Here is a 58,207-nt window from a genome sequence, read left to right on the forward strand (position 1 = left end):
AACCTTTGACTTGTCGTCATCTATGGAATATGGTTATACTAAACGGATTAAGATTCAAGGTGAAACATTCCATCTGAGTCTGATAGCCATTGAAGTAGAGGAATTAGGAGGGTTCAAACCCGGAAGGGTACCGACTCTGAAAAACAAGTCATGATGGGAAATTGATCGCATTTCTGTATGGATTTGTGGGGGATTGTTAGAAAATTAGGATTTTAGAGCTTAATTTAATTATGTTCTTGATGTTAATCCTAAAATCTAATGATTGGAAATTGTTCAATGATATTTGAACTTAAATTTTCATGTATGGTTTTAAGAATTTTCTTAATGAAATCCATATGAAATGAGAGTTGAAAGTAGCTTGGAAAAGCTTGAAAAAATTTGAGAATGTTTGTCCCACATTGAAATAAATAAAGGGGGTTGTGTGCTTTATATGGTATTACCCACATGAGTAGTATACAACTACTAAGGTGTGTGATGGTCCATTGTGTTGTTATGTGCTTCACGCGCGCACACACACACGCGCCGCCGCCGCCGCCCCGCCACGCACCGGGTCGGGTCGAAGGGCGATTTGGGCGAATGTCTCGGCGTCTCGCGTACGCGAGGCGACCTGGGTGAGGATTTTATTTATTTGTGAATTAATTTTAATTCGAATTTATTTATCAGTGATTGGATTATTATAAATTGTTGGGCTGGGTTTGATACTGAAAGTCACTTTGTTAGTGGGCTTAGTCTAAATACCTTGAACCTGGACAAATAATATAATCTGATCTGTAACTGATGAATAAAATCAGAACTTAAGTTCTGATATCAGAACTTAACTTAAGTTCTGATATCAGAACATAACTTAACTTAAAGTTCTGATATCAGAACTTAACTTAACTTAAAGTTCTGATAATAATGTGGGTGTTAATGTGAAAAGCTCTTACAAGTAATTTAAATTCAAAATCTGATCAGTTTTGATTTTTTTATTAATGAAGCAGTTTAATTCAGACATTAAGTGTGTGGATTGTTTCATTTTCTCCTCTCCTATAAATAGAGGTTAAAGTGAATGTATTTGATACACTACATTCTCTTCTCTTCTCTTCAACCTCTCTGCATTTCTCTCCCAAAAGTCCTGAAGTGCTAATATTTTCCGGCGACTGAGGTGCTGGTCGAAGTGGAGCTTTTGTTGCTGCTGTTAACATAAACTCCGAGCTGTTTTATCCTGGTGGAGATATTGTGCGCATCCCAAACGCAGCAGGTAGGGGCAATATTCTCTTCAAGAGCAGCCAGGACTTCGAGCAAGGCCTGGTGACTCAGCTGTGATAATTTTTTTTGGCATTTTTATCTGTGAACCTTTATTTCAGTCACTGTTAAAAGCTATGGTTTCGGGTACATCTTTCTTTCTCTCTTCGTTATTTCAGTTACTGATTTTGTTTACCTGCATGCTTTGTTTTGTTAACTGTGGTCTTGGCCTAAACTTGCTAAATTCTTTATACACTTGCTTCTATGTTGCTATATTTGTTAGTGAGATTTACAACACAATGAACATTACTATATTTAGCTATCTTCTATCAAAAACAACGTTCCAACCTATCTTCTATCAAAAACAACGTTCCAACCACACACTCCTGTTAGGCAAAATTTTAGCTATCAAGAATCCATACACCAAATCTGTTGATCCCAATCTCGTTTTCTATATTAATCCAACTCATCACCCGCTCAATCACTCACCGCTCCGGCCTGTTCTTTTCTTAGCTCCATCTACCTCAGTTCCAAATTCAGAGGTATGACTTTATCTTTAATCATTTAATTTACTTGAATTAAGGTTCTTGATTTCTTCGTTATTTTGTTTGATAATATCTTTATTTGTTCGTTTCAAAATCTTGTATTATTGTGATACAATTATATATGTAATTGGGTTTCTGGTTTTGAAATTTGGGGGTTTACACCAATTTTACTCAGTTCGATTATATCTTTGGGGGTTTTCCACCGGCTTCCTGATTAAAGAACTTGCAGATTTTGATCGTTGAAATCTTGCCGAAAGGTAAATACATTTGTGGTCAACATAGATATAGTGCTTTTGAGAAAGTTCACTGACTTGTATATACACGGCAATTATGTGGTCGGGCAAGTTGACATATCTTCCAGATTTATTATCCGTTGTTAATGAAATTTTGTCAAGTACTCCCGGTAATGAATTTTTAGGGTGAATCTTTCGATAAAATGTTATGAATAAGCGACCAAGTGGAATTTAAATATTGTCTTGTGGATAAATTGTAAATATAATGATACTTTTATTTCTCAAACTTCTAGCCGTGTGTTTATTAAACTTCAATCTACTGATTATTCATATTGCTAGTGTTGCTAGCTGGGCAAGTGCTTCTTCTAATTACTCTGATTTAGTTAAAATAAATTGAAATGATGGAACTCATCAAAACATGTTGCTCTATTTTTTGTTTAAGTTTTGCAGTAATTTTGTTTATACTGTGTATATTGAAATTCATTCTGCAAAGAACTTATACATAAATGAAAATAATAATAATAAAAATATTTTTGAAATATAGCTAACCATTATACCTAATATCATTGGAGTACAATAACTTACAGGTTCAGCAAATTTTAGCTAATCATTATTTTTTATTATTTTACACTTCCCCTTGAAGATACTCTAATAATTTTAAAAAGATTATGCAAAGACACGATTTTGTGTGCAAGAAAAGCATTTTCAATTAATTTTAGAAAAATGTAAGAAATTAAATCTGAATGTATTCAAACATATTTTACAAATATTTTTAAAAATAAATAATTTAGTATTTCAGATAATTTATTTAATTTTTTATTCTTGATTAAGCTCAGTAGCTCACTAGTATTCTAAAGATAGTTTGATTAGTTTCTCTTTTTTTAACCTATAATAATCGAATAAACCATATCTATCTATACTATATTATAATAACGGGAAAGTGGGGTATAATTTGGTTCCACGGTTATTCCCTCATTTTGGTTATTAAAAAAAATAAATAAATAGTGTTATATATCCGCTAAACTACTAAATTGTTAAACTACTAGATATAATCCACTTATCCTAGTAAACTACGACCACAACGTATCCTATTATTAAAAAAAAAAAAAATAGCGTCATATATCCGTTAAACTAATAAATTGTTAACCACTAGACGGAGTCTACTTATTCTACTTAAGTTATCCTATTATTTTTATTATAAATTTATAATTATTATATATTTACAAAAATATTTTAAAAATTAGAATACAATTAAATAAATAAATTTTTTAAATAAACTCCCCGACCAAACATAACAAATTGTTCAACATTTTACTCTGTCAGAATGTAAAGTACTCTGAACTGTAAAACACAAAAACATGAACACAACCTTATGGACCTACATAGTGAAAGAAGCATTTGACAAAACCCTTGTCTTAGCCAAGTTTTTCTGCACTCTTCATCTCACAAACACCTATCTTCTCACTCCTGCTTATGTAAGTAATTACCTCATCACTTCACATTTTCCCCTATTTTCTTGATTTTTCTTGATTAAAGTTCGTCTTTTTTAATCTATAAGTAATATTAGACAAATTGCTTTCTGGGTTTTGTAGGTTACAGGTTCTAGTATGATACCCACTTTCGAAATCACGGGTGGTTTCGTATTGGCTGAGAAAATCTCTACCAGGTTTAGTAAAGTGGGGAAGGGTGATATTGTGCTTATAAGGTCACCTGAGGATCCAAGAAAGATTGTTACTAAAAGGGTTGTCGGGATGGAGGGTGATAGTGTTTCGTGGATCGTGACAGTGGTGGCGCTTTGGAGTCGATTGTTGTATGAATTATTACCATTGTCAACAAGTTCTGTTTTTTTGTGTGTGTGTTAGTGTGTTGGCTCATTTACAGGCTTAAAATTTTTAATTTGTACCAATGTGGTTGGTAAATTGTACTAATTGGTTTCTTACGTTGTAGGTTAAAAGGGTTTGTAGTAACTAGTAACATGATCCAATGTGTGTTAGTATATTGCAAAGTTTGGCGTTTCACATAAGTAGATTATTAATTGGAAAATGCATACTATATTTTTATAAATTATATGTTAGTTTTATTGGAGTTCATTTTTGTTTTGGGGTTTTGTTGGGTTTAATGGTGTTTTGCATGTGGATTTTTTGTGGAATTTTGATTTTGTAGTTTTTTGTAGGTTCCTAAAGGGCATGTTTGGATTGAGGGAGATAACAAGTACATGTCTCGAGATTCAAGAACATTTGGCCCTCTTCCTTACGGGATGATTGAAGCCAGATTTTTTTGGAAAGTGAATGCTCTTTGATTCATTAAAATGCCTGTTTCTAGGAATAGTATGTCTATTAGTAATTAAGAAATTCGGTTGTTTAAAGTCGGGCATCAGTTCTGTACACATTTATTTCATTTTTGATAACTCATGCTTATTTGAAAGCATTATTGATATTTAAGATCAGGTCAATTATTGAGTCATTGTTGTTGGACAGTCTTCAGATAAGAGCCAGAATATGGTTTTTATTTGGGGCTTAACGAAGCATTGTGACTGCCATGTTCTTCAGTTTATGATGTGTGCTAACCTGGTCAATTCAGTTCTGTCTTCTGTTTGGTGCCTTCTAAATCACTCTTTGAAATTTTTTGTGATTTCAATAGTTTTGTGTTTATATTCTCACAACTTATGTGTGATCTTGCTGAAATTTTTGTTGTATTTTTTCATTTGGAACTTGGTCTTTAATTTAATTTTTCGCACATAGGTATGGCCTTTTGAATCTTTTGGATCAGTGGAAAAGAGAATAGGATGAGGTGATTCTCTAAAAGGTACATCATTTGAACTTCATAGTTCATAGTGATGCAGTTCTGTTCAGGAGACTGGTATGACCTTCATTTTAATGTCAATTTCCATCTTATACTGTTACTTTCGTACTAGGGTAAGAGTTTGAGAGTAGTATATAAAATTACAGTATTAATATATTCACAGAATATATTCTAAAGATAGTAGCAACATGGAAATGAATTGTTCTTCTTGTGAAGAAAGTAGCAGCAAGCATTAATATGAATTATGTTATCTCGCTTGTCAAGAAAATGAGGCTTAACATAGAAATGAAATATTCAGAATGATGCATTTATCTTGTTATTTACTTTTCTCGTGTATAAGGAAGCAATCTTTTAGAAGATACAATTATAATACTGCAATGACATAAGCAGTGATGTAATAATTAGAATATAAATTAACATTAAAATAATTAGATTAAAAATGAACATAGCTGCATGTGGTTCTTTTAGAAGATACAATTATATTACTGCAATGGCATAAGCAATGATGAAATTAGAGGAAGATAGATGGCATAGATGATTGCACTGCTTAATTAAATATTCTTTATTTTAACAACCCACTAAGTGCCCCAGTCAGAACAGTCAATGCAACTGAGGAAAAACTGAAATAAAGGACAAAGATGTAATGGTCAAACAGAATATTATATTAGAGGAATGTGGAAAATTTTACCTGAAGCTTTTTGTTTATTCTAACATGGTCCTTGTTGGTGATGTCAGATGTGGAATCTAGACTAATATATAATTTTTTTAATTTGTAATATGTAATTATTTGTTTAAAAATATATTTTCATTATAAAATAATTGCATATGAAGTTAAAAAATTCTAATTTTTTACATACATGGTAACTTCGAAATAATATCGGCATCCGTACGCTTGGTACATTGAAACAAAATTTGTAAAAAAATGTATTGTCTAATCCTTATCTAACGCCTAAATTTCAATTATATTTATAAAATAATTAATCTATACCAGTTGGTAGGAAATGTAACTAGTTAGTAGGAATGTAACTAGTCATTTTCTACCACTTCTTGGTAGGAAAAACCATGTGGCATATCAGCCAATCACAATTGGACACATTTGTCCAAAGACAAACTCATTTCCTACTGCATCGAAGTGGTAGGAAATGAGTCGTACATGAACCATTTCCTACCGATGTCGGTAGAAAATGAGACTCACAAAACCTATCGTGGTAGTGCAGTAGAAAATATTTTGCTTAAAACAACGTCGTTTTGTGTGTGACAAACTTGCTGAAAAAAATGACATGAAAAGGTGGATTCGACTTTAGCCATTTCGTACCACCATCGGTAGGAAATGACTTCCATTTCCTACCGAGTACGGAATTGGTAAAAAATACCCTTTGACTTAAAAATTAATAGGAAATGATCAGTAGGAAATATTCGGCAGGAAAAACCCGTTTTTCTTATAGTAAATAAATTGCAATTATTAGAAAACATACTAATCAACAACATGATTAGAAGATATTTAGGAGGTTTATGACAGACGATGCACATAGGACCAGCAAGATGAATAAGATAGTAAAGTTACCGTTTATAATTATCACTATTGAAACAAAAGTGATACTACCTATACGATTAAAAAAATAACACAGTGAGGATCCAATATGCCCCGAAAACCCACATTCATTCTTAGAGCTCAACAAATCAATTTCACCTTCACTGCACCATCTATGTAAGCAGCAGAAGCTTAGTTCTTAAAAAAAACTACATAAACAAAAAACCATTTAACTAAATTATTATCATAAATTAAACATGACTAAGAAATTATACACATGTGCAAAAATCCTTGGATTGTTAGGAATTTTGTATTCTTAGAGCTCAACAAATCAAATTCACCTTCACTGCACACAGTTATATCGTTCTGGCCCACCTCCCGGGACTTGAATGGCAACTCCCTATCGGTAAAACACCCCCTTGCAGTTCATTCTCTACCGCACACGAACGAGAAGAGAAAGGAACGTCGAACTTTCCGGTGTTCAAAATCAATCATCAACAACAATATATATATGTGATAATACACTAATTCATATATACTTATACTTTAAGATACTTGATAATCATAGGGTTTATATATATAAATGAGTACAGTACGAGTGAAATATATTGTATATCGGAATTGAGGCTGAGGCTTGTTTATAAGAATAGAATCACAAAACTTATGTATGTGTCCCTCTCGTCAACTCAAGTATACAAATGTATAAATATAAGAACATAACAACAAAAATATTCTAGTAACGTTATAAAATGATCTTGGATATAAAAGCACAGTATAAAATAAATTAATGACCCAAGATTTGAAACTGAAACAAATGATATTAAGAGTTAATGTAAAGTTTTTTAATACATTAATTGAAAAATATTTTATAAGATAATAATTATTTTTAGAATTTTATTTTTATAAATAGATATTTACAAAAAACATCTAACACATTGTCCAAAACGCCAGCCTGATATTAGATACGCTACACTGTGTATCTCACATATAAGCCAACAAGGAATCAAATGTGAAAAAATAACACGCCAGATCTAATAACGTGTCAACCAGTTGCGGAACTACTTAAGGCATAATCCGAGGAAGACCTATTTATGCTACTTGAATAAAGAAGTGACTAGAATTTGTTTTTCAATTGAAAGTATTTTTATTTAATATTATGGATATTTTATTTTTACAATAAAAAATAGAATCGTAGTTGTTGTGGTGTAGATATTTTAGTTTGCAAATAAGGGTAGAGGAAGCCATTGTATATATAATATATATTGTTGATGTGCGTATAAGATGAGAGAGAATAAAAGGTGTTTTTTAATTGAGAGATTTTATGTTAGATCCATATATACATTTGGCTCATGCCTGTTCATTTGGGTAGAAAGAACACCAAGCAATATTTTAGGCTCATGTGTGACACAATCTGTATATATATATATATGTTATTTTGGGCATTTTCTCCAATAATATGTATGTGATGTGTTGGTGAGTAATTAAGATCTTGCTTTTTAAAATTAATAGATTGGGTATTTGAGCATATGCCTATGGACACTTGAGACAATTTATCAAGTAATTTGTGTTTAAATAAAATAAATATTATCTTTATAATTTTAAAATTGGTGAAAATTATTGTTCATTAAGAAAACACTAATATGAATTAAAAGCTATCATCCTGATTATTCATCATACTCCCTATGTACCTAATTATATGTCCATTTTGTTTTTCTAAGAGTAAATTTGATCGATTTTTAACTTTACTTTAAAAATTATCGATTAATTATTTTTAAAATCTGAAAGTTATTATAAAATAGACTAAATGTACTTTCTAGTGGTATATTTTTTTTTTTTTGGTAAGTGTAAATTTCAGTCAAAATTTGATCAAACTGACTGGTCAAAAGTCAAAATGTACATGTATTTAGGGACGGAGAGTTTAAATTATCCAATCATCTAGGTATAAGCTAACAACTTATCTGTAACTTAAATTAGTTTTGCCATTTTTCTCTAGATTTAGGCCTCGTTTGGTATTACTGTTGCAGATAGCTACAACAGCTTTTTGCTTGGTAAATTCTAAAAGTTGTTGTTTTGAAAAGCGCTTTTAAGTTAAAAGCTGCTGTTAGCAAAAAAATGTCCCCGTGTTTTTGGAAAAAGTTGTTTTCAGTTTTTACAGAAAGTAGCTATCAGTTTTACCATCAAACCATCTCAAAAATATTATTTTTATATATTATATCTCAAAATATGCATAAATTAAAAAAAAATTACCAAACAGTCATCTAATTTTCCTGACAACACTTTTTCCACCAACACTTTTTCTCACAGCAGCGGTTTTCAATAACACTCCCAAACGAAGCCTTAGTTAACAACAAGTGACCAACTCCAGGCACATACATTAATTAAGTTGAATTGCTTGATTATTAATTAAAGGGATTGGTGTTAGAATTATAAGAGCTTGACTACTGTTTTATAATTTGACAATATAATCATAAAGCGAATAAATATAATTTGATGTAAAGAATACAATATAAAATGCATGTCAATCCCTCTATTTCAAATGTAAAGAACGGTTTGGAATAGGGAGTATGACATTGCATTGTAAGGTAAAATGCCGTAACAACTAACAAGTGATCTGATAATCAATTTCTTCAAATTAAGATAATTGTTTAATTATCGTTCCTCTTTTATTTATAGGTGAAAATTAAAATTGCCCTGCATCATATCCAGCGTGATCCGAAGAGTGATATTTTTTCAAGTCCAGCGCTCTCCATCACTGAAAGAGATAAAAAAAATGTGCTTTTTGATGAAAAATATAGACAGATGAAAGATGAAAAGTACGCAGGCCTGAAAGAAAATACTGATGCCATCGCCAACTGTTTCACGGATGCCATTTCCGGAGATCATATTTCCAAAGCTGCATTGGAGATGGAAGCAGAGAGACTGGAGAAAGAAGAGGGAAAAATTATCCTTCATGTAGAATCAATGAGAGGAGTTGCAGAACATGTAGAATATATTTTGAGGGAGTTTGGAAACAAAAACCTTTTGGTCAAGCTGGATATATCAAAACAAACTGCCCTTCACCTTGCAGTAGATCATGGACACACTCAAGTTGTTAAGGTCATCATCGATGCTGCACGACATTTGCCTTCGTCTTCAGCAAATAATCTAGTTACTCCTTTTCAGGATTTTGTTAGGCAAGCTAATGGTCAAATGGGGAACACTGCCTTACACTTAGCAGTCCTTAAAGGCAATGTGGCAATTGTTAAGCTCTTAGTGGACGCTGATCCAGATGGTAGCCATGTTCAAAACAATGAAGGAAAAACTCCAATCTACATAGCTGTGGAAAAGGGGCACAAAGATATAGTAAAGGAGATCTGTACCACCTGCACAGCTCTGTCTTTAGATGGTCCTGGTTGTAAGACGACGCATGCTATCGGCCAAGGTATGTAGCATAGTAAATTGGACGCATGCTATCCATGTAATATATATATCCATGTCATTTTTTTTAATTTTGAATATAAAACTTCGAAGTTAATAAAATTGGACGCTCTCTGTGCACACAAATTGCAGTAGGACATACCTACTGAATCAGACGTTTGAAGTTAGAACATTGTCAACTTCACATTTGTTAACAAGCATGTCGGTTCTAGATTTACAACTAGGGATTTTATGCATCTTTGTCACATTATTATTCACAGAGTTAGAAAAAATATGGTTAGACAATGTAAGTATATAGCATTGATATTACTATTTTAGGGTAAAAATGTTTTATGATATGATATTATGATTTATGACAATGACTATATTTCTTAATAATACTTGTGCAAAATTTAAAGCATTATTCTGTGGAACAGACGAGTCAAGAAGCTCCGTCTTACAACTGGCGGTGGAGAGAAATTGCGTGGATGTTGTTAAAATGATACTAGAGAAAGATCTGGCCTATCAAGATGGTCGTAAAATTAAAAGAAATGGTCTCATGTGTTTGATCTATAAAGCCATCGAACATGGGTGTAGTGATGATATTGTCAAATTACTCTCTCAAAAATATCAAGTTGGAATCATGCCCGAACACGAAAAGGCGCTTGAGTTAATTCTTGCTATCAGAAGGCGTAATGAAGGTATGTAATGCATATGTATACAATATAAGTATACATAGTACTTATTTTCTCTCATGAGTTTATTTTTTGATGAGTACATAATACAATATAAGTATACCTTTGTTCTTATGTTCTTCATCATGATATAATTACAGTCACACATTTATATATGGTAGCTTCATTATTATTAAACCAAATAAGATTCATTTCCACAGAAATGTAATGTGAATCATAGACCTTACAATTATGAAATCTATGTACTTGTTTTTTTGCAGACTCTGTATTAAGTCTCTTAGGAGGTGCCAAAGACCTTGTAAATTTTACACAAGATAATGGGTGGACAGCACTCCACTACGCTGTCTATCACGAATTTGATTCAGTGCTTGGTGCCATAATAGGAGCACAAGAAGATGTTGGACACCAATTTGTGTACGGAGATATGGTACCAACGCCATTTCATGTAGCAGTCGAGTGTGGGTATACTTCTACACTGGTACGACTTATGCAGTTATGGCCAGCTCCGTCTTCCGCATCTGAAGCTGATAAATCTCCGTACATAGTTGTTAATGAAGATGGTCGAAATATACTACATTTGGCTGCAGCTGATAATAGTAATACAAAAGATGTTCATAGAAAAGAGATGGTAGAAGGTATTTTAAAATATTGCCCAGAAATGTGCAGGGACAAGATTTTGAAACAAAAAGATACCGAAGGAGATACACCTCTCCATGTAATTATCTCCCAAGGTTGTTTTATTCCGGAGCTCATAAAAGACAAAGAACTCGGTACAAAAGCAAAAAACCTGAAAAATGTTACTCCTTGGGAAATGTTGTATCATAAAAATGATGTCGTCGCTGATCAGGTATGTTGAAAACTTCATTTTTCTTTTTCACTAATTCTTGGAAATTACTAGTCTTGGTCCTTAATTTCTTAAGGAAAAATGACGAGCATGGAAAAATTAGAACTTTAAGTGTTGCTTGCTACGAGTAACTAAGTAAAATGGTTAGATCTCTCTATTTTTTAATAATTGTTGTTAACTTAGCTCTTTTTCAAAGCGACGATGAAGAATTTAATTGCACAGACTTATTTGATACATTTAAAGTCTTATAATAGACATCTTAAAGAAGATCATATCTCCGACTTAAGATAATTATCAATTATTCGTTGTCCTTCATTTGTAGGTTTATATTAAAATTGCTATTGATGAAGTCCAGTCTAATCAATCAGCGTGGAATCTTTGCAATAAAAGAAAGGAGAATAAAGATGATATTTGGAAAAATATCCCCGAAAGTAAACGAAGGATGAAAGATGTGATATTTAAGGAACGCGAAAATTCGTTGATGGCTGCAAAGCAGGTAGAAAATAAAGAAAAGCTAGAAAGATATAAAATGAGGACCAACACCCAGATCATAGTGACTGCACTTATAACTACAGTAACTTTCACCGTAGGATTCACTATGCCTGGTGGTCTCCGTCAAAGTGGAGAGGTTGACGAAGGATTGGTGTTACTTTCAAAGAAGACAGCTTTTAATGCATTTATGGTATCTGATGCATTAGCTCTACTACTATCAACATCTGCTTTGTTTTTCTACTTTCTTGAATCAATGACTGACGATCCACTTCAAGTGTCCAAACTCAATGCTGCATCGACTGTGCTCAACATAGTTTCCGTAATGGCTATGATGTTGACATTTGTTGCAGGAACATATTTGGTGTTATCACACTCACCGGCCCTCGCCATTACTGTTTGTATCATCGGTTCCCTCTTCTTCCTTCTTATCATTATTATGTTGATTAAGATAGTATATGATCGACTGCACATAAAAAGGAATTTAGATTAAGTGTTTCTATCATCATTCTTGTTATTTTTTTCGGCTTTTGTACATTTAAATTTTTACGATGTATTGAACATTCAAAGTCAACATGATTCTTGTTCATAGTAGCCAAAACATGTAATTTAGGGATGGTGTATCAATAATTTGTCCTAGTACATGTTTAATTAAAAGAGTGTTAGTGATCTTTGTAATAAGTCTAGTATCAACTCTCTGATGTATTTTTGACTTCACTAGATGTGTTTTTAGTTATTTCTAAACAAAACAGGATCTTGACCTATTAAAATGAACCTATCAAATTGCTCTACTGCCTTCACTATCCTAATGTTGCATTCTATTGGAGTGAATGAAAAACTAATGAGTGAAGCAAAATGACCCTAATCAGTCCTAGCATCATTCTACTTCTACTAACTAAAACTAAACACTGGTTTAGCCATTTTCTACGGGAGTGCATCATCTTTTTCGAACCTCCTATGTCTCCCGATCGTAGGATTAGCGGACTCAAAATATTTCCTTTGTGCCATCGAAACTAATTTAGCCATTTTTCTCTGTTTCTTACACAGGTACTACGAAGCAGAGTTTGAGTATTTTATTTATTAGCTGGAATAAACCTGAGATACAGGGACATCTATTCTTCAAATTTGATAAGCATCTGCCTGTTGTATGGGTGAAATGATTAGGAAGAAGCTGGTTGAACGGGTGATCTTTCATTTTCAATATCATCATTCCAGATCACAAAACAATACCACAATGCACAAATATCAACACTTTGTCAATCAGGCAATTTGCATTAAAAGATGAGACCAATTTACAGGACAAACACTATTCAGAATTACTATATCACATGTGAAAACCAAAAATCAAAAGGGTGTCTCTCACTTTCCGGGAACAAAGTTGGTGGCAAAGGCCCAGGCATTGTTGTTAACAGGGTCTGCAAGGTGGTCAGCCAAGTTCTCTAATGGACCCTTTCCGGTCACAATAGCTTGTACGAAGAATCCAAACATGGAGAACATGGCTAGTCTTCCATTTTTCAGCTCCTTCACCTTAAGCTCTGCGAATGCCTCAGGGTCTTCAGCAAGGCCTAATGGGTCAAAGCTTCCTCCAGGGTAAAGTGGGTCGACAATTTCCCCTAGTGGTCCACCAGCAACACGGTAACCCTCAACTGCACCCATCAAGATGACTTGAGTAGCCCAGATAGCTAAGATGCTTTGGGCATGGACCAAGCTTGGGTTACCCAAATAGTCTAGTCCACCCTCGCTGAAGATTTGTGATCCAGCCTTAAACCACACTGCCTCGCCAAACTTGACACCATTACGAGCCAAGAGCTCTGGAAAGACACACCCAAGGGCTCCAAGCATGGCCCATCTGGAGTGGATCACTTCAAGTTCACGGTTCTTGGCAAAAGTCTCAGGGTCAGCCGAAAGCCCAGCAGTGTCCCAGCCATAGTCACCTGGAAACTCACCAGTAAGGTAAGATGGGGCTTCACCAGAGAATGGTCCCAAGTACTTGACACGGTCTGGACCGTACCATGGGCTGTTAGACACTGGTGCCTTGACAGACTTTCTCATCGAAACTCTTCCATTTCCAAAGAGCTCAGATGAAGATGGACCTACTTTGACTGCCTTTCCAGCCAAAGCTGGAGAAGAGAGGGCCATTGTTGAAGCAGCCATTGTACTGAAAATGTAGAATGGAAAGAAGCTTTGTATATATGTTTAGTTAGTGTTTGTGATGAAGAATGGTGTGGTTTTGTACTTATTTATACAGGCCTAGGGATAGACTAATAGCTATCTTGTGAGATCCATTTCTGTGATATGATTGGATGCAAAGATATTGTCCCTGTCTGTGTTCTCTAAACCACCAGTTTTGATATTTCACCACTTGCTTTGTTTTTTTTGGCTAATACAATGTTACTGTCAGGTTACTATTTTTTGATCATGATACAAGGACTGCATTAGCAAACTTGAGCAGTCAGATTGCATTTTTTTTATTTGTTATATTTGAAACATATTTACCATTCAACATTATGCAGAAAAGTAATGAAAAGTTATAGTTTTGAAAATTTATAACTTCTTGAGTATCTCATCCTGCTGAAACTCTGCACTGCAGATGCAAAATAACACACCTTAAAAATACAGGATTACAGTCTAAAACCACACTTGTATAATTTCAGTTTAAGCCCAACTTATCTAAACATAGTTAAAGTTAGTGATAAAACTTGAAAGACTAAGATAAAATAACTTCCAATGTCTTATCCCTCTGAAGGTTTTTTCTCCACAGGCTTCAGTGACCTTCCTCAATAAAAACAAAGCAGCTGGTGTATTAGTCTAACAAATGTCACAACGCGTTGGCACGCAGATACACGTGTCAGACATGTGATGCTCGCATATTGAGTGGAGAATAAACAGTTTAACACGAGGCAAGGATCCAGAACCACTCAAAAAATGAATTATGGCCTACTTGAATTAGCCTGGTCACACAAACAGACATAAATACATGTGACACAGATATAGGCCATAGTGTAGTTGATCCATGGAGATGATAATATTATCTGATTGCACATCAAGAATTGGTAGCTTAGCCAGACAACTTATTAATGGTTTTGAGGTAGGGAAATTGCCAACTGGATGGAAAATCCTTGTCTCAAAATATCGCATAATGTTGATTTCTTGAAGAGGATGGAAAAATTGTATTGATTGTATTGAGTAAAAGTTACCAGAAACGACTGAAATTTATAGACCATATACAAAACTAGAAAGGAGCGGGAAAGTTTGTTAATCTAACTTATAACTATGCTAACTTATAACTTATAAGTTATAAGTTGCCAGTAAGCAACTTGAGTTGGGAAGAAGAAATGCTCTTGGTTAACACATCCGCCAACTGATTATAAGTAAGAAGAAATGAAAATTGTATTAACCCTTCTAGTACTTTGTCTCTAATGAAGTGATAATCAACTTCGATATACTTGGTACGCTCATGGAATATGAGATTCTTAGCTATGTGAATAGCTGAATGATTATCACAGTGTAATGTAACTGGGGCCAAGTTGCATACTCCCAGTTCTTCCAATAATCTAACTGTCCAGGTTACTTATGAAAATGCAGAGGCCATTGCGCTATACTCAGCTTCAGAACTAGACCTTGAAACTGTTGGTTGCTTTTTAGAATTCCAAATTGCTGACTTCCCTAGTAACAAGACATATCCTGTAACTGACCTTCTGGAATCAGGACAAGATGCCCAGTCTGAGTCTTAAAAAGCTTGCAATGTTAACTTGTCTGAAGCTCGTAACAAAATGCTCGTAATTTGTCCAAGGATCTGTATAGTTCTTGAATGAAGATCCTCATCAAGTGTCGAAACTCAATGCTGTATCAACGGTGGTCAACATTGTTCGGTTTTGGCTATGATGTTGACTTTCATTACGGGAACTTATTTGGTGTTATCACACTCACCGGCCCTCGCCATTATGCTTTGCATCATCGGTTCCCTCTTCTTCCTTCTTATCATCACTCTATTGATTACGATAATGTATGATCGACTGCACGTTAAAGTAAATTAGATTGACCGTTTCTATCATCATTCTTGTTATTTCCTTCTGCTTTTATATATTTCAATTTCAATTTTGTATGATGTATTGAACATTTAAAGTCAATGTGATTCTTATCGTACTAGCCGAATTCATGTAACTAGTTATTGGAAATTTTTGCAGCTTATTCATAATGTTTGGTACGCAGCAGATATCAGAGACTGATAAGATACTTATATTGAATGTTCATAAATTGTTGGTCATTTTCTACAAATTACGTACAGAAGACATGTGTACGAAGTCTTGGTTGCATTTCAAAATCACCACTCCCATAGTTCACTCAAACATCACATCTCTTCTTTTTTTTCATCTGACATGGTTTATGAGGAAGAGTTCGACGATGAAGAAGAAGATGACCTGTTCGATTTGTTCTAAGGCGTTAAGTTGCATTTCTGGTTATGAAGTCGAGAAGTCTTGTTTGTCTAGTTTATGCAGTTGCGATTTGTAGTCTATCCTAAGGCATGATGCCTTTGTTTGTTCCTAGGTTTAGTTCCAAGTTCTTATCGAGTCTGTTATGTCCTTGTTCTGGACCTAGTTCTCTAGGTCTGGTTGTTTTAGTTTTATTGTAGTGTCTGGTTGTGTTAGTTCTGTTGTCCCCTTCCTACTATAATTGGAGGGTTGAGTTTATTAATGATATGATCTTTCAAGAAAAACAGAGCTCTAATAATATAAACAAGATGTGTGTGTCAGCTACACTAATATTTCAAACACATGTTTCATGTTTGGTAAATATATAGAATTCTAAATACCACCCCTTATCCTCCATGTTTAAAGCTCATGGGTGTAAAATGTAAATATATAGAATTCTAAATGCCTCCCCTCCCCTGTATACAAAAAGAACTAATACCTAAGATATGTAACATAAGGTAAAAATATTGTAATCAATAATATATTTTTTTTTGTTTAGGTTGGTCACTGAAAGTAGATTTCGCAAGAATGTGATATGTTATAAGGATAAGTGGAATAAAAAAATTATTTGTGGCATCGATACTGAATTATTTCTGTAACTCTTTTCCATATACAAGTAACAGGAAGCAGAGTTTGAGAATTTTATTTATTAGCTAGGGACAAACCTGACATACAGTGACATCTATTCTTCAAATGTTATCAACATCTACCTGTTGTATCATGTATGGGTGAAATGATCAGGAAGAAGCTGGTATAGAATTCTAAATATTAAAAAACGCAAAGAAAGAAGAAACCACTTTGTCAATCAGGCAATTTGCATTAAAAGATGAGACCAATTTACGGGACAAACACTATTCAGAATTACTAAAGCACAAGTGAAACCGAAAAATCAAAAGGCCGTCTCTCACTTTCCGGGAACAAAGTTAGTGGCAAAGGCCCAGGCATTGTTGTTAACAGGGTCTGCAAGGTGGTCAGCCAAGTTCTCTAATGGACCCTTTCCGGTCACAATAGCTTGTACAAAGAATCCAAACATGGAGAACATGGCTAGTCTTCCATTTTTCAGCTCCTTCACCTTAAGCTCTGCGAATGCCTCTGGGTCTTCAGCAAGGCCTAATGGGTCAAAGCTTCCTCCAGGGTAAAGGGGGTCGACAATTTCCCCTAGTGGTCCACCAGCAACACGGTAACCCTCAACTGCGCCCATCAAGATGACTTGAGTAGCCCAGATAGCTAATATGCTTTGTGCATGGACCAAGCTTGGGTTACCCAAGTAGTCAAGTCCACCCTCGCTGAAGATTTGTGATCCAGCCTTAAACCACACTGCCTCGCCAAACTTGACACCATTACGAGCCAAGAGCTCAGGGAAGACACACCCAAGGGCTCCAAGCATGGCCCATCTGGAGTGGATCACTTCAAGTTCACGGTTCTTGGCAAAAGTCTCAGGGTCAGCCGAAAGCCCAGCAGTGTCCCAGCCATAGTCACCTGGAAACTCACCAGTAAGGTAAGATGGGGCTTCACCAGAGAATGGTCCCAAGTACTTGACACGGTCTGGACCGTACCATGGGCTGTCAGACACCGGTGCCTTGACAGTCTTTCTCATCGAAACTCTTCCATTTCCAAAGAGCTCAGATGAAGATGGAGCTACTTTGACTGCCTTTCCAGCCAAAGCTGGAGAAGAGAGGGCCATTGTTGAAGCAGCCATTGTATTGAAAATGTAGAATGGGATTAAGCTTTGAATGTTTAGTTAGTTTTGGTGATGAAGAATGATGTGCTTTGATACTTATTTATACAGGCCTGGGGATAGACTAATAGCTATCTTGTGAGATCCAATTCTTCAATATGATTGGGTGCAAAGATATTGTCCCTGTCTGTGTTCTCTAAACCACCAGTTTTGATATTTCAGCACTTGTTTTTTTTTTTTTTTGGCTAATTCAGTGTTACTGTCAGGTTACTATGTTTTTTGACATGATACAAGGACTGCATTAGCAAACTTGAGCAGTCAGATTACATTTTTTTTATTTGTCATATTTGAAACATATTTACCATTCAACATTATGCAGAAAAGTAATGAAAAGTTCTGGTTCTGAAAATTCACTTTGCAACCTCCACCTTTTATTTAAAATCAAAACAGTATACTTATTTTGCAAAACCCAGTTTGCAACCCTAAACTTTCACTATCAACTATAACATGCATCTCTTGCGGTTATAAAATTTAAATTAAAATGTTAATATTAATAACTAAAATTTCAAATCAATTAAAATATTTATTTTAATGCATTTTTTACATGAAAAAAATTATAGTTATTTCTATCAGTAATACTCTAAATTAATCATAATGCTAAATACTTAAAATATATTTATCAAGCGAAATATATGTTCATATATATATATATAATCATAAAGTTTCTAAATATATCTATATTTTAAAATTTTAAAAATTATACTGAGTAAGAAAATAATTAAAATTAATATTATTTTTATAATTTGAAATTCTAAATTTTAGTTTAATTTTAAAAAAATTATTATTTAAATATTTTGCTAAATATTAATTTTACCCTCCACAATATAAATATTTTTAACAAAATGGTTAAAAAGATGCATATTGTATTTGATGTCTAAAGTTAAGGGTTGCAAACTGTATTTTTTAAAGTAAGTATATAGTTTTGTTATTCAATAAAAGGTCGGGGTTGCAAAATGCAATTAACTCGAAAATTTATAACTTCTTGAGTATCTCATCCTGCTGAAACTCTGCACTGCAGATGCAAAATAACACACCTTAAAAATACAGGATTACAGTCTAAAACCACACTTGTATAAACATAGTTAAGTTAGTGATAAAACTTGAAAGACTAAGATAAAATAACTTCCAATGTCTTATCCCTCTGAAGGTTTTTTCTCCACAGGCTTCAGTGACCTTCCTGAATAAAAACAAAGCAGCTGGTGTATTAGTCTAACAAATGTCACAACGCGTTGGCACGCAGATACACGTGTCAGACATGTGATGCTCGCATATTGAGTGGAGAATAAACAGTTTAACACGAGGCAAGGATCCAGAACCACTCAAAAAATGAATTATGGCCTACTTGAATTAGCCTGGTCACACAAACAGACATAAATACATGTGACACAGATATAGGCCATAGTGTAGTTGATCCATGGAGATGATAATATTATCTGATTGCACATCAAGAATTGGTAGCCAGACAACTTATTAATGGTTTTGAGGTTGGAAAATTGCCAACTGGATGGAAAAATCTTGTCTTCAAAATATCACAAACCAATGTAATGAGAGTTAAGGATTTCTAAGGATAAAAGGGTACTGATGTACTTTTATTTGCATTCACCTTGGTGCAAATTGCCGACAGTTTAACTTAAAGCTCACAAGTTGCAAGCATCATATTAATCTACATTTCCATATAAGAACAGTCTCTCTTTTAAGGAACGGTTCTTATTTAAATTGTACAATAACTAGTGTCCAAACCTCTTGCATTCGTCAACAAATTATGATATTTTTTTTTTGAATTTATGCAAGGTTAATCATAACTTGTTATCCTTATAGCATGCATTGTATTGATACTTCAAATTTTTGACAAAGCAAAGGTAAGAAGAAAAATAAAAGTTACACCATACTTGAAAAGTGTACTCTTTATCATTCTTGCATTACGGAACAGAAATTTTCACCGATTGACTGATTGCATTACACTGCATACACATGTCAGACACGGGCACACACATATATTGAGTGCATAATAGCAGCTTCGTCACAAGGCAGGGATTGTAAACAAGCTGCAACCTCTTCCAAGCATTCAACACAGACTTCAGTTAGTTACTCTTTTCAGCTGGAACTGAGACTCCCTCACTTGCAATTAGCTACTCTCTTCATCCCCTTATACGTTTCCTATTTTGACTTCTAACACTATTTATGTTAAGCAATTGACTATTAATTTACGTCTAATTTATAAGATCAAATATAGTCATGAGTGATGAGTGATCTTGTTGAATTCGTATTTATGAGTATTTTAATACAATGAAGTTTTTATATTTAATATTAATACAAAATTAAAGATATTAACAATAAAAAATGTGCATTGACAAACGTGTCCAACACAAATAGGAAATGTTTTGAGGTAGTACAACATAAAGCAGAATAGCTAGCCTCACTGCCATCAATTTAACCTGCATTTAGAAATTTAACTTTAAACTCAGATTTATAATTGTTAAAGATTATAAGATCTTATTCGGGTCTTTCTCTACTATTTTAAGATTTTAGACGGACTGATTACTTAACATGGTATTTTAGTTTGGTTTAGGAAGAACTCGGGTTCAAGTCCTCACAACCCCATTTATTGTTGGTATATCGATATTGATATTACACTGATTGCATTACACTGGGGCACACACATATATTGAGTGCATAATAGCAGGTTCATCACAAGGCAGGCATTGTAAACACTAAACAAGCTGCAACCTCTTCCAAGCATTCAACACAGACTTCACTTAGTTACTCTTCTCAGCTGGAACTGAGACTCCCTCATTTGCAATAAGCTACTTCAGAGGAGCTCGAAAAGTAGATTGCGGTGGTACAACATAAAGCAGAATAGCCTCACTGCCATCAATTTAACCTGCATTTAGAAATGTAACTTTAAATCAGATTTATAATTGTTAAAGAGTATAAGATTTGTTCGGGGCTTCCTCTACCGCCTTAAGATTTTAAAAGGATCTTGTTCGGCCCTTCCTAGGACATAGGGAGATGGATGACTTTAAACACCACCAGTGTTATTCAGGTCTCGACAATGTTCAAATTTGTTTACCTGATATACAATGTGGAATTTATGTGAAGCTTCGGTTGAACATGGATTCATAGTTAATCCCTTTAAGATACTACTCCACTTTTTCTATATGTTTGTGGTTTGACTTTTGTGCAGCAGGTAGTTTAAAGTGATTTGAATGTGCAGTTAAAATAAGTTATACATTTTTATTCAGAAAAAATAAAATTTTAAAAATAATTATTTTTACTATCCGGTCAAAACACATTGAGATGTGTGCAGAAAAACAAATATATAAAAATAGAGAGGGTATATATGATCAGTGTTGGTAATAATTTTAAAAAAAATATGCAGAAACACGATTTTCTAACCCATCTCGCAAATGGGTGCAAGAAAAGCAATTTCAATTATTTTTCAGAAAAATGTAGGAAATCTATATATCTTAATGACTACTCCTTATTTAACCCACCAAATCATATATTATTTTCCATATCCATGAACTATCCAATTAACTTCAATTGACCCATCTTAATTACTATTTAACTATTTTTGAATTTCAAAATTAATCTATCTATGGAAAATAATTTCAAAAAAATCAAATCATGCATGATTTGCTCCATTCTGTTACATCACTCTTTCAGTCTTCTCTCCAATCTCTCTCTCTCTCTCAGTTGAGAGACTACAATGGATCACCATTGAATTTGATAATCATATCATGACACGAAAACGATAACTAAATCATGGAATCTCAAGATATTGCTTCTAACCAATATTTACTCATAATCAGTTTGCTTATTATCTATGACTTTTTCATGTGATAAACCGGACATTACATTCTTCTGAAGGTATCATCTCTTTTACTCTTTCTTTTTTATAATTTTAGTATTATTTTTTGTATTGATTTGGTCTATTTGTATAAATATTCTTAATCTACATTTATTTTGTTTTGGACAGAGGATGATGTTGTGTTGATTAATTCTGCAGCAATGGTTAAGAATAGCTAATCAAGGTGTGTATTTTTATTTTATAACCAACACATTTTTATATTTTTATGTATTGAGTTTTGAGAATGATGAATGTGAGATTAAGAGCATCTACATGTATTATTCAACTTTGATAATCTTTGTGATATGTAGACTAGCCTAATGCACACCAACTGTTTGATAAATTTTGCTTCTACTCAAAGTTTTCGTCGATATCGGTGATGGATTGGATTTCCACATGATTCGCTTCTTTGATTTTACGTAGTAGTCAGGAACATGTATCTTTATGTTTTTTGCATGTTTTAGAAATTTATTAGTTGATTGTCATCTGTATAGTTGCTTAGTTATTTTCATATGCTATTGCAGATTGTTTTTTTGATGATTCACTCACAAATAAGACAAATTGTAAGCACCAAGGAGGAGGAAGTGTACGCATGGTTAAGAAGGTGAATCTAAAAGCTCTATTTGTAACGCTACATTGGACACTAATCAATGCACCTTTAAGATTAGCTTTCAACCATATATATTATATTTGCTTTATTTGATTTACAATTATATGTTAATTCTTTACGGAGAAAAAGATAAAGAATTACACAAGACTTTCTTATCAAGAGTACATATCTATCTCGCCTATTCTAATTTTTAAGCATATTTTTTTACAATTTTTTGTATGATCCATCGATTACATATGAATATTGAATTTTTATTAAATTGATTGTGTATGTGTTTATACAGATTATACATATATTTCTTAAATAGATTTAATATATTTCTTCACTCCCTCCTTTATGTAATTACAGTATTGTTAATGCAATACAACAAACAAACAGGTTAGCAAATCATATTTCTTCTTTTTTCAATTTTTCTTTTTATTCGTCTCTTCACTCCCTCCTTTATGTAATTACAGTATTATTGGTTTTATAGAGTTAATATATTTGCATTATTATTCTTTACCTATATTTGTTTTGATTTAGGTAGGAGATGGCGATTGGTTAATTAATTCTGCAGCAGTAGTTATAAAATCACGAATCAAGGTATGTACACCAACTGTTTGATTTTTAATCTCAAGCATCTCATTTTTCTCAATTTGTTTTTTTTTATTTTTCTTCATCTTCCTACGATTTAGTAATATATGTTTTTACATATTATATACATATCCAATATGTGTTTGTTATATTTTAAAATCAATATTTGACTTTTTTAATGTGATGATTCTCTAAAGATCAATGAAAGTGGATATCAAAAGAGCTTTCATGTCAAGACCATGGTTATCTCCGTTATTTTAATCTGTAAGATTAATTTTTATTATCTTTTGTGTGATCCTTGGATGAGACAAATTTGTTTTTATTATCTTTTTTCTCATGTTGATTCTCTGTGTATTGTAATTTTGTAGCTTTGATTCTTAAATTTCTTTTTTACCAGATACAATGTTGATATGTTAAAATTTTTCTCATTTCTAATGATATTAGATGATCTGCTTTTATTTTCTGCGTTTCTTAAGGTTTGTCCATCTGCGCTTTCTCTTTATAATATCTACGTTATTAAGGTGTACGCTCTTTGTTTAAAATTTCTGCTAATATATGTTTGTCCACATGTGTCTATTTTACATCCATCTTTGTTGCTTACATATTTATTGTAGATTTGCAATTTATTTTCTGATTATGCAATCACAATGAAAATACTCTGTCAAGCACCACGATAAAGTAAAGAAGAAGCATGATAAATAAGGTGAAATACCTCTCTGAATATCACTACTAGAAAAAAGACCTTAGACATCGGTTAAAAAGCGATGTCTATGTAAAAAATGTATGATGTATTCGCGACTAATGTTAAATGTATTTTCTCATAGACATCGGTTTTTAACCGATGTCTATGTAATATTACACATCGTTTCTCGAAAATTTCTGATGTCTAATTCACATTCTTGTTATATAATTGTGTAATGTCAAGTTCAGAAATGTAATATTAGGACGATTAGGCCTATTTAAAACTATAACACACAAGCAATATTTATAAATTAACATCGATTAAAAATAAAAAACCGATGTCTTTAACCTATTAGACATCGATTATTTTTAAAGAACCGATGTTAATTTGAACAATAAACATCAATTTTTTTATAAATAACTGAAGTCAATTTGAACAATAGACATTGATTGTTTTTTAAATAACTGATGTTAATATCATAAATAGACATCGGGTGTTTATTTTTGAATCGATGTTATTACCTTGTTTATATGTGCTAATATCCCTGTATTAACATAGAATATTAGACAATGCATTAATCACAATACTGAAAAAATTTAATTCTCAAAACTCAATTAATACATATATATTATTACTCAATTGAATTCAAGATCAACAAATTCTCAATGTGTACAACTAATCTCAAATATGTCTATAATTCTAAACAAACTATTCTATAATTCAAGATCATCTTCTATATGTGTTCAATATCTTCTATAGAAGATCGTCCAGAGACCCAGCTACCCTGCAGCAGACCTGTGTTCAGCAGCAAAGTACATGTTTCTGTTGAAATCAACATCAAGACTATACAAGAAGCTGACATAATTCTGACCACTCCTGAGGTTAATGTAGATAAATTTATGCAAAAATATTCCCAGTTTCTAACTAATAATTTGAATATTGGACATCGGCTAAATCGCGGTATCTCATTTTTCAGAAGTTTGATGCAGTAACTCGGTATCGCATAAAAGATGGTGGTCTCAGTTTCTTCAGTGCTATAGCACTGGTACTCATTGATGAAGTTCATTTACTGAATGATCCCAGTGGAGCAGCTTTAGAGGCAATTGTCAGCAGATTGAAAATGATTTCTTGTAATCCTGAAATGAAATCTAGTGTGTTAGCGCATGTCCGTTTTCTTTCTGTTTCTGCCACTATTCCAAATATCGAGGATATTGGTAAAGTACAGTTCTGTGACATTGGTATTTATTTATCCGTTTTCATTTTAACAGAAACATGTACTTAGCATGTAAGAAATTCAGATACAAACGAAAAATTAAATTATACCAGAGTTTAGCTTGGTCTACTCACCGTTGCACGCATTTGGTTAAGACCTCCATTCTATGAAATCATCAAATAACCATTGTTCTTATACACCACTGTATTAGTGGCATCACATGGAATCAGAATGAAATCATCCAAATCGAACTCCAAAGTATATTTCATCTAAGTTAAAATTAAAAGAAAACAAATAAACCAAATCATATAAAGTAGTGGAAAAAGTTCAAGGTAAGACCAGAAAATCCTCGAGACATTCAAATTAGGTAGCAACAAACGATATTAGGAAATATTCTACATATCACAAGCAACTGAAAAACTATAATATTTTATCAACAAAGCTCATTACTCTGTAACTCTTGACTGAATTCATGCCTTATTACTCAAACTTCTGTTGCAACCCCGAGCATCTTTGAATAAACTTTAATTTAGTTGTACTGCCATCTATATTATATATAGTTGAAAATAACAAAGATAAATAAAACAAGCACTAAAATAAAAAACTACACATCGCTAAAAAACCAGATATTGAAATTGCCATCCTCATGCAACAGTCATAATAAATTACTACGAGCAAAATTTCAAAGATCATCATCACTTAAACAATTAGAGTCATATAAACCTAACAAGTACAAGAAAACGAAAACAACCTGCAATTTCATCCACCCGAAAAAGTCCCTCACTTGTCTCCACCGCTTCTGTTCCTTCAAAACAGTACACATTTCCCTGAAACTCAAAACACTAACAAACCCTCCCATCACAAGTAGCAACTTTATGATCTTCTTCTTGAATAAAAATTGCAGCTTCCGAAGGGATAGGCAATGACAGGACATAACATAATAGTTTGACCTTTGGCTGTAATATAAATTTGAAGGTAAAAATTAGTGCTTGACTTAGACATTGATTTGATACAGGCAGGGATAACCAATGAACAAACTATAATAGTATGCACCTTAAACCATATTCGCTTATTCTTATTTTTCTATCCCACTTCCTGGAATAAACCATCGGCACTACACCAAAAGTGTGGTTGTCCTTCACATTGGATTCCTGCCCACTACAAGTTTAAGTGTTTAACAGAATGGTCAGATAATACACAATATGAAAAGCTACATCAGCAACAATATAAAATTAATAAAACAAAGACAAGATATATCTATTTACATTCAGAATACAAACCTGCATCACCCAGAGTTCTGGTTTAGTTATCTCCCGATTGTTGACCAAGATATTTGTGTTTCCATTGCTCGCATTTTGCATGATGGGATGGCCAATAACCAGGTGAGGACAGAGGCACTGCTATTTCCATTCACACTTAATGCACAACATCAAAGGTACAAACATACAATAAATAAAAGTGAAACAAGGAAAAAACAAAGCAAGTGCATCGACATTCAAAGCGCGAGAGGAAGAATCCTACATTGTAGTGATAAAAATGCCTATCAGCATTGGTCATATTCACTTTAAAGTGATTACTAAGAAGAAGAGTCCTACACTGTAGTGATAAAAATGCCCATCAACATTAGATCTTCCATTACCTTACTTAAATCTTCCTCCTCAAAATGATCACTTTCTTCTTGCAAAAGCATTCCAACTTCATTACCATCTCCTCCTTTTAGTTCCTCTAATCCATATTTCGATAGAGAAACAGAACAATCTGAGTCCTCTCCATCCTCCCCTTCAATCAAACTATAACCTCCATTAGGGTTTAGGGGTTGAAATCTCATCTAAGTCGTGCCACCCTGATTTTCCAAACAACAGGAAAGATCAGTAAACACATGAACCAGGATGCCTCACTTCTCCAGCAAGCATAATAACAGTGCATAATAACAGTTGATACTGTAAAATCATCTTGAAAGAACAATTTGCAGAAAAAACAACTTACTCATAACCACTATATATATATATATATCTTGAAACATTGTACCATAACAAATTCCTTTAAACTAATACTTATGTAGTTTTACATGAACACAATTAAGAAAAAGAGGTCAGCATATATATAGAGTTGTTGTAACTGTACACTGCCTGTAAATTTAGTCTATCCCAGTCACATGAGCAACTTCTTGTGCCTGACTTGTAGTAAAAAAAACCTTATACATTTTAGTACCAAAAGTGAACAGTGTCTACAAATAAACTCAAAATAACCATAGTTACTAAAGCCATTGAAACAATCGGATTTTATACCATAAACAGAAAATGATGAAACTCACAATTATAGTGAAACTACTATCTCATACACAAATTAAACAAATCAAATTCAACAAAAGAAGCACAGAACTCCTCACCGAAGCAACACTAACACCACTCTCTTTCTCCTTCACTTTCTCGTAAATGTCATCCACAAGCTTTGAAAGCTCCAATTTGAGATGGGTACTGATGTTTCATAACCCGTTAAAAACACCAATAAAAAGTAAGAACACAGAAAACCCAATCTTAATAAAGAAAAAAAACCCAATTATACAAACTAATCCAAGCCGGGTCGAGAAATTAAGGTTTCTTATAGCAGGAGTTTGATTAATTGAAGATCTATAATTTGGTGTTTAATTCGAACCCTAATTACTTGCAATGTGAGATGGTCATATAAATTAGGGTTTTAATTATGAAAATATGGTTAGAGATAGAGAGATGAGAAAGAACGAGAAAAAGAGAGAGAGCGAGAAAGATAGAGAGAGAGATGAAAGAGAATGAAAGAGAGATAGGGGGAGGAAGAGAGCTGAGAGGAGAGAGATACTAGAGAGACGGGTTCATTTTTTGGTTAAGGGGGAATAATTGGGAAATAAAAGGGGGGAACTTTTCGCATTTTTTTTAATTTTTTTTAGTTAACCATTGACAACAGTCGTAAACTCAAACCGATGTCTATAAAACAAAGACATCGGTTACATAAAAAACCGATGTCTAACTAACGTTTTTCATTTTTAAAAAATAACTATAGACAGCGGTTATTTTGTGGACCGATGTCTAAAATAAGCAGTAACATCGGTTTTAAAATAACCGATGTCTAAATATAACATTAACATCGGTCGTCTCAACAACCGATGTCTAAGGACCGATGTCTATTGACAGAATTCTAGTAGTGTATACACTGTTACTGTGTTTTTTTAATTGACATGATAAGAATTTAGTGAATACAAAGCCCTCATTCGGTGAGTTCATCTGTAATTTTTATTTTAGAATTGTATAAGTTGTATCCTTCATCTCCATTTTATCATTTACTTTATACCTATCAATTCTATGACATAAAATAATAACAAATGTACTATCCGTACTAACCTACTGATATACATCTTATTAAAATATAAAGGTCTGGAGTTGGTATGGAAAGAAATTATAAATAATCTCATGACATCATTACACAAAACCGTATTGCACTTGGCATGTGTTTCCTGTATTACACTTGGCATGTGTTTCTATACCTATAAGCATTGTTGGCGCATCACGGACAACCACGGCTAATTTTAAGAGTCGTTGAACCAACAATTTATGTATATACAGTCCTAAACAAAATTTTCAATTGAAGAAACAACTTAGGTACACCTGTATATAGCCTGACCTGAATATTATGATTTTTGAGTTCTGATTTCTTCTCAAATATTAACTCTGCATATATTTCATTTACAAACTTTAATTTTACGTATTGATCTCGAGCCTAAACGTTATGTTTTGTGTTTGAACTACCATCTTTTTCTCTTTGAGGTTTGTAAGTTATCTACTGTCGGACAATGTGATTGTGTTAATATTAATTCCAAAACTTTTGATAAGAAAAATGTTCACACCAAATATTTTAGGGAAGCTATTGACTTGATTGGAGCTTTTGATCTAAGTTACAGAAGCTTACTGATTAACCTTTGGCATAAATAAGGTTAATTCTTCCTCATTATTGGACCTTATCTCGAGATCTTCTCACTATTTTGGCTCAGAGAAACAAGTTGCAGATGAAGGGTATAGGTTAAAACTATCTTCTCACTGATGGTGAGTTTCTTCATTTGATCCTCTTACTAATTTAAAATCATATATATAAATTAAATCCAGCTTATTAACAGTGGATCTAAATTTTTAATACAGATGCGAAAATAGTAGTTATCAGTTGAACCTGTCACAAATGTTTTGAAACCAATTCTGATAAACAGAAGTTGGAATTGAAGTTCACAACTCTCATCCTTGCGTTCATGTCCACTAAGAGGTGTAAATAGAGATATTTTATCCAATGACCAAGGTTCTGCATTAGAATTCGAATCCATGTTTGTCTGTTTATAATCTATATAGCATCTAATTGTAATCTGAACACATCTGTTGTCTTCTTAACCTATGACTATTTTTTTGCAGCTTGAGGTTGTGAAATGATTGCAAACAAGGCTCTGATTGTGTCTGTTGTTGCAGTTTATCAGACCCCAAAAAAATCGATTGTGGCTTGGGTACTGCAAAAGTTTCGTGGAAACTTAGAAAATAAAAAAGACCAGTTAAGTTTTAGATAATAGCAATCTAATCTTGAATGTATATCCTCCATATTTCAAATATCCCTCTAAGTTCCCCTTTTGTACGTCTATATAAAGCTATTTCATACCCAAAGTTGTTAAATCAAAGTTTTCTTTAGAAATGATAGAGCAACTTGCAGCAGGGACAGTGTTAGGAGATGTGGTTGATACTTTCAGTCCAAGTGTGAAGATGAAGGTTACTTATAACAGTAAAAACAAGTTTGTAATGGTCATGAGCTGATGCCTACTGTCATTACCTGGAGACCTCGCGTTGAGATCGGAGGTCAATACTTAAGGGAAGCTTATACACTTGTACGTTCTGCCGTAGAGTACAAGCTTTGTTATTAATCATACAAACTCATTTCAGTTGTCACAAGTTTTAGACTCTCGACCACTATGATACAAAAGAGATATCTGGTATGAATCTAGCAGTGTGTGCATTTTGTAGGTAATGACTAATCCAGATGCTCAAAGCCCCAGCGATCCATATCTGAAGGAGCATGTTCACTGGTTAGTATCATTTAAGCACTCATCATTTGTCTTATAACACACAAAATGCGCACATATTAATCACCTTAAGCCCTAAATAATAAAGATAGTATATGAATTTCAGGATTATTACTAATATTCCGGGCATAAGAGACATATCATTCGGTTAATTTCTCTGCTGACACTAATCATAAGGACACACATTACTTTTAACAAGATTAGTAGTGTTAATATATACTAACGCATGTGGATACAATGTTAAATAGGAAGGGAAGTAGTGAAGTACTACTAGCCATCATCGATAGGGATCAACCGCTACGTGTTTGTATTGTCTAATTAAGGAGAGAGAAAGTCATGCAGTGAACAAAGCACCATCATCTAGAGACAATTTTAACACCAGATGCTATTCTGAAGAGTGTGGTTTAGGACACCCTGTGGTTGCTATCTACTTTGATGCTCAACAAAAAACTGCTGCGAGAAAAAGATCTTGATCAATCTTTACTATTATCTGTAACATTGATTCATGATTTCATGTATATAGACCTGACTGTCTGTGTGTGCGAGATGAGGATTGTCAATGCTAAAATGTAAAAATGGTTGGCTATATGATTAGCTACAATCATTTTTTAGAATTTTAGCCGAGAGGTTAGAAATTATATTCCAATGGTATTATCTATATTTTCAATATGTAAAGTTATATCTAAGGGTTTTTATGTAGTACAAATATAGTCAACTAAAAATGATTTATACTAAGAGGTTATAAGGTTGGAGTGTAATTTTTTTTACATATTTTCTGAAATTGCCACATAATGCCAGCTAGATTATTTAGCTAAAAGTTTTCAAGTATTGGAAATTGAAAATACTCTTAATTTATTTCCTTTTTATTTTGACACGTGACGAGATAAATTTCTACATACTTATATAAATTATAATTTACATTTTACTGTATCTCAAATAGAATGCTAAAGCAATGTTATGTTTCACGTAACTTTAGAAAATTATAGAGCAATGCTAAAGTAATTTGAGATTTAAAGAAAACATATCTACACATTTTTTATAAAAATTTATATTTTTATGTATCTACATTGTGCACCTTATCTATACTATACTATTATAAGATAATTTGGTTGGTTGGTTAACACGTTAACACCTTCCAAAAAAATATTTAATAGTTTCCTATATAAGCAAACCCATATATTAATTATTAAATAAATTATAAAAAATAAAAAGAATTATAATACAACATAAGTAGGACATAACATATTGTATCACATGAAAAAACAAACACCTCACCTAAAACCTTTCTACATCAACCCCGAGTACTTACTGGTTGCCAACTCTACTATCATCCCCGAATTTATGGTTCAAGTGAACAAAATAAGTATGATATAATAAAATAGTATATCAAAATTAAGGATTATTTATGTTATGTATAATTATGCAATCTATACTATACTATTATAAGCAAAATATAGAATAATTTGGTTTGTTGGTTAACACCTTCCAAAAAAATATATTTAATAGTTTCCTATATAAGCAAACCCATATATTAATTATTAAATAAATTATAAAAAATAAAAAGAATTATGATACAATATATGTAGGACATAACATATTGTATCACACGAAAAAACAAACACCTCACCTACAACCTTTCTACATCAACCCCGAGTACTTACAGGTTGCCAACTCTACTATCATCCCCGAATTTATGGTTGAAGTGAACAAAATAAGTATGATATAATAAAATAGTATATCAAAATTAAGGATTATTTATGTTCTGTATAATTATGCAATATATTTTAAATTCATGTGTTTAAGTAGAGATTTCTAACAAGGAAATTATCTTAAAATAAAGTTGACGTCACAAAATTATTATTAATATATACACCTTAAAAATTGAATATTTATTTTAATGCTATAATGTTAAAAGGTAATCAAATTTATGATATCAACATTATAAATTAATTATATAGCTAATAATATAATAAAATATTGTATCAATATTGAGTAATATTTATATTATATATAATTATTGAATATTTATTTTAAAAAAATGAAGAATGACTTGGAATTCAACTATCCAAAATACTTAAAAAAAAACTAAAAAGACGAAATATTGAAATTTTGGTTGTTGGTCCTTGATCATTCTATTATCTTTAAAATAGGTCACCTAAATTATATTTCATATTATATTCAAAATAGGACACATATATTATATTTAAAATAGGACATTCGTAAAATAAAAAATAATTTTATATTTAGAACACAAAACAAATTGTTCGTGCTTTGTTCATAAAACTTAACATACATCAATTATAATTAGCTGCCTCAAATTGCCAACGACTCTCAAAATTCATATAATTGTCCAAAATTCCGAGGTCTACATCATCTATATCAATTAGGGTATTCTTTACAAACTTAATTATCTTCTAATACGTTTTTATTGTTGTTTTCCATAATAAGTGAAATAGAAATTCGCTTAATCATTTAGTTAACGCTTTACTAAAAATGTACGTTAATACTTTCAAAACAAAATTTTAAAAATATAATTTAATTAAAAAATTGAATCATTGATCTAATATAACTACAAAATTTGTAAATTATTATCCAACGTAATTTCTAATCGCACTCAACTTCTTTCTTACCTATTTATAACTTCCAAAATAAATTTTAGTAATTCACATTATAATATAACAAAATACTACCTCCGTCCCTCTCATTTCTTTACAGTTTTTTTCACATGTTTGACACGCATTTTAAGGTAACTATAAAGTATACTTCCGTAATTTATTTTTTAAATTTTTTTTGTATAAAAGTTTGAACATTATATTTTTATTTAGAAGAAAAAAAAAATTAAAAATAATTATGCAACTATATTTAATAAGAGCATTAAAGTGCGTGCCGAGTATCCGTCCACCAATATAAAGAATTGAGGGGAACAGAGGGAGTAATTAATAAATCAAGAAAAAATTAAAAATAATTTTAAAAAAACAAGACAAAATCATCACCGCTGCTATTCAAGTCCCACCCGCTTCCTCTAGCCCAAGCCACCTATAGACTGTACAATGTGGAGGACTTTTTAAAATTTTAAGTATTTAAAATTTGAATCCTTCAATAATACAATATATATAAAATAATATATAAATTTGAAAGCCGGAGTGGAGATTATAACTCACTAAAAGGTTCTTGCAACATATCCAATTATAACTCACGAAAAGGTTCTTGCAACATATCCAATTATAACTCACGAAAAGGTTCTTGCAACATATTCAATTATAACACACGGAAAGGTTGTTGCAACATATCCAAATTCTAAGGTTTGTGCACAACATAAATAACACATCTAATTTTTAGTAATTTTAAGGATTGTTTAGGAAAAACTTTTTTAGTAATCAGTAGTAATTCTATTTTCCTAAAATGTATTTTTAAGTTTTGTGTTGTTTTATAATATGTATATTGCAATATTTTGGATGATTTTAAATACAAAATTTGAACTCTGTAAATTTAAAATTTTACAAATTCCATAATCTAGATATTAATTTGTTATAGTTTTAATTCTTATTTTTCCATTTCTTTCTATGTAAATGTTATTAATTTTTTAATCAAAATATTGAGCAAAAAATATTCATGAAATTTCAGAAATAATTTTGATATTAAAATTTGAAAGCACTTATATTTAAAATAGTAGCATAAAAGTCAAGAATTTAAATTTTAAAACCATGACTCATAATAAGGTTAATATACTTGGATGTACAATAATCTTTCTTTCATTAAATAATTTCGTATAAATACAACAAATTACAAGTTTATCATTTTTTGTTAACAAGTCAAAATACAAGTTTATTCATTTTTACATTATCTTAAAAAAGTCATATTTTTGAGTACCATAGTATGTAAATAATAAATTTATTTTATATGCATACTTTATATTGTATTTAACTAATAAAATTATTAAGTTCATTCAAATTATGTACAAAAAAATATTATGAAGATAAAAGTGCAATATAAAACTCAAAAAAAATATTATGAAGATAAAAGTGCAATATAAAACTATGATAAATTATGTAACCTTTTATAATATTGATTTTAAGGTCTATTATATTTTGATATTAAAATTTCAAATATTGAATGAATTAATGAAAATCTCCAAAATTTTAAAAAAGAGATATTATCAAAAATAATGATAATTTTGTTGGCCACCAGTTTCACCTTTTAAGAAAGTATGACATTATTATATTATTAAATCATATTATCTAAATTAATGCTAATTTAAATGAGAATTTAAATGTTATGTTTTTAATAAATTATCTTTATTTTTTTTTGAAACTAAGGATTTTATTTAAATCATCTCAAAATTACAAATCTCGTCCAAATGAGTAGGAAGAGACGTGAAAGTTACTAAGCAATTAATATCACAAGGCATTTTAGCTAGACCATGAGCTACCTCGTTAGCTTGCTTACGAATAAAATTTAATCTAACACTAGGCAACACCCGGAGCAATGATTTGCAATGGTCAATGATGTGTCCAACCTCCAAGAGATAGTTGTTCTTACCATTGATGACATTGACTGCGACTAATGAATCCGACTCCACTGTTACCTTCAACTCTCCCATGTTTTTTACCCAAGAAAGTGCCTCCCTAATCCCTAGAGCTTCGGCCTCCCAGACGTCCCCAGCTTGAGTGAACGACATAGTTCGCCCTTCGATGAAATGCCCTCTACTGTCTCGCAACACCATTCCCACACTGCAAATATCAGCCCCCTGTGTCCATGAAGCATCAACATTTAATTTGTATTCTCCACTCTCAGGAACCTGCCATCTTCTTAAGACACCCAACGTGAACTGGCTGTGATCTGGGACCTCTACTACCCTCTTGGCATTTGCATTCTTCCAATCCTGCAGCATCTTAGAACAAATGTCCATCACTGTCTCCCCTGACATAACTTTGTTCTCCCAAACTCGTTTATTACGCCCATACCAGATACCATACAGCACTGTGCACATCTTCGTACTATCACTCTGAGATGTTGTCTCTAATTTATCTAAGAGCCAAACATCAGCTTCATACAGGTTGGTTGTGTCAAGTGTCAACTCAGCACTATGCCAGCAACTTAAGGCAAACTCACATTCAAAAAACACATGTCTGAGATGCTCAATCTCAACATTGCACATAGGGCACATTATAGGGACAGGAACTCCTTTACCTTTAAGTCTCACCCTCACAGGAAGGTTATTGCGACAAAATCTCCAAAGGAAGATCTTAAATTTGTGTGGAATTGTTAATTTCCAGATCCTATGCCAACCCTTTGACTGAGGAATTGCAGAGTATCCAATGTTTCTGTCGTGCCAAAATTTATAGCCAGCTTTCACCTTATAATTGCCATCTATGAAGCTTGACCACACTACTCTATCATCAGCATCATGATTTGGCACCCTAGTTGCCAGAATAGCGTTGGCATCCACCATTGTAAAACTCTGTTTAATTCTCTCCTCATCCCAAGCTTTCGACCCTGGAACGAATAACGAGCTAACTAGTTCAGACCTGCCACTGTAAACACCCGATTCCTCCACACAAAAACTCTCCTTGTTCCTCAACCACTGATCTTTAGTAGCAACTATAGTATTGCCATTCCCCACAACCCACCTAAAACCACCTTTCAATATCTCCTTGGCTTGCCAAATCCCCCCCCAGACTAAACTGGAATTACTCCCCTTCGCTGCATTCAACATACTTGAGTCAGCAAAATATCTTGCTTTCAGAACTCGAGAGGCTAAAAGATCTGGAAAATTCAAACATCTCCACACTTGCTTTCCTAAAAGAGCGACATTGAAGCCATGTAAACTCCGGAAGCCCAACCCTCCTCTACCCTTAGTCATACTCATCGCTTCCCAAGAATGCCAGTAAATACCTCTCCTCAGATCTTTACCTGACTTCCACCAGTACGTATTGAACATCTTCTCAATATCTTGACACAACCCTTTAGGTAGCAGGAAGCACATCATACAGTAACTAGGGATACTTTGTGCTGCATTCTTCAACAACACAGTTTTACCCGCTCGCGAGATCGGCTTTGCACTCCAGGCCTGCAATCTACGACTAACTCTCTCCTTTATGAACCCAAACGTTCTCTTTTTGGATCTACCAATCATAGCAGGAAGGCCCAAGTACTTGCTCTTAGTGATATCATTATATACCCCCAATAACTCCGAGAATTCCAACTGCTTATCTCTACGGACATTAGAGCTGTAGAAGATACCGGATTTCTGGAAATTGATAGCTTGGCCGGACTGATTGGCATACTCCTCCAGTATTGTTTTAACTTTTAGCACTTCATTAACTTGGGCTTTAAAGAATAAGAAGCTATCGTCTGCAAAGAGCAGATGTGTGACTTCTGGCGCTGTTGCACTGATTCGACACCCCGTAATTTCTCCTCGCTCAGCCGCTCTATCAAGATTATTTGACAATCCTTCCACACACATTAAAAATAAATAAGGCGATAGGGGGTCACCCTGCCGTAGCCCTCTACCCGGAATAATAGGTCCAACTGTCATACCATTAAAACAGAACTCGAAGATTACTGTGGTTACACATCTCATCATCCATCGAATCCATCCCTCGCAAAAACCCATCGATCTCATTCTTTGCTGTAAATAGGACCAGTCAACTCTATCGTATGCCTTACTAACATCCAGTTTCAAAGCAATTTCACCTTCCTGTCCTCCTTTTTTATTCCTCATGTGATGTATGATTTCAAAAGCCACCAAAAAGTTGTCCGTTATGTTTCTACCAGCCACAAACGCAGACTGATTCTCTGCTATAACTCCCGGGAGCACTTCTTTGATTCTGTTAGCGAGGACTTTAGCCATGATTTTGTATAATACATTGCACAAGGCTATCGGCCTAAAATCTTTCATAGTAGCTGCATTGTCAATCTTTGGAATCAAAACTACATTCGTACTGTTTAAGTCTGCAGGAAATGGGTCGCCCTGAAGCCACTTTTTGCAACATTGATAAATCTCCATACCCATGGTTTTCCAAAAGTTTTGATAAAACGCCGGATTTAATCCATCGGGACCGGAACTTTTATCCGGATGCATTTGATTAATCGCCACCGTGAACTCCTCGAAAGTCATTTCCTCCATTAGTTGTTTGTTTTGATCCTCAGTAATCATTCTCGGACTATTACCTCTATCCAGAACTCGGCCTGTATCAGCTCTGGTAAAAATGTTCTTGAAATAATCCTTCACAATATTTCCCATTCCTTCGTTGTCCTCTATCTTCGCCCCTGTTTCATCCAACAAGTGGTGGATATGATTAGCTTTCTTTCTTGCTGAAGCACTCGAATGAAAGAAACGCGTATTCTCATCACCTTCTCTCAGCCAAAAGAGCTTAGCTCTTTGTTTCCAATAGGTTTCTTCTTGAAGAAGAATATCATTCAATTTTTCTTTCTCTGCCATATACTCCTTCACACCTGCCTCGTCCGCCCTACCTTTCAGCTTATCCAGCGTCTCCTTTTGCACTCGTAATTTCTCTTTAAACTTGTTAAAGAATGTCCTGCCCCATTTACCCATAAATCTTGACACTTCTTTTAACTTCGGGATCAAATGCATAACTGGGATCTTCTTCCAATACTCAGCGGTTTCTTTCGCAAAAGAAGGTTCTTGAAGCCACATATTCTCGAATCTGAACCGAAACACCCTCCTTGAGATGGTAATGTCCACTAAAACCAGAAAAATAGGATTGTGATCCGACACTGGGACGTCAATTAAGTTCAATTTGCAGAGCGGAAACTTAGTCCACCAATTACTAGTTGCGAAAGCTCTATCTAACTTCTCTTCAACCCAGTTTTTGCTACCTCTACTCTTCTCCCATGTAAAGTTACCTCCGCATAACTCTACCTCAACCAAACCACTTCCCTCTACAGCACTTTTAAAACCCTCTAACAAAGCATTAGGATGCTCGTGTACTCCCTTCTTGTCTGTATTATACAAAAGATAGTTGAAGTCTCCGATCACGCACCAAGGAAGAACAGACAACTTTGAAAGAGCACGGAGAAAATTCCAAGATTCCTTCCGTCTACTCCGTTCAGGAAACCCGTAGAAGCATGAGAGTCTCCAAGCTTCTAACCCATTCTCTTCAAAAATAATATCTATATGGTTATTGGAGTATCCAAAAATTTTTCCTTCCCATCTACTATTCCAAAATAGTGCTAGTCCTCCACTCCTTCCCCGACGATCAACTGAAAAGCAATTAGAGTATCCAAACTTAATACGTAACTCCTCTATTCTTTTGTTATCTGAAATTGTTTCGATCAAAAAAAGCACCTCGGGTCTACGATCTCTGACAAGATCGTTTAAAGCTCGAACTGTGCGGGGTTTCCCGAGTCCCCGACAGTTCCAACTTAAGATATTCATGACGAACGGCTCGCTTGCTTAGCAAGCTGAGCCAAAAAAGTGTTTGAAGCTCCTGAACAATCAGCTATAGAAAGCTCAGGTTCTTGGTTGTATTTTGTTCCTTGTTGGGCATTCTCTTCAGTTAGCACCGGGCCAATTCTTTTTCGTTTCCTCTCTTCTATTTCAAGCCCATCTAATTCTGAGTCTACAGGCCCAATAGATAAAGCCTGGTCAAGATTTCCCTCCTCCATGCAATCTGTTGTATTATTTGAATTTTCCAAGATTGGCGCCTTTCCCCTTGTTACTCCCCTACTATCTTGCAAAATGATTTTATCTCGCACAAAATCTGTTGGCTGAGATCCCTGATTTCTATCACCTCCGAAATTTCCGCTCCAACCATCCTCTCTCTCCTCCCTGAGCCATTTGCTGCGTTCTTGACCACCTCCCCTTCTCGCCGGAGCACGGAGCCATGTTCCCCATTCCCTGGCCATTAGTTCAGACTCCCCTTCAAACTTTCTCTTACAGAATCTCTCCGTATGCGTAAGTAGACCACAAAGAAAACAGAAGTCTGCCAATTTCTCGTACTTACAAGTAATCATTATCTCCGCCTTGTTTTGCCTGATAATTTTCTTCTTTCTTTTTAACGGATACCTGGTGTCCACTGCAATGCGGACTCGCATATACTCCCTCCAAATACTAGCATTGTTGCTGGAATCGTAAGATATGAATCTGCCAAAAAAGTTCCCTAACTGCTGTCCCACCTTCTCCGTCATGAACCCAACAGGAAGGTTGTAGAGTTGAATCCAGATTTCCATTTCATTTAGGGTCACCATCAATGGATCCTCACCCCCCTTTATAGAGTTAACGATTAGCATAGCTCCTTCAAAAGACCACGGGCCATTCGTTAACATCCACTTCAAATCATCTTTATGATAAAATTGGAATAAGAAGACTCCCGGTTTCAACACCTTGATAGTGATTCCCATTGCCGGTCTCCATAAGTCTGCTAGTTTGGATTTCATAGCCCGGACGTTTAGGTTCTTCTCCGTTAACAGCCTTCCTACCAAGCACAGCTCGAACCTATTGCTCTCTTCCTCAAACTCCTCGTCGAACACTAATTCTTCGTTCTCTTCGTTTGAGATATCCAAATCAGTCATTAAAGCGTCAAGATCTTCCATGGTTGGCCTCACAGACCCTCCCACACTTCCTGAGAATAAGAAAAGGAGAGAAAAACTCACGCTCTCACATAGACAGGAGAGAAAAAATTTTAGGTTAACGATCTTATGTATAGAGATATATGAAATGATCAGTACATCCCACATCAATAACATTCTTATATTAAATTCTAATTCTCCCTTGTTTGACTTATATATATTTGATCCCTTATATGTATTAATTACAATTAGGTTTTTTCTTATTATTTTTAAAAATTTCCCATAATTTGATGCTAATAATAAAAATTTTCATGTCAAGTAAACGTTCATGGAGGTGAATCTTTATGTGACATTTTTTATGCATTTCCAATATATGCATACACAGTTTATATTTTCGAAGAATTATATTTATTTGCATTTCAAAATTATTATTTTATTTTATGTAATTTTACATCAAACTCTGTCGAAAAAAAGAAATATTTTAATTTTATTATCTTTTTTTTAAAGAATTAATTTTATAATATTTAAAATTGGAGGTGTGAGTTTAAGGTGGCTATCAATAATATTAAAAAGAATTTTTAATAAAAAGTTTGAGTTGCAAAATAATTTTAATGAACTAATGTTTACTTTGGCAAATTGTATACATCAAATATTGTCAACCAAGTAATATTGAACTAAATTATATATCAAAATTCAGTATAAATAGATAATTTCCATTTATTTATAGTATATATTTACCTTTTGACAATTAAGGTAATTTATGTAATTTTAAATTTTTTTTACATCAAACTGTGTCGAGAAAAGAAATATTTTAATTTTATTATCATTTTTTTGAAGAATTAATTTTATAATGTTTAAAATTGGAGGTGTGAGTTTGTAGCAATCAATAATATTAAAATGAATTTTTAATAAAAAGTTTTTGTTACAAAATAATTTTAATGCACTAATGTTTACTTTTGCAAATTATATACATTAAATATAACATAGTGTTGTCAATTAACATATTTTAAAATTTTAAAATAACTTATGTAGAATATTTATATTTATTTTTTCAAAGTTTAAAGTGCGAGGCGTCGACGTAAGGTGATGTGGAGTAATATTGAAATAAATTGTATATCAAAATTCAGCTATTTTGAATATAACTATATAATTTTCATTTGTCAATAGTGTTTTTTTTGTTATCGTAGGTAACCTCCAAATCACATGAACCAAGCTAAACAGCATTTAAGTGAGAGACACATTTTCACAATTAAGGTAACTTATGTAATTTTAAAACTTTTTACATCAAAATATGTCGAGAAAAGATATATTTTAATCTTATTATCATTTTTTTGAAGAATTAATTTATACTGTTTAAAATTATCAGTTTAAGGTGCATATCAATAATATTAAAATGAATATTTAATAAAAAAAATTCTGTTAGCAAAATAATTTTAATGGACTAATGTTTACCTTTACAAATTGTATACATCAGATATAACATAGTGGTTGTTAATTAAAATTTTTTAAAATAACTTATGTAGAGTATTTACATATATTTTTTCAAAGTTTAAAGTGCTAGCTGTCTCCGTAAAGCGACGCCGAACAATATTGAACTATATTTTATATCATAATTTAGCTATTTTGAATATAACTATATAATTTTTATTTTTCTATAGTATATATTTATCTTTTGACAATTAAGGTAATTTATGTAATTTTAAAATTTTTTACATCAAACTGTGTCGAGAAAAAAATATATTTTAATTATATAATTTTTTTTTGAAGAATTAATTTTATGATGTTTAAAATTGGAGGTGTCAGTTTAAGGTGGCTATCGGTAATATTAAAATAAATTTTTAATAAAAAGTTTTCATTGCAAAATAATTTTAATGCATTAATGTTACAAATTGTATACATCAAATAGAACATAGTGGTTGTCAATTAACATATTATAAAATAACTTATGTAGAGTAATCATATTTTTTATTTTTTCAAAGTTTAAAGTGTAAAGTGTCGCCGTAAGCGAGGTCGAGTGATATTGAACTAAATTTTATATCAAAATTCAGTTATTTTGAATATAATTATATAATTTTATTTGTTTATAGTATATATTTATATTTTGACAAATAAAGTAATTTTATGTAATTTTAGATTTTTTTAGAGCAAACTCTCTCGATAAAAAAAAATATTTTAATTTTATAATAATTTTTTTGAAGAATTAATTTTATCATGTTTAAATTAGGAGGTGTTAGTGTAAGATGGATATTAATATTATTAAAATGATTTTTTAATAAAAAAAATTATGTTAGCAAAATAATCTTAATGCATTAATGTTTAATTTTGTAAATTGAATACATCAAATATAACATAGTGTTTTGCGTACTATTACGTGAGCCAATGGAGTTTACCCAGTGCGTAGCCCAATGGTAGAGGTTATGGGTTTTCTACGATAAACAAAAATATAACATAATGTTTGTCAATTAACATATTTTAAAATAACTTATGTAAAGTATTTACACTTTTTATTTTTTCAAAGTTTAAAGTCCGAGGGGTCGCCGTAAGGCGACGCCGAGTAATATTGAACTAAATTTATATCAAAATTTAATAAATATTAATGCTATTCGAGGAATAATTGACAAAAATTGATTTCGAGTTTATATGTTTAATGTGTTAAAACTGTGATCAACTGAAATAATCGAGTAAACAACATTTATAACCTACAAAAATTGCGTAAATAATATTTATCTACTGAAAAAATGAACTTTCAAAGATGTAATGAAAACAGGATATTAATACCTCTCTCGGTTGAATTAATTATATATATATATATATATATTACTAATATAATATTTAATCTACTTTAAACTATTTTAAAAAAATTAAATTTATATTAAAACTTAAAATTTAACTATTTTAATTAATTGGTATTGAAGAAACTTATTTAATTCCTGACAAAGAAATTCAATCATAATTATTAATTCATAAACTATTATAACAGATATTGTTTTATTTATAATAAAGACAACTAATTGATAAACTGTTATTAGTAATAATAATAGATATTATTCTATTAAGCTTTTAATAGAAAAATTTCAATATAATTGTATATGTATCTAAATTTACCTTAGCTTTCATCATATGTAGTTGAATTTTACATAATATAATCTTCTACAATATATTATTTTACATAACTTATGAACCATGTATTTTAAAATTGTGTTTCTAATGGAATACTATACGTTTCAATTGATTAAATCATGTGTGAAGAAATTACTATTATTTCTATAATTTTGTCCACATAATAATTCTCTTTTGGACACATAATTATGATGAATATTGCAATCTAAACTGTAACAATAAATTTAGTTATTTAAAATCCCACAACTTTTTGGAATAGACACATCTCCTCAACTTTTCTATTTTATTTTTTAGTTCTGTAAAACTCTTCAACTATTTGGAGCAGACACATCTCTTGAATTCTTTTCTTTATATACTAACAACAATCATTTAATAATATCTTATATAATCAAATTATACCCATAAACAGTTAACTTTTGTGTTATACATTTAGGGAGAATGGAACATGTTGAGCGTGTATGGCAATTTCCTCCTAATGGTTGGGTGAAGATCAATGTCCATAGTGAGTTTATTCAGAATGCTCCTGAAGGCGATAATAGAAATGATATTGGTGTTGTCGTAAGAGACGCAGGAGGCCATCTTCTCAGCCTTACTTATGGCACAATTCCAGGACTTACAAATTTGAATAGTGCATTATGGGCTATTTTATTAGGCATGCGCCGTGCATTCCAGGATTCTTACGAACGGGTCATCATTGAAACCAACAATATACAAGCATATCGAGAATGCAAATATTACAAAGAAGAAGGGATTACACCACATTCAAGACAGACTTTTAGACTTATTCTTTCAAGGCTTAGGGGGGTGTATTCAATTGGGATTTTGAAGGATTTTGAAGGATTTTTATGGATTTTAGAAATCATGGGGTATTCAATTTGGATTTGAAATAATCCTTTAAAATCTGAAGGTATTCAACAAGGATTGGAAAAAGTCTTTTAAAATCTGAGTGTATTCAATTTAGATTTAAAAAAATCAATCAAAATTTGGTGGTATTCAATTTGGATTTTAAAAAATCCATCAAAATCTGATGGTATTCAAAAGTCCATGGATTTTCTTTTATTTAAAAAAGTTGTGGATTTTGATGGATTTGCTAGTACATTTTTAATATCTTCAAATCTCTTCAAAATACATGAGATTTTGATGGATTTCTAAAAAACTCCACAAAATCTGCAAGACTCTACAAGATTTTGGATCAACTCCATCAAAATCCATGAAGAATTAAAATCAACGAAAATCTTTTAAAATCCATAGATTATTAACAATCCTTTAAAATCTGAAATGAATACACCCCCCCTTAGTGATAAGAATATCCGTTATGAACTTAATTTGGTTCACCCTAATAGGAATGCAGTTGCACGTCATTTGGAAACACTTGGACGACAGGATACGCATGACCTTCGAACATTTGATAAGCCTGTTGCAGATATACAGAATTTCCTAAACATGGATTTATGTATTGGGCCAAAGCAAGCAAGATTTCAAGACTTTGAAGTTAATGATCCCGGACCAGCAAATGATGGTCAGGTTGTGCAAGTTTAAAAATCTTTCAATGTATGTGAATATGATATATGTCGATCATGTAAGGAAGACATATTTGTATATAGAATAAACTGCATTTGTAATTGTTGTTCAATGTATATATACCTTTTTAATCATCTACTATAAACACAACATGACAGTAATCCAACATAAACAATCAATTGTATTTGCATTTATTGCATTAAAGCGTTTATTACTGTCCTCCAAGTAGAACAATTACAATACATCATCACAGCATATCGACTACAACATAATTTATATATTTCGAGTATAATCATCTAATAATATGCGAAGCTTTCCACTTTCTTCAATCAACATATCAGCACGAGCATTCAAATTATTAAGATGTTCTTTCCATCCATCTCCAAACTTTTCAAATGCACTTACCATTTCTTCTGTGTTTTGTTTGAATTTTTTCTCATGACCATGTAGAGATGTGGACGTATCACCTAGGAATCTGCGTGAATTCCCTGTATAAGAATGTGGAATTTCAATACTACTTTGTGATGACTCTCCACGTTTTTTCCTTGATCCATTCTTCAGAGTATTTTCTATTTCGTTGTGAAACATTGAAACTAGGTCCATTCAATTTGTAATATAAAGCAATATAAATCATAAAAACAGATAGACATTTGAATATTACTTGAATTGTTCCTCAAGGCCAATAGAACGAGTAAACAATTCAGATTGCCTATTTTCCATTGTAGCATACATCTCTGAGAAGAAAATCTTTGTTTCTTCCATGTCATTATTGAATTTTGCGCATGTTATAACCAAATTTTGCAACTCTTGCTCCGCTACATTCTTTATTCCTGACCATCTCTTCCTCTTGTCACTTCTTGAAATCATTTTGTAATCTGTAGTATACATCTAAATGTTAAAAACACTCAAAGGTATATATACATGTGAGTATGTCTGGTAGTTTTTGGCACTTCTTTTCTGATAAATTTAACAGTTACCATAATTTAGAATAACCGAATGGTAGTTATAAATTTGATTTTTTTTTCCTATTTTCAACTGTCATGTTACTCTGATTTTGTGATGTGTCCTTAAGGAATATGCTGATTATCTCCTCATTCTGAGAAGATACTTTAAAAAAGATTTACAAAAAACCATGTTACATGTGTTAGAGCATACTGTGCATATTCACATACTCATTCTTTTTCTCTTGTTTGGAGATCGTTACTTCTACTGCAAGAGGATATGAATCAGGATCATTACATGATTTTGGATTACTCATGCATCAGCCTATGAATGCGGCTAAGGGTATGCATCATAGTTTCTCAGCATCAGAAATGTAATTAGCATGTGAATATGCATCCTACTATTTTTGACAATTATCTATTATGGTTGGATCTATTATATCCTGGAAATTATATTTAAATATTATCCACTTTAATCTTTAGTAGCACGACATCATGAATTGGAGTGGATTTTTTAACATTACTCAATTTTTTGTACTTCTTGAACATGTCTATCAATACATTTTCCAAATTAGATAGAAAATAAAGAGGGACGATTTTTCACTTTATATGTAGTAATCATATATTCTCACAGAAAAGTGTGATGCATTTGCAAAAACAATATCCATATGTTGTAGTTTGACAATGTCCGTGATGTAGTTAACGTTAAATTGAATTTTCTAAGTTTATAGCTACTATGATTTACCTAAAAAAGATACGTGCCGACTAAAGAAAATTTTAAAAAAAGATATAGCAATCTCTTGAGATCGAATTTCAACCGGAAGTGATTTTCAAAAAAAAAGTTTGTACATTACAATATGCAAATCATTACAAATATACAGAGGTTTATGAGAAAAAAACAAATTTATAGATAAGTATCAAAATGAAAAAGGTACAATTTACCCTGTGCATATGAGTTATCAAATTGAAAATATATCAAAACTATATATTAGTCTGTTATTGACAATAAAACGGCACTCCCGTAATAATATTAAGGATTCGGTTCAAGGTCTCATCACCAGCTTGAAAACTTAAGTCGCATATGCAAACACATTCAAATTGATACAAAGAGTATTCCAACAGCATCATAATATCAAAACTCAGTCTCCAAACTACCTTGATACTGTAAAGTAGCAGAATCAGATGTTATGAAATATATGGAGGATAATTACTAATTGGGAGGATTGACTTCAATATTAAAAGTTGGAACAACACTGTCTTGCTGTAATGTGAAGCGCAGATTGTCATCTTCCTTTAAGTCAAGATCTTTGAATTTGCTCCATCCACGTGAAAATCTGGCAGCTGTACCGTTTAGAACTATTTTTGTATCCCAAACTCCTTGGCCCGTTCTGAACTTCACCATGTCTCCGCTTTTCCACATTTGATCTCGAAATCTTATAGTTCTAGGAATGTGTTGCACAACAGTTGAACATGTTAGCATAATTTGATCAGTCTATTCCTGAACATAATATAACAAGGTATTCGAAATAGTTATATTATAGTCTTATATATTATTATTTACCGCTCCATGACATTTAGAGTTCAAGAGACTTCCAGCCAATAATTTAGAAAACTGGAGATTCATTGCAACTTGCGCATCATGTGGATTGTTATTTCCCATCAACTCCATATTCTGTATTCCAGCATTGTCCTCTGCAGGGTTATCATATCCTTCCACCTCCATTTCAGTTGACACATCCACAATTTCAACATTTTGTTCTAAGTACAAATATAAGACAATGTTAAAATCACGACCAGTGCCTATGTAAAAGGAGCCTGCAAAGTAAATAAGGAAATAAAACATATGACATACCAATCTCAATAGGTGAATCTGTAGCATTATCTTCAAAGAGAAAAAATTTACCACTAGGCCTTCCCCTCCCATTACTTTCCGCTATGGAACGTGTAATTTCCTTTCCTTCACACATAAAAATCCTTCCACAATACTCACCATTCACATCAAAACTAAATAATATCATATCATTCTCCACAAGACCAAAATACTTAATCAGTTATTTTAGCCCATAAATTATTCTTAATTTAGCATCGTATCTCACATCCCACAGAATCCCATTGATTACAATATATTCAACACCAAGGAGCTGCTTTTCAGTCTCCTGGCCTAAAAATCTCGGGATTGTCTGTTACAATGTTAAAACATAAAAGAATTATTGATCATTTACTAAAAAGATACAAGAATATTTTAAAAAACAATAGGTTACTCACAAGATATCCTAGCTTCAAAGGGCCCTCAAAAAAATCTTATAAAACGATCTTCTTCCATTCCTATCCCCTGTTTGTTAATTATCCAATTTAAATTTATTAGTAAATATATTTGTATCTTCTAGGTATTAAAAAACTGATGTTTCAAATAAAGTGTTGCACCCTCAAAGCAATATCAAAAGATTGTGAGATACCTTCTGTTTTCTCAGCTTCCACTTCTTTCTTTTTAAAAATAAAAAGTAGAACAATCTATGGTAGCTCCTGAGCCATATTCATAGCTACAATATCACCTGCGCAGATATCCAACTCCTTCAGAACTCCAGACCATCCTTTCCCAAACCAACGCTTTTCTTCAACCCAATGGATGAGTACATCCCATTTTCTGCAGCCGTGCTTCAAACAGATCCTGGACAATCCTTTCCATCGCTTATACAAATTTTCCAAATGAGTAGGCAGTTCATGTTCAATTGAGCACATTGAATATTAGATTTAAGATAAGTAAACCCAATGTTTATACATATGAGGGAAATAATAAATATACAGATAGAGAGAGTGGTTACCATATTATCCAAGTCCTCCATACTTGAGTATTCTTTGATCACCATCAAGGATTGTTCAGAATCAAGTCTTATAGCATTGTAGTGAATACAAGTAAGGTACCTCTCAGTAACATCATGATTACGACAATATATAAACTATCCATCATCCAATTGTTATAGTTCTCTTTATTGAAAAAAACATTGGCTCAACAGAGGGATGTGTAATCGAAACAGCCATATGGTTGAAACACTGGACAGAAAAGTTACCATACCCATAATATTCAAAAACAACAACATAATACATCTTTAAATCATAAAATCTCATAAATTCTTGAAGGCCGCAGATTTTCTTTCGATACTTATCATAATTCGCATTACAAACAATTGTCTTGCACTTTATGTGCAATTGGGAATGAAGTTTACTCCGAAATTTATCAATAAAACTAGACGGAACCCTCTGCAGTTTTGGATAAATGATGCAGTCATGTAAAATACAAATTCAACTTCTTAATAACGTTCAAATACAATCAGTCAAACACTTACAAATGCTCCATACTCATCTTTCTCTACATTTGCAGAAACAAAGCTGCCTAACGGTTTTCGTCCTCTACCTACATTTAACATTGATTAATCATGTATACCTAAATTTTTAATTCAGCTTCCAATAAGCAATGAAAAACATTGTGTGACATATTTACCTATATCTCAGTCAACATTCCATGAGTCGTGCTTTCTCTTAAGTTCCTGAACATTCAAATTTAAAACTCAATTCAAAACAGTTCATGCAGAAATCTTAATAAAATCGTGAATAATCTACTATTGAAAATCTTAACAACACTAGTACGGAAGACACTTTAGGAGTCGCACCTATAGTGTCGGTTGAATAGAGAACCGACACTATTTACTGCCTAATGCGTCAGTTAAATAGAGAACCGACGCATTTTTCTATTTTTCAAAGCTAAAAGCGTCGGTCGTTTCAATTAACCGACGTTGCAGAGTTAGAATAGCGTCGGTCAAGTTGAATGTCGTCGCTAGTTTGGTCTTCTGTGTCGGTTGGTCAAACGACCGATGCTGTTGGGTTTGCTATTGTGTCGGTCTTTTTTTAGCCGATGCTATTAAGATAATATACAGTGTCGATTTTCTTTTTGACCGACGTAAGAAGAAATAATTTAAAAAAAAATAAAAACAAACACGGGTTAACATACGCGGGTGTTCATCTCCTGCTACTATTCCACTTTAAACCTTTCATCTCCTGGTACTAAAATTTTTCTTCCAATTCTAGGGTTCGATTGTTGGCTCTGACAAAGGGGAATCAATTGGGTTTCGATTGTGGGGTTTTGGCTGCTGCTGCTTAAATAATCGAAGAGGGTGCTGCTTAAGCATCTTCACAAAGGTAATCCACCAACTTGCTTTCACAGTTTCTATTTGCTATATACATACATACATATATATACACACGTGTATATGAATCTGTAAATTTCAGAATCTGCTTTGTTTCGATTGAATTTATCCAGCATACATCATTTACTTTATGTTAATGTTCTTGAGTTTCAATTTATTATAATTTGATTGATTGATTATATCAGTTGATTTTAGATTCAGATAAGTTTAATTTACAAAGTGACTCTGATCATTTCGTGTTTTTTCCGAAGATGTGTTCGTTGACTTCATTGTAATTAAAACATAAAGAATTGACTTGATATTATAGAAATTCAGTTTACTTGTGTAGAATGTGAAAATCGAGCTCTGTGCGCAACCGTTAATTACCTGCTTTGTTTGTTTGTTCTCAATAACGTAATGTAAATATTTGTGCTCATCCTTCAATTAATGTTTGAACACTTGAAATTTATTGTAGTTGCTGAGTCTAACGGCTTCTGCTGCTGCTGCTTCATTATTTCCTCTGTGTCATTTCGTTTTACAGGTCGAATGTAAGAGTTTTCTCTAATTTATAGATTACATCATGATCAGGTCAAACATACTCATCAAGAAAAAAGTTGAGAAACTTCTACTGTGCAATTTGGAAACGTAAAACATTTTAGCATCTTTATTTATCACTTACTTTCCCGATCTAAATCTCTAACTGCTAATTTACAAAGGAAATGAGAACAGTTAAAATAAACACTAGGTTGCTGATATACAATAGTTGTTTATAGCTTTGTGACCAATAATTTGTCCATATTGGTTTCAGCACATTCGTCATTCAAGCTTGTTTGCGATTATCTCTTTAAAATTGAGTCGTGCTGCCAATTAAAATTCTGCAAACTGGTTCTCAAACTCTGTTATGGTTTGCAGGAGCACTTTGTTAAAAGAAGACAACATCTTGTAGGTCCCAATAATTCATCTCTCAAGGCTTTGGAAATTTTAACTGGCTGGTATATCCTTGTTCAGGTATGGTTTGCAGGAGCGATTTGTTTTCTCTTCTGAAACTAGATAGGTTTATTATATATGCTTGTAAATGGATGATTTCTGTTAAGTTCTGCATATTAGTTTTCTTGCCAGGCTGCATCGGTCAGGTACAATCAGCACGCTAAAATGAATCTGAAACATTGCAATCAGCACGCTACTTTGTCCTGTAATTATTAACATAACAGAAACCAGTATGCTATTTTATATAGAAATATGAAGCAAATAGCTTGTTGTTCTTGCTGTTTGTGCTCATCAAAATGAAAGGAGTATCAATCTCCCCATTTTTTATGATTATAACCTATTTAGGAGAATTAACAGCTCCTCCTAAATCCCTGCATAAAATGTTAATATAAAATCTGCTACAAAATTAATTTAATATAATCTGAACTTCTTCCATTCATTTTTGATAGAAAGAGAACATGGATCGTCTCACGTGGATGTATAAAATACCACGGGTCTCGCATGCCTATGTTAATGGTGTTAATGAGTTCATTGCATGTGCGGTAGAATATCTAAAGAAGAAATAGATCGAACATGGAAAAGAAGACAGGATCACATGTCCATGTCGTGATTGTTATAATCTGAAAAAGTATCCTAATATTGACACTGTTCGTGAGCATTTTTTTCGCCGTGGTTTCATGGAAGATTATACTAAGTGGATTTGGCATGGGGAGGGAATACACACTAGCAAGAATGAGACTTCTAGCAAAATTTATGAAAGTTTTGAAGACAGTATGCCTCGTAATGAAGAAGATGATGCTGAAAATGATAGGGTTGAAGAGATGATCCAAGATGTTGAAGAAATCCTAGTGCACCAACCAGAAGTTCTGGAGAACTTGGTTGATGATTCTAAAAAACATCTCTATCATGGGTGCAATGTTCAATTTACTAGGTTATCAATAACCTTGAAGTTGTGTAAACTCAAAGTAAAAAATGGTTGGAGTGACAAGAGTTTCACTGAAATGCTCAAACTTTTAGCAGAAATGCTTCCTGTAAAAAATGAGCTTCCCACTTCCACATACGAGGCGAAGAAGATATTGTGTCCAATGGGTATGAATGTAAAGAAGATACATGCTTGTCCAAATGATTGTGTGCTCTTTCGCAAGGAGCATGAACATTTACACACATGTCCAAAGTGTGGAGCCTCCCGATATAAGCGGGATGGAAATAATTCTTCTATTAATGACAAGAGGCCTCCTGTCAAGTTGTTGCGCTACTTACCCATAGTGGAACGATTCAGACGTCTCTTTGCAAATTCCAATGATGCAAAGCTTGTAAGGTGGCACGTGGAAGGGAGAAAATCAGATGGAATGCTCCGACACCCGGCTGACTCTCCGCAATGGAGAACCATTGATGATAAATTCCCAGAATTTGGAGGAGAAGTTAGAAATCTACGACTAGGGCTTTGTGCAGACGGCATGAATCCGTATCGCATTCTAAGCTCTACACATAGCACTTGGCCGGTTCTTCTAACGATATATAACTTGCCTCCTTGGCTATGCATGAAGCGTAAGTACATCATGTTGACATTGTTAATCCCTGGTCCTAAAGAAGCTGGAAATAATATAGATGTTTATCTTCAGCCACTTATTGAGGATTTAAAGTTATTGTGGGATCAAGGTGAGAAGATGTATGATGCATACAGTCAGATATATTTCAATTTTTATGCCATGATCTTCTGCACTATAAGTGACTTTCCCGGCTATGGTAACCTCTCAGGTTACACGATTAAAGGAGCTAAAGCATGTCCGATTTGTGAAGATGCTACGATTGATCTTCGTCTGAAGAACTGCAAAAAAATGTATATATGGGTCATCGCACGTTTCTTCCACTTACTCACCCTTATTGTAAGAGGAAAAACGATTTTGATGGGACTATCGAGACTCGAGTGGCTCGTTTTCCTTTAACCGGGAAGGAGGTCTTTGAACGAGTTAAAGACATTGACGTTGTTCTTGGGAAGCTGTATAAAAAGCCAACTCCGAATAGTATTTGGAAGAAAATATCTATATTTTAGGATCTACCATATTGGGAACACTTGCAAGTGAGATATTGCCTTGACTTTATGCATATTGAAAAAAATGTTTGTGAAAGCATTATTGGGACACTATTGAATATACCTGGTAAGACGAAGGATGGGATGAAAGCCAGGCTAGACTTGCAAGAGCTGGGTGTACGAGCTGAGTTAGCACCACAACAATCTGGTAAACGTGCGTATCTACCTCCCGTTTGTTACACTTTGTCCAGGAAAGAGAAAATAAGCTTTTGTGAGTGTTTATCAAGTGTCAAAGTTCCATCTGGATATTCCTCAAATCCAAAAAACCTCGTCTCAATGAAAGACTTGAAGCTTCTAGGTTTGAAGTCACATGATTGTCACGTGCTAATGCAACATCTTCTACCGATTGCAATTCGAGGCATATTGCCGAGGCACGTGAGAGTGGTTATCATGAAATTGTGCTTCTTCTTTAATGCTATATGTAGCAAGGTCATCGATCCCTTGACTTTGGATAAATTGCAATCTGATATTATAGTCACACTTTGTGAATTTGAAATGTATTTCCTACATTCATTCTTCGACATTATGGTGTATTTAGTGACTCATCTTGTGAGAGAGATAAAAATTTGTGGTCCTTTGTATGTGCGTCAAATGTATCCTTTCGAGAGGTTTCTGTGCATTTTAAAAGCATATGTGAGAAATCGGCGTCATCCTGAAGCAAGCATAGTTGAAGGGTATTCGGTTGAAGAGACTATTGAATTTTGCACGAACTATCTAGCATCTACCGATCCAATTGGAATTCCGAGATCTCGTCATGAAGGTAGACTTGACGGTCAGGGTACAGTAGGACATAAAATGATTACTCCCGGTGCTGAAATGCTTGATAGAGCCCATCTCTTTGTTCTACAACACATGACAGAAGTTAATCCTTACTTACAAGAGCACATACTGGAGATTCGACGAAAGAATCCCTCTAAGGGTGGCAAGTGGGTTACAAATGAACATAATCGATCTTTTGTGAAATGGTTTAAAGATCGAGTGATGTCTCAATATTCAAAAAGTCCTTCGACAGTTTCCAATACTCTGAAGTGGTTAGCTTATGGCCCAAACATGCCACTGAGTTCTTTCCAAGGATATGATGTAAATGGGTACAGTTTCTACACACAACATCAAGATAATAAGAGCACCGTGCAAAATAGTGGAATATCTGTAGAAGCTTTTTCAACAAAATTTGAAAGAGGCAATTCCATTGCATTACGAGATGTAAAGAAGTCTTATTATGGGGTGATTGAGGAAATCTGGGAGATTGATTACAAAGATTTCAAAGTTGCACTATTTAAATGTAAATGGTTTGATATCCGTCGTGGTGTTCGAGTGGATGAGTCAGGTTTCACTTTGGTTGACTTCAATCGGTTTGGTTATGAGGACGATCCATTTATACTTGCAACACAGGTCAAACAAGTTTTTTATATTCGAGACCCGGCTGATGTGAGGTGGTCAATTGTTCTTCAAGGTAAGCGACGTATTATTGGAGTTGATAATGTCGAAGATGAGGAAAAGTATAATCAACTTGACGAGAACCCCCCTTTCTCAATTGGCCTACAAACCACATCTATAGAAGATAGTACGGATATAAGTTATGCACGCAATGACCATGACGAAGGGGTATGGATTGATCATCAATAATGATTTGAAATACCTCCATGCCAATGAAGGTAATTTTCTACCCTATAATTAAGAACAGAAGAACAGAAGAACTCTGACAAATTCATCTTCAATTTATTCATTTAGTGGACACAAAGTGTGTGCAGAAGTGTTAATTTTTTTTAAGTAATTCTACTTTAAAACGTTAAGTTCAACATTTCCAACCTGCAAGTCCTGAAAAAATATTGCCTGGAGAACAGAAGCTGATATTCCTTTCTAGACTCACTTTTACTTAATGTGAAGATTATACCATACCAAAGTTTGTTAATCGGATATTATTGCCAGATGAAGACACTGATGTACTAGAAACTCGATTGCTATATATTTTACTTATGTGTGAACTTGTAGTTCTACTTATATAAATTTTGATAACATGGCCATAGTTTTCTGGTTCTAATAAATACTAATAGGCTGTTAATTCTTTTTTCTTTCCTGTTCTTCCCTTCTTAATTATATGAACTTTGTAGTAATTTTTAACTTGGGCTTGTAATACGACGTAATTAGAATTTCCTTATAATGTGCCTGGACTGGTCTTAGTGATGAACCGGTTCTCATTTTGTCCATGTGCACAGTTGGACTTGGTATTTTAATATTGGATTAGAGCATAAGCTGGTGATTCTTTTGCAGACTGTTCATGTGTAGAAAAGGTCTGAGAAAGGGAGCTATAAGTGCAAAGATATAGTAGACCATCACACTGCAGAGGTAAGTCAAACTTCATTTATTGGTGTCATTAAACTGTCACGAGTAGGTAGAGTTCAAAATGTCATTAGTTGGTAGATTAGTGCTCAAAATTTCCTATTCTGTTTTGCACTGTCATGCACTATAAATGTTACAGAGTTGATTATCTAGATAGGCATTATAGTAGTTATTTTTAGTCTATTACAAGTAATGTGTTTGTATTATCATTTAGAAATGTAATAATTTGATACTATCAAATTAGTTTCTCTTTGAACTTATTTTTTTTCCTTAATCATTTACGCAATCATCAACAGGTGCGAGCTGTCACAGTCCATCCATCTCAGAAGTACTTTGTAACAGCGTCCCTTGATTGTACATGGCATATCAAATCTTGATCTGCAAAACTGTCAAAAAACTAAAGATTTGCTCATAGATTGAAAAATATAGTTAATATCCAAAATTGAAATGATTCAGTAGTAATGAAGTTTTCTGGACCATATCTAGTAATGAGTTAGAGAACTTTCAGTCTTTCACATACGAGTAATTACTTTAAATTGTTCAACTTTCATAGGTTTCTGAAACAAATGGTATCAATTATCAGCTCCATAGACACTGTTGCAATAATCCCAGCTATACATGATATTTGATCTTACAGGTGCAATAACTTAATGTACCATATGTACCATATGTAATAGCTCTTACATTTCCTAACCTATTATGTTACAGGTATAAGATTAATGGATCAAGATGAAGATAGGAGGGAGCAAAACAGAGCGGAAGACAGAGAGCAAGACATGGAGCAAAGTTCTGAAGAATTAGTCAAGAAAAGAAGCAGAGGTCCAACGTTGTGCAAAAACTTGAAAAGAAGGATCGCAAAACAGAATTTGGATTGTAGCATTTCTTTCAATGAATATGGTGAGCCAATTGGGGATATGCTTAAAGATTTTAGGACTTATGTAGGATCAATGGTTCGATTCCAAGTTGATATAAATATCGAGAGTTGGGACCTTGTAAATCAAGGCTTGAAAGATGCAATATGGGAAGATATTAAGGTACAATAAGACAATAAGGCATTTGACTTCAACTGTATTTAACATTCTTTGGCTGCTTGCTAATATTTAACTATTAGTAATTTATAACTTACTCATTATGTTCAGACCCGGTGGGAATTGGATGATTCACGGAAAAAGAACGTGTTAGAAAGAGCAGGAAAGCAGTGGAGAGATTTCAAGGGAAAGCTGACTAAGAATTATTTTCGAGAAGGCAAGGATCCGTGTGAAAAATACAGCTTCATTACCGAGGACACGTGGAAAACATTCAAACAGAGACGTGAGACTGCAGAGTTTAAGGTAATTCAATGTCAATTCCTGAAAGTAGGCATGTCTGATAAATTATAAATTATAAAGAAGTATAACACATCTAGATTCTGCAAACCAGAAATTTTTTTTTGATAAATTATAAGACTATACTCAGACTTTTCGAATGGAATCCATCTTGGTACAATAAAGAACTTACACAAGTGATCGGGTAGGTCAGGGAGTTCAATAAATCTCAATCATTATTTGACAAAAGTAATTGATTATAGTAGGCAGAAAGGCTTACTGATAATGAGAATCAGTGCAACTGTTAAGCAACTCAGAGAAGTTCTCATCCAACAATCTTGTCTATACCCACCTGAAAAATCCTAGTAATTACCCAGTCTTGTACAGATGCAGTTTACTAGTTCACATTGCCAATAAAAAACAATGAAATTAAACAAGGGATTGCAAAATTACAGTTTCGGAAAGTAGAATTTGCTGCACTGAGACAAGTCTGACATATAAAACTGAACTGGATGTGGTATCATCTGTTGTTTCTTCCCCTTTCGTACTCAAACTGGATTCATAAGATTGAAATGTTGGTGGTTCAACGATGGCTCCTCCTGTTGTAGATATAAACACAACGTCATAAAAAGCTGACACTTAGCTAACAGAATATAATGTCCAAGTTTCTATTGTAAATTAAATTCATCATTGTAGCTAATTCTTCACCAGCATCACATTCTTCTTCATCATTGTCATCTTTTTTATATTCATCTGAATTAACTAATTTTGACTAACATGAAACTTTTTTATCTTTATTAAACAGGAAATAAGCGAAAAGGAAAAATAAAGTCAGAAACATAATGAACATGTTCATTACCTGGGGCCTAGTGGATATGCTTCAAAAAGAACAAAGTGGTCTATTGATGACCCCATCACTTCTCTCAATGATCCTGATTGCAGCAATCTGTCAATGCTATCAACTGAGCGTACTGGACACGGTTTTGATTGGCTTAGAGCACGTGCAAGAGCTGATGGACAAGGTGGTCATTACTTTCCAAATAAGAAGATAAATGATGTGTGCCTGACCATGGTAATTCACTATACTTTTTAAAATCAGCAGGGGTATCCTTGTGAAATGAAGTGTTTCTAATGAATTTATTTTACAGAATGAGTTGCACAATCAAGCATCAGAAGGTTCATGGACTCCACAAGGCCATGATGACTTATTAGCACGTGCACTTGGTAATAAAGAGCACGGGGGACGTGTTAGAGGCGTTGGTGGAGGCGTGAAAATAAAATATGTATTTAAGTCAGGGCCAAGGAGATATAGTGGTCTTGTATCGAAAGATGAATTGGCCACCATTACGGAAGAAATCAGAAAGAAAGTTCAGAAAGAGTGCGAGGAAATGATGAATTCAAAATTGGAAGGCATCTTCAATCAGTTGAAGTAGATGGGTGTGTCACTCGAGGCTGATCAATTTGTAAATGATGTTGGTGCCCGAAAAGTTGATAATGCTCGAAGTAGTTGTCACTCGGTGGATCCGGAAGATTATTTCTCAACTATCAAGGTACTGTCAACATAATTTTGGACTATTAAATCTCTTGATTAGTTGGGTTGAACCCGTCAAAAAAAGTTGTTCCTGCTTAAGATTGTGGACTTGTGATTCTTCTTTCATATTAATTCAACACTGATTCAAATCAAAATCCCGACTCACTGGAAAATTAGTGAAATTTCTACCGTATAGATTCACAGGGGCCAGTGAATCAAACATATAGTACTTACTATACGACTGAATTATTTTGTGCTCTAAAAAAACATGGCATGAACCTGATATAAAAATCTCTTTCTAATGAAAATTTCTTTTGAATATTGCAGGTTCTAACACTTTGTCGGCTATGTGTAATACATGTAGAAAGAGGAAAAGTTGTTGCAGCTAGAGGGACTCTTTTCCCAACCAATCAGGGAGAGATGATCCATAATAACCCGATTGCCCCTCAGAATGTTAGAGTATCAGTTGATGATGTTATAACTGAATACCAACTTACTCCACTTCCTGTTCCATGTTACGAACACGAGGCAATAGGAAATGCAGCTGGTAGCTTTGTTCAATGGCCGAAGGACCTTGTGATGTTGGGACAGGTATATCTTGTTTGGTTCAATTATGAAAAGTTTCCATTAAATATAACCCAATAAATATATCTTTGATTAGGATCCTTTATTGGAA

The 58,207-nt window shown here is 33.2% G+C and overlaps 5 protein-coding genes and 1 pseudogene across 8 annotated transcripts; 4 read left to right on the forward strand and 2 right to left on the reverse strand.

Moving 5' to 3' along the window:
* Positions 1 to 3,325: 3,325 nt before the first annotated feature.
* On the forward strand, positions 3,326 to 4,584 carry LOC141697766 (mitochondrial ATP-independent inner membrane protease subunit 1a-like). Of its 2 annotated transcripts, none has more exons than XM_074502307.1 (3): positions 3,326 to 3,477; positions 3,595 to 3,812; positions 4,176 to 4,584. In XM_074502307.1, exons 1-3 carry the CDS (start codon positions 3,361 to 3,363, stop codon positions 4,261 to 4,263), a joined length of 423 nt encoding a protein of 140 aa, XP_074358408.1. In that variant the 5' UTR covers positions 3,326 to 3,360; the 3' UTR covers positions 4,264 to 4,584. The 2 variants fall into 2 exon arrangements, with proteins under 2 accessions (XP_074358408.1, XP_074358409.1); XM_074502308.1 differs by having other exon boundaries at positions 4,166 to 4,356.
* Positions 4,585 to 4,674: 90 nt separating this feature from the next.
* On the forward strand, positions 4,675 to 12,259 carry LOC141697764 (uncharacterized). Of its 3 annotated transcripts, XM_074502305.1 has the most exons (6): positions 4,744 to 4,861; positions 9,009 to 9,756; positions 10,169 to 10,432; positions 10,687 to 11,273; positions 11,593 to 11,766; positions 11,861 to 12,218. In XM_074502305.1, the coding sequence occupies exons 2-6, from the start codon at positions 9,135 to 9,137 to the stop codon at positions 11,966 to 11,968; spliced, it is 1,755 nt and encodes a 584-aa protein (XP_074358406.1). In that variant the 5' UTR covers positions 4,744 to 4,861; positions 9,009 to 9,134; the 3' UTR covers positions 11,969 to 12,218. The 3 variants fall into 3 exon arrangements, with proteins under 3 accessions (XP_074358405.1, XP_074358406.1, XP_074358404.1); XM_074502304.1 differs by having other exon boundaries at positions 4,675 to 4,807; positions 11,593 to 12,259; XM_074502303.1 differs by having other exon boundaries at positions 11,593 to 12,259.
* A 752-nt stretch (positions 12,260 to 13,011) lies between these two features.
* On the reverse strand, positions 13,012 to 13,979 carry LOC141697765 (chlorophyll a-b binding protein, chloroplastic-like). The gene has a single exon (XM_074502306.1). It carries the CDS (start codon positions 13,911 to 13,913, stop codon positions 13,119 to 13,121), a length of 795 nt encoding a protein of 264 aa, XP_074358407.1. The 5' UTR covers positions 13,914 to 13,979; the 3' UTR covers positions 13,012 to 13,118.
* Positions 13,980 to 17,028: 3,049 nt separating this feature from the next.
* On the reverse strand, positions 17,029 to 17,989 carry LOC141698058 (chlorophyll a-b binding protein, chloroplastic). The gene has a single exon (XM_074502664.1). It carries the CDS (start codon positions 17,928 to 17,930, stop codon positions 17,136 to 17,138), a length of 795 nt encoding a protein of 264 aa, XP_074358765.1. The 5' UTR covers positions 17,931 to 17,989; the 3' UTR covers positions 17,029 to 17,135.
* Positions 17,990 to 29,594: 11,605 nt separating this feature from the next.
* On the forward strand, positions 29,595 to 30,453 carry LOC141696530 (CEN-like protein 1; annotated as a pseudogene).
* Positions 30,454 to 48,919: 18,466 nt separating this feature from the next.
* LOC141696531 (uncharacterized) lies at positions 48,920 to 53,982 on the forward strand. Its single transcript, XM_074500659.1, has 5 exons — positions 48,920 to 48,991; positions 49,180 to 49,290; positions 50,190 to 50,285; positions 50,894 to 52,104; positions 52,395 to 53,982. Exons 1-5 carry the CDS (start codon positions 48,920 to 48,922, stop codon positions 53,980 to 53,982), a joined length of 3,078 nt encoding a protein of 1,025 aa, XP_074356760.1.
* The last annotated feature ends 4,225 nt before the right edge of the window (positions 53,983 to 58,207 follow it).

The sequence above is a fragment of the Apium graveolens genome, chromosome 11 (assembly GCF_009905375.1).
Source record: "Apium graveolens cultivar Ventura chromosome 11, ASM990537v1, whole genome shotgun sequence".
NCBI lineage: Eukaryota > Viridiplantae > Streptophyta > Magnoliopsida > Apiales > Apiaceae > Apium > Apium graveolens.

Excerpts from the sequence above, each read along its gene's own strand:
- LOC141697766 (XM_074502307.1), top strand. The coding sequence starts at position 3,361 with ATGAACACAACCTTATGGACCTACATAGTGAAAGAAGCATTTGACAAA. Across the intron at positions 3,478-3,594 it reads ATCTTCTCACTCCTGCTTAT|GTTACAGGTTCTAGTATGAT; the intron begins GTAAGTAATTAC and ends TGGGTTTTGTAG. Across the intron at positions 3,813-4,175 it reads GCGCTTTGGAGTCGATTGTT|GTTCCTAAAGGGCATGTTTG; the intron begins GTATGAATTATT and ends AGTTTTTTGTAG.
- LOC141697764 (XM_074502304.1), top strand. The coding sequence starts at position 9,135 with ATGAAAGATGAAAAGTACGCAGGCCTGAAAGAAAATACTGATGCCATC. Across the intron at positions 10,433-10,686 it reads TATCAGAAGGCGTAATGAAG|ACTCTGTATTAAGTCTCTTA; the intron begins GTATGTAATGCA and ends GTTTTTTTGCAG. Across the intron at positions 11,274-11,592 it reads ATGATGTCGTCGCTGATCAG|GTTTATATTAAAATTGCTAT; the intron begins GTATGTTGAAAA and ends CTTCATTTGTAG.
- LOC141697765 (XM_074502306.1), bottom strand. The coding sequence starts at position 13,913 with ATGGCTGCTTCAACAATGGCCCTCTCTTCTCCAGCTTTGGCTGGAAAG.
- LOC141698058 (XM_074502664.1), bottom strand. The coding sequence starts at position 17,930 with ATGGCTGCTTCAACAATGGCCCTCTCTTCTCCAGCTTTGGCTGGAAAG.
- LOC141696531 (XM_074500659.1), top strand. The coding sequence starts at position 48,920 with ATGTCGTCGCTAGTTTGGTCTTCTGTGTCGGTTGGTCAAACGACCGAT. Across the intron at positions 48,992-49,179 it reads TTGGGTTTGCTATTGTGTCG|GGTTCGATTGTTGGCTCTGA; the intron begins GTCTTTTTTTAG and ends TTCCAATTCTAG. Across the intron at positions 49,291-50,189 it reads GCTTAAGCATCTTCACAAAG|GAGCACTTTGTTAAAAGAAG; the intron begins GTAATCCACCAA and ends TATGGTTTGCAG.